This window comes from Manihot esculenta, chromosome 13, assembly GCF_001659605.2.
Source record: "Manihot esculenta cultivar AM560-2 chromosome 13, M.esculenta_v8, whole genome shotgun sequence".
NCBI lineage: Eukaryota > Viridiplantae > Streptophyta > Magnoliopsida > Malpighiales > Euphorbiaceae > Manihot > Manihot esculenta.
The window spans coordinates 6298887-6370975 of NC_035173.2; the positions used below are offsets into that span (position 1 = coordinate 6298887).

General features: G+C 34.7%; 3 protein-coding genes across 12 annotated transcripts in view; 1 reads left to right on the forward strand and 2 right to left on the reverse strand.

The window, feature by feature from the left end:
- Positions 1 to 32484: 32484 nt before the first annotated feature.
- LOC110630225 (probable sodium/metabolite cotransporter BASS3, chloroplastic) lies at positions 32485 to 36344 on the reverse strand. Of its 4 annotated transcripts, XM_021777603.2 has the most exons (6): positions 35781 to 36341; positions 35173 to 35215; positions 34826 to 34921; positions 34404 to 34710; positions 34072 to 34319; positions 32485 to 33051 (listed from the first exon to the last, which is right to left on the reverse strand). In XM_021777603.2, exons 1-6 carry the CDS (start codon positions 35995 to 35997, stop codon positions 32814 to 32816), a joined length of 1149 nt encoding a protein of 382 aa, XP_021633295.1. In that variant the 5' UTR covers positions 35998 to 36341; the 3' UTR covers positions 32485 to 32813. The 4 variants fall into 4 exon arrangements, with proteins under 4 accessions (XP_021633295.1, XP_043805852.1, XP_021633294.1 ...); XM_043949917.1 differs by lacking the exon at positions 35173 to 35215 and having other exon boundaries at positions 34404 to 34735; positions 35781 to 36340; XM_021777602.2 differs by lacking the exon at positions 35173 to 35215 and having other exon boundaries at positions 35781 to 36338.
- Positions 36345 to 53535: 17191 nt separating this feature from the next.
- Positions 53536 to 57373, reverse strand: LOC110629059. 7 transcript variants are annotated; one of them, XR_006348290.1, is made up of 5 exons: positions 56608 to 57373; positions 55902 to 56248; positions 55438 to 55513; positions 55200 to 55280; positions 53536 to 54047 (listed from the first exon to the last, which is right to left on the reverse strand). XR_006348290.1 is itself a non-coding variant. In XM_021775907.2 (2 exons), exons 1-2 carry the CDS (start codon positions 57103 to 57105, stop codon positions 56186 to 56188), a joined length of 561 nt encoding a protein of 186 aa, XP_021631599.1. In that variant the 5' UTR covers positions 57106 to 57372; the 3' UTR covers positions 55806 to 56185. The 7 variants fall into 7 exon arrangements, 1 of the variants encoding a protein (XP_021631599.1); XR_006348288.1 differs by lacking the exon at positions 53536 to 54047 and having other exon boundaries at positions 55201 to 55280; positions 56608 to 57372; XR_006348289.1 differs by lacking the exons at positions 53536 to 54047; positions 55200 to 55280; positions 55438 to 55513 and adding an exon at positions 55521 to 55789 and having other exon boundaries at positions 55902 to 56033; positions 56132 to 56248; positions 56608 to 57372.
- Positions 57374 to 70268: 12895 nt separating this feature from the next.
- LOC110630481 (serine carboxypeptidase-like 20) overlaps positions 70269 to 72089 on the forward strand; it is a 5682-nt gene continuing 3861 nt past the window's right edge. Inside the window, exons 1-6 of the mRNA XM_021777999.2 lie at positions 70269 to 70629; positions 70831 to 70976; positions 71388 to 71464; positions 71593 to 71715; positions 71808 to 71910; positions 72002 to 72039. Coding sequence (XP_021633691.1) covers positions 70460 to 70629; positions 70831 to 70976; positions 71388 to 71464; positions 71593 to 71715; positions 71808 to 71910; positions 72002 to 72039 — 657 coding nt within the window. The 5' untranslated portion in view covers positions 70269 to 70459. The remainder of the gene's footprint in view (positions 70630 to 70830; positions 70977 to 71387; positions 71465 to 71592; positions 71716 to 71807; positions 71911 to 72001; positions 72040 to 72089) is intronic.

A 72089-nucleotide genomic window follows, 5' to 3' on the forward strand; every position in this document is an offset into this window, starting at 1 on the left:
TTAAACTTAGAAAAAACTTAGACCTAAAGGGGAGTATCTCCCCCTTTTTCTCGTTTTCTCTGTCTGCTAATGACGTATAACAGACTGGCTATCACTGGGCCACCTGTCCCTGCCACATTGATACAGACGTACGAGGAAATCAGGTCTCTGTTCCATGCGTAACGGCCCCTGATTCTCTCCGGACACACATGCGGATGGTCCCACAAGGCGAATGGGTTGAACTCCTTCTTGGTTCCGAGCTGGGCCGGGAGATAAGGTTAAGACTAGGCCCATAGGGGATCTGTCCATTGGACCGAAAGAGCTGGGCCGGCCTGATTGAAGAATCTGACTGGAGCTCGGTCTTTGAGCTGAGCGGGCTGGACCTGGCTCTTGGAGGAGACTTAGAAGCCTTCAGATTATGGGCTGTCCTAATGGGCCTGGCCTTAGACCGGGGCGAAGAAATCCAGCGGTCATCAATTGCCCCTTTACCTTCTCGTCAGTTATTGCCCAACTGATGAGGGGGTAAATACCAAGAATTATTATGACCGCGCCTATTTATGTACAGCTTGCCTCATAACACCCTTTCACCTTATTGTCATTTTAATTTTTGAATCCTCTCTATCTTTTTCCACTTCTGGCTTTCCTCTGTTCTTTGTGCACACTGCCATCTTCACTTCCCTGCTTTCATCTTCAAGGTACGCTTTCCTTCCTTTCCCATGAATAGCTTTTAAGGATCCTGGTACCGCTAGCCTAGAGTCTAGCATCACCCCGTCCAGCATAAAAATCTCATTCTCAGGGTATATCTTGCTATCACCCCCCTTTTCACCTTCAGGACCCTCATCGGAATGAGAGGATCTTTCTTCCCGATCCACATACCTCTGGAATAATCGGTCCTCAGAAAGACGTGAGCTTAGTTTTCTCTGTTAAACAGAAAGAGTATGGTTTATCCTTTCCCTTATCTCCTTTCTTCCACGGGGTTTTCTAGTATTTCGAGATTGCTTCTCGAATGCTGACACCTAATTTCATTCTCTTCATGTCTTCTTTCGAATCTGTCTGTCTGAGCGGGGGTTTTATATACACAGGGCGTCTGTTCGATACCTTCTTCGAGCTGGTCAAGGCGAGCAAAAAATTTTATTACTTTGTCTCTCATGGAGGTCTGTTTTAATCTTGCTTTTGTGATTTTTACTGAGAATCGTTCTGACTTGCCCCGATTTTGGATTTTTTGCAGCTTTTGAGATGAAGATGGATCAGATTAAGCCCGAGAGCCTGAACGTTGCCTCGGATGCCCTCCTAGTAGGGCGATCGGCGGGGGGGGGGGGGGGGGGTTACCCAGCAAGTGGCCGAAGTCATATCGTCCAGGTCGTCCGGCCGGCCTCCTCCCCTTGCTCCTGCCCGAGCTCCAAAGCCGAGCTCTCGAGGTGCCGAATCTTCAAGGCCGCCAAGCAGCGGCAGGTCGGTCTCAGCCGCTCTAGCTGTTCAAGCTCTCAGGTCCCCTCGGACTTCAAGGCCGAGCGAGGACTCCGGGTTGATGGGGGCGAAGCCTGCCCCGCCTTCTGGCAATGCTTCTGGAGAGAGGCTCGAGGCCTCCATAGCTGAGATGGGGGTCCTTGCAAGCAAGACTGAGATCACCTCTGTGGGGAATGTCCATAGGGCCCTTTCCGAGGTCAGTCCAGCTACCGAGGAGAGGGAACTCAGTTTTGTAGATGATGGGGGTGTAGCGGAGAAGGTCGGGGACAAGCGTCCCGTCCCCACCGAAGTGCCTGTCCTGGTTCGCATTCCAAAGAAGTCTTGGGCTTCAAAAGACCGGCTCCTGCCTTTCTTCCTCTTGGAAAGAAGGAGAAGGTTCTCGTGGTGCTCCTGATGTCTGCTCCTGACTCAAACTCATGGAATAACATGATTTCTGAGATTTATTGTGGAATACAAGATGCAGTTCACACCTGTAACATAAAGCAGCTCATGGCGGGTTCGTGTCAGGATTTTGATATAGGGCGCTTGTGCTATGAGAAACAGAGATTTGCTGCACTCAATCGAGCTTCTGTTGATGCTTTCAAACATGCGTTTCGTGATATTCAAAGTTTAGCTTACAAATATGAAAGTAAGGACAATGCATTAATGACTATGTTTAAATCAGGAAGCAAGGGTAATCTGCTAAAATTAGTCCAACATAGTATGTGTGTAGGTTTGCAACATTCACTTGTTCCATTGCCCTTCAGAATGCCTCGCCGATTTTCTTGTGCTGCTTTGAATAAGCAAAAGGGTGACAATGCAACTGAATTTGCCAAGTGTTATATCCCATCTGCTGTCGTTGAAGGTTCCTTTTTAACCAGCTTGAATCCCGTGGAATGTTTTGTTCATTCAGTAACCAGTCGAGATAGTTTTTTCAGTGACAATGCTGATCTTCCTGGGACTTTAACTTGAAGACTTATGTTTTTCATACGTGATATACACACAGCATATGATGGAACAGTGAGAGATGCTTATGGGTATCAACTTGTTTAGTTCTCCTATAGTAACGAGACAAAGTTTAGCTGGAGTGTAAGGAGCGTCTAAGGGAGTATAGGGAGTCCGCCGAGCTAAAAAAGGGGGGAATCCAACAGACTCGTGAAGCTCATCTTTCGAACTGTAAGGATTCTCCTGAATTGAAAGCTAAGATAATAGTGTAGGTGATAGTGATGTAAATGTAGATGATAATGCACCTAGGCATGTAAGTCCTTTGAGGACAGTTTTTCCTTCAGTAGAGTGGGTGATTAGACTGTAAATCTTCTTTTTCTTTGAATGAAATTTCATTTTCATTTACTTTGCTTGTTTTTTTCTTTTTGCCTTCAAGTCCATCAGAACTAAAATTCTATCAATTGACTGAACTTTTGACTTATAAATTTATCTATTTCACTAAGGCATTCTTATCTGTAAGCTCTTTCCGAGCTGGACTAGTCGTACCCATGAGCTCTGTTTTTAACAGTGGGCTGAACTCTCAACCTACGAGTTTTTATGATTCTTGTAAGGACATTCTCATTTTTCTCTTATTACTTCGTTACTATGAGCTCGGGTATACAACCTTTGTTTAATAATAATAAGTCAGATCATGTACCTTTAAAGGTGATGAGCACGGCTGGCCTTTTTGCTTTTAGTTCTGACTTGATAAGAACTGAAGCTGGGGTCTCATCTGTTCACGCCATTGGATTTCTCCTCGGGTTGCCCCTTTACCTCCTCAGCATTTATGTAATACCCGACTAGAGTCCGGCACCGGAATTCCTGTTGTCTGATGGAATCCGGGGTGTTGGGATTCTATATAAGGGTAGGAATTATGTTTTCTACATGTTATGATGTGTTTTCTGGGTTTACAGTGTGAGAGTTTTGAGTTGAAATGAACCAAGGCAGAGGAGCCAAGTTCGGCCGCCGAAGGTAAGTTCGGCCGCCGAAGGTGTTCGGCTTCCGAAGGTGAGTTCGGCCCCCGAATGTTGCATGGTTTTGCATGCGTTTGGGCAGCCGAAACTGAGTTGGCCAGCTAGCTTTTGGGCATCCTTAGTCAGCATTTTGGACAGGTGTTATGTCCCCTTTGTTGCCAGAAGTTTGGCCACGTCTTCCTTGGTTTATTTGCTGAGTTTGAGCAGCTCATGCAGGAGTTTGCTCATTTACCAAGTGTTGAAGATTTTGAAGCAAAAAGTGAGTTTGAAAGAGTTTGAGAGTGTGAGAGGAGGTGATCCGTTTTCCCTTGTTCAGAGTGTGTAGCTTCTTACTACAGGAGGTAAGTGATGTTCTTGAATATGTTTTCTGAAGGTTTTAGGGGGATTTGTGGAAGGAGATGCATGTTTAGGTTCTTAATGATAGTTTTGATGAGTTATGCATGTATACATGTTTATGTGTTATGTTTGATTTGTTGTTTGGGGTTATTAGATAGTTTTGGACCCCTGTGAACATATACTTGAGTATATGTGTGTTGACTACGTGAAGGATGCATGTTAGAAAGTGTTGAAGGGAAGAAGGAGATGGTTTGCCATTGAAGCTGAGTTCTGGATGAACTCAGGTTCGGCAGCCGAAGGTTCATTCGGCTGCCGAACCTCTTGCATGGTGGCTTAGGCTGCCATAGCTTGCCCCCGCAAGTTGTGCATGTTCGGCTCTGTTTGGGGGATTCGGCCGCCGAAGGTGCCGCCGAAGGTTAGAGACTTTCGTCTCTGGAGTGCCTTGTGGCCTCCGAAACTTGCCCCCGAAAGGGTTCGGCCGCCGAACATAGAGATTCGGCCGCCGAAGGTACTTGAGTTTCGTCTCTGGAGAGGACATTCGGCTGCCGAACCTGCCGCCGAAAGTGTTCTGTCCAGCTTTCCTTTGCTTGCTTTGCATGACTATTAGAGTGAGTGTAAGGGGATTCTTGGGGAGTATAATAGAGTTGGTCATAAGCTTGTTTGGTCCCTCATTTGAGTCTTTATGTGCTTATACAGACCAGAGGAACCAGAGAGAGCAGCAGTGAGTACTGCTCCAGAAGTTCAGAACCTGCAAAGTCAGTCAGTCCAGATAGCCAGAGGTGAGTGGAACTAAACTTATGACTTTTAATTGAATCACAAACTGCTTTTAGCATATCTCATGCATCATGTTTATGCCATAGGTTGATTGCATTAGTATTCACGAATATGTTGCATTGCATTGTTATTTGATGATGTGAGTAAATGCTGAATGATCCAATAGTCACAGACAGGAAGACCAGGAGCCTTTGACTACGCCCTGGCACGTATAGCAAAGACCAGGAGCCTTTGACTACGCCCTGGCAGATATATAGCAAAGTCCAGGAGCCTTTGACTACGCCCTGGCAATGGTAAGTTCACAGGTGTTATATACACATATACATATATGACAGGAAGACCAGGTGCTCGATTCTACGCCCTGGCACAGAGTTACTGGGACTATGTGGTGACAGGTTTACTCTTGATGTGGCTTGTCTGTGATATGGTGCATTCCATGAGATCATATTTTACTGAGATGTTTTACTGTTCTACTCACTGGGCTATAGAGCTCATCCCACTCCCTTAACCCCAGTTTTGCAGGTTCAGTGTACAGTGTACAGGGACAGTCCAGCAGAGTACAGGAAAAGTAAAGAGATTTGTAATAGCTTAGAGTGGACATGTAATATTAAAGAGATGTAATAGTTGTTGCTTGACCTAGTGATGTATGTTGTGTACATGATCTGTATATGTATATATGTTTTCCTGTATGTGAAAACCAGGCTTAACAGGTATGAGTTAACCCATCTAGAGCAAGCTCTAGTCAGGGATACAGAGTACAGAGTACATGAGTACAGAGTACAGAGATAGTGCATGCACAGGTTAAGCCTTGGTTCAGAAAAGAGTTTTATTTTCACATAAACTGTATGATCATGTATGAGGTTTACAGGTACACAGAGAGTATAGCAGGCTTGCTACGGGTTCTGGCGGCCTTAAGCCGACCTGAATCCTAGCGCCGGTGACGGTCCATTTTGGGGTCGTTACAGATTGGTATCAGAGCCCTAGGTTCACATGATCGGACCTATAGAGACAGAGTTGGGCTCAGACAGGTTAGAAGTGGTCAAGCACAATAGGAAATCATGTCCACTAGGATAGGGTCTTGAGTCCTATCTGCTATGATATGCCATGAGTATTGTATGTGTATGATATGTGATGTTTATGTGCTAAAATGGTATGTTATATGTTGTGTTTCCAGAGTAAAGATGCGAGGAACTCGTCGATCAGCTCGATTGACTGGAGTCCCACCAGAGAATGAAAGACCAGCTGCTCGTCCTCCTGCATTGCCAAGGGCAAGGTCGCAGAGATCTAGCAGGGAAGGCATGTCAATAGACCCTAGAAGGTCTGTAGACGAGAGCAGAAGAGGAACAGTTAGGGGAGGAAGATCAGAGGAAAGGAGGGAAGCTATGGAAAGTGATCAGTCTAGAGATGATAGCATGGGTATAGGCAGTTTTGAGGAAGGTATGGGAGAGTCGCAGGGAGGTGCTCAGGCCTCAGGTTTTGGCTATCCATCCTTGTTTCAGGAGCCAGAGTATCCGATGGAGGGGATGTCGGAATACTCTCGATTTGACCCATATCCTACATACATGCCATATATGCCATATCCTCACTACTATCCACCATATCCTATGTATCCATCTTCCCCTACCCGTCCAAGTGCAGCACACCTAGAGCCAAATGACCCAGTACCACCACCAGAACCAGTAGTCCCTGTTGTTGACAGACATGAACCTAGCTCATCTGGAGGTAAAGTCCAAATGACGGAGTATTTGAAATTGGATGCTCCTAAATACAATACGGGAGATGATCCATTTGATTACCTCAGAGCAGTTAGGATGATCACCAGTGAATTGGGAGCAGATGATAGGAGAGCCATTGAGATGGCAGGTTTCACATTAAAGTGCAGGAAAGCCAGAGAATGGTTTAAGAATTATGTGGAGCCTAGAATGGACAGTATGTCATGGGGAGAGTTCGCCAATGAGTTTGCAGGGTGGGCTTTTCCTGACAGTTCGAGGGAGATGAAAGTAATTGAATTTGAACAGTTGCGACAGACAGATGAGATGAGTGTTGATGAATTTACAGATAAGTTTCTAGATCTGCTTCAGTACGTGGGTCAGGCCTATGATACTGATCAGAAGAAGGCAAGGAGATATACCATGAGACTTCATCCCAGGTATTCTTCTTTGATCCTTCCAGCAGAAAAGGAGAGTTTTCACTCTATTATAGATGCAGCCAGGAAGATGGAAGCTAGTGCCAATATTCAGAAACAGTCACAGGCACAGGCTTCGGGTTCTAAAGCCCCCACACCAAGCAGTAAAAGATGGGATAGAGCAAGAGGAACAAAGAGTAAGTTCTGGAATAAAGTTAAGTCAGGTCTGGGAATAGGTAGTGGCTCAAGCTCTGGCACAGCTCCAGTCTGCAGACGATGCGGAAAACCACATGGAGGAGTTTGTCGGTTGGGATCTACAGCTTGTTTTCGATGTGGACAGGAAGGGCATATTGCTCGGGATTGTCCGCAGATGACTTTTGCACCATCCCAGCAGATGAGTTCAGGCAGTGTGGTACAGCCAGTTGTACGGCCAGCAGCTCCAGTCATGCCTCAGACTAGTGGCAGAGGTAGAGGGAGAGGGGTAGCCTCTACTTCAGCAGCAGGTTCCCGAGGTGGAAATCCGGTAGCCCCAGCACGGATTTTCACAGTGACACAGGAGGAGGCTAACACGTCGAACACAGTGGTGTCAGGTAATCTCATCATTGGGTGTTCAGATGTGTATGCTTTGATGGACCCCGGTGCTTCTCATTCCTTTATTGCTTCGAGAGCCATAGAGAGGTTGGGTTTGATCAGTTCTGAGTTAGAGTATCCTCTCTGGGTCAGTGGACCTAGATGTGACCCATCAGTGGCAGTGTCAGTCTGTCGTTTCAGTCCAGTGTTTATAGAGGGTAGATGCCTTCCAGCTGACCTTGTGGTTCTAGATTTGACAGATTTTGATGTCATTCTAGGGATGGATTGGCTATCTGCATACAGTGCTACGTTGGACTGTCGAGAGAAGCTAGTGAGTCTCAGAGACCAGGATGGGTCAGAGTGTGTCTTCAGAGGAGACAGGAGAGGTACACCCAGAGGTATGATTTCAGCCCTTCAGGCTCGTCGTTTGCTTAGGAGGGGTTGTCAGGGGTTTCTAGCTCATGTGAGAGAGCTAGACAGTCAGGTTAGGGAACCAGCCACAGTACCAGTAGTCCGAGAGTTTCTCGATGTGTTCCCAGACGAGTTGCCAGGACTACCACCTGATAGGGAGATAGGGTTTGAAATTGAATTATTGCCAGGTACTAGACCTATCTCTATACCTCCCTACAGGATGGCGCCAGCTGAGTTAACAGAGTTGAAAGCACAGTTGCAGGACTTGGTAGATAAGGGTTTCATCCGCCCTAGTACCTCACCTTGGGGTGCTCCAGTGCTCTTTGTCAGAAAGAAGGATGGATCCCTCAGACTTTGTATCGACTACAGACAGTTGAACAAGGTCACTATCAAGAATAGGTATCCCTTACCTCGGATTGATGATCTATTTGACCAGCTAGCTGAAGCAGGTTGTTTCTCGAAAATAGATCTGAGATCTGGGTATCATCAGTTGAGAGTCAGAGAGGCAGATGTGCCTAAGACAGCTTTCCGGACCAGATATGGGCATTATGAGTTCTTAGTAATGCCGTTCGGGTTGACTAACGCCCCTGCAGCATTTATGGATCTCATGAACAGAGTATTCAGTGAGTTTCTGGATCACTTTGTCATTGTGTTTATCGATGATATCTTAGTGTATTCCAGAGATGCAGAGGAGCATGCCCAACATCTGAGGATTGTTTTGCAGACACTGAGAGAGCATGGTTTGTATGCCAAGTTCTCGAAGTGTGAGTTTTGGTTACGGAGCATTGCCTTCTTGGGACATGTGGTATCAGCAGAGGGTATTGAGGTAGACCCCAAGAAGATAGAGGCTGTAGCTAACTGGCCCAGACCCACGACAGTAACTGAGATTAAAAGCTTTTTGGGACTGGCAGGTTACTACAGGAGGTTCGTTCAAAACTTCTCAAAGATAGCAGCTCCTATGACTAAATTGACTCAGAAGAACCAGAAGTTTATCTGGTCAGACCAGTGTGACGAGAGCTTTGAGGAGCTCAAGAGGAGATTGACAACAGCACCAGTGTTAGCTCTGCCTGTCAGTAATGAAGAGTTCACAGTGTTCTGTGATGCATCTCGAGTGGGATTGGGTTGTGTATTGATGCAGAATGATAGAGTAATAGCTTATGCTTCTAGACAGTTGAAGAAGCACGAGTTGAATTACCCTACCCATGACCTAGAGATGGCAGCAGTTATCTTTGCACTTAAGATGTGGCGGCATTACCTCTACGGGGTTAAATGCGAGATCTTTACTGATCACAAGAGTTTACAGTACATCTTAAGTCAAAGAGAGCTGAATTTGCGGCAAAGAAGATGGGTCGAATTGCTCAGTGATTATGATTGTAAAATCCAGTATCATCCGGGTAAGGCGAATGTTGTCACAGACGCCCTAAGCCGGAAGTCACTAGGCAGTTTATCCCATATAGCAGCAGAGCGGAGACCGGTTGTGATGAAGCTTTATAAGCTCTTTGACGAGGGATTACAGTTAGAGTTGTCTGGTACAGGTGCGTTGATAGCACAGATGAGAGTGACACCTGTGTTTCTGAAGCAGATAGCTCAGAGACAGCACGAGGACCCTGAATTGATGAAAATTGCCAGGACTGTTCAGTCAGGCAACAATGCAGAGTTCAGATTTGATAGTAAAGGGATCCTTCGCTATGGGAGTCGACTTTGTGTACCAGATAGGGGCAGTGTGAAAGAAGACATTATGAGGGAAGCTCATAATGCGAGGTATAGTGTTCACCCAGGAGCTACCAAGATGTATCAGGATCTGAAAAGGGTCTATTGGTGGCCAGCCATGAAGAAAGAAGTGGCGCAGTTCGTGACAGCCTGTGAGGTTTGTCAAAGGGTGAAATTAGAGCATCAGAAACCAGCAGGAATGCTTAACCCATTACCGATTCCAGAGTGGAAATGGGAGAACATAGCCATGGATTTTGTAGTGGGTTTACCAGCAGTGTCCAACAGGATAGACTCGATATGGGTGATTGTGGACAGACTCACGAAATCTGCTCATTTTCTTCCAGTACGGAGTAACTATTCTGTGGATAAGTTGGCACAGGTCTATCTGGATGAGATAGTGAGATTACATGGAGTTCCAGTGTCTATAGTTTCAGACAGAGGACCTCAGTTTACTTCTCGCTTTTGGCGGAGTCTGCAAAGTGCGATGGGCACGAGGTTGGATTTTAGTACTGCTTTCCACCCACAGACTGATGGACAGTCAGAAAGGACCATCCAGACCATAGAGGATATGCTTCGCCTATGTGTGTTAGACTTTGGCGGTTCTTGGAAGCAGCATCTACCTTTGGTGGAGTTTGCCTACAATAACAGTCATCATGCTAGCATTGGGATGACTCCTTATGAAGCATTATATGGGAGGAAGTGCAGATCCCCTGTTTATTGGGAAGAGGTAGGAGAGAAGGCTCTTGCAGGGCCAGAGTTAGTAGACATTACCAGTAGAATGGTGCCCATGATCAGAGAGAGAATCAGAACAGCTCAGAGTAGACAGAAGAGTTATGCAGACGTTCGTAGAAAGCAGTTAGAGTTTCAAGAGGGTAATTGGGTATTGCTGAAAGTGTCTCCAATGAAAGGAGTGGTTCGTTTTGGAAAGAAAGGTAAATTGGCTCCACGGTACATTGGACCCTTTGAGGTGTTGCAGAGGCTTGGAAATGTGTCGTATAAGCTGGATTTACTTGCTTCTATGGAGAGGATTCACCCGGTATTTCATGTTTCTATGCTACGACAGTTTGTGTCAGATCCGAATCAGGTTCTGAGTGAGCCTGAGGTGGAGATTCATACAGATCTCACCTATATAGAGCAGCCAGTGCGGATTCTGGACACGCAGATCAGACAGCTAAGAAACAAGGAGATTCCGATGGTGAAAGTTTTATGGAACCACCATAACCTAGAAGAATGCACATGGGAGACGCGAGAGTCTATGCTCCAGCAGTATCCATATTTATTTTAAGGTTAGTTTCCTCCTTGTATTTTGTTTTGTTATTTTAGGAACATCCGAGGACGAATGTTCTTAAGGAGGGGAGAATGTAATACCCGGCTAGAGTCCGGCACCGGAATTCCTGTTGTCTGATGGAATCCGGGGTGTTGGGATTCTATATAAGGGTAGGAATTATGTTTTCTACATGTTATGATGTGTTTTCTGGGTTTACAGTGTGAGAGTTTTGAGTTGAAATGAACCAAGGCAGAGGAGCCAAGTTCGGCCGCCGAAGGTAAGTTCGGCCGCCGAAGGTGTTCGGCTTCCGAAGGTGAGTTCGGCCCCCGAATGTTGCATGGTTTTGCATGCGTTTGGGCAGCCGAAACTGAGTTGGCCAGCTAGCTTTTGGGCATCCTTAGTCAGCATTTTGGACAGGTGTTATGTCCCCTTTGTTGCCAGAAGTTTGGCCACGTCTTCCTTGGTTTATTTGCTGAGTTTGAGCAGCTCATGCAGGAGTTTGCTCATTTACCAAGTGTTGAAGATTTTGAAGCAAAAAGTGAGTTTGAAAGAGTTTGAGAGTGTGAGAGGAGGTGATCCGTTTTCCCTTGTTCAGAGTGTGTAGCTTCTTACTACAGGAGGTAAGTGATGTTCTTGAATATGTTTTCTGAAGGTTTTAGGGGGATTTGTGGAAGGAGATGCATGTTTAGGTTCTTAATGATAGTTTTGATGAGTTATGCATGTATACATGTTTATGTGTTATGTTTGATTTGTTGTTTGGGGTTATTAGATAGTTTTGGACCCCTGTGAACATATACTTGAGTATATGTGTGTTGACTACGTGAAGGATGCATGTTAGAAAGTGTTGAAGGGAAGAAGGAGATGGTTTGCCATTGAAGCTGAGTTCTGGATGAACTCAGGTTCGGCAGCCGAAGGTTCATTCGGCCGCCGAACCTCTTGCATGGTGGCTTAGGCTGCCATAGCTTGCCCCCGCGAGTTGTGCATGTTCGGCTCTGTTTGGGGGATTCGGCCGCCGAAGGTGCCGCCGAAGGTTAGAGACTTTCGTCTCTGGAGTGCCTTGTGGCCTCCGAAACTTGCCCCCGAAAGGGTTCGGCCGCCGAACATAGAGATTCGGCCGCCGAAGGTACTTGAGTTTCGTCTCTGGAGAGGACATTCGGCCGCCGAACCTGCCGCCGAAAGTGTTCTGTCCAGCTTTCCTTTGCTTGCTTTGCATGACTATTAGAGTGAGTGTAAGGGGATTCTTGGGGAGTATAATAGAGTTGGTCATAAGCTTGTTTGGTCCCTCATTTGAGTCTTTATGTGCTTATACAGACCAGAGGAACCAGAGAGAGCAGCAGTGAGTACTGCTCCAGAAGTTCAGAACCTGCAAAGTCAGTCAGTCCAGATAGCCAGAGGTGAGTGGAACTAAACTTATGACTTTTAATTGAATCACAAACTGCTTTTAGCATATCTCATGCATCATGTTTATGCCATAGGTTGATTGCATTAGTATTCACGAATATGTTGCATTGCATTGTTATTTGATGATGTGAGTAAATGCTGAATGATCCAATAGTCACAGACAGGAAGACCAGGAGCCTTTGACTACGCCCTGGCACGTATAGCAAAGACCAGGAGCCTTTGACTACGCCCTGGCAGATATATAGCAAAGTCCAGGAGCCTTTGACTACGCCCTGGCAATGGTAAGTTCACAGGTGTTATATACACATATACATATATGACAGGAAGACCAGGTGCTCGATTCTACGCCCTGGCACAGAGTTACTGGGACTATGTGGTGACAGGTTTACTCTTGATGTGGCTTGTCTGTGATATGGTGCATTCCATGAGATCATATTTTACTGAGATGTTTTACTGTTCTACTCACTGGGCTATAGAGCTCATCCCACTCCCTTAACCCCAGTTTTGCAGGTTCAGTGTACAGTGTACAGGGACAGTCCAGCAGAGTACAGGAAAAGTAAAGAGATTTGTAATAGCTTAGAGTGGACATGTAATATTAAAGAGATGTAATAGTTGTTGCTTGACCTAGTGATGTATGTTGTGTACATGATCTGTATATGTATATATGTTTTCCTGTATGTGAAAACCAGGCTTAACAGGTATGAGTTAACCCATCTAGAGCAAGCTCTAGTCAGGGATACAGAGTACAGAGTACATGAGTACAGAGTACAGAGATAGTGCATGCACAGGTTAAGCCTTGGTTCAGAAAAGAGTTTTATTTTCACATAAACTGTATGATCATGTATGAGGTTTACAGGTACACAGAGAGTATAGCAGGCTTGCTACGGGTTCTGGCGGCCTTAAGCCGACCTGAATCCTAGCGCCGGTGACGGTCCATTTTGGGGTCGTTACAATTTATTACATGAGTGGTGAGGGAGTAAATCCCTAGACTTTATTTGTAACTGCGCGGCTTCATTTTAGACGATTTTACCTCTCTTTCTGGTTATGAGCTCGAATATCTAGTCCCTCTTGAAGTGACCCTTTGTCAGTCGGTGCGGTCTGCGCTGTATGCTCCACTGGGATGGGAAGTTCAGCTTTTTTGTCGTTTTCCTCTCCCAGGGCCATTTTTGCTAAGTGTTTGTTTACTGTGAGTTAATCCGAGCTGTGGGCAGGGTCTCTTGCTTTTGTCGTGAGTCCGTCCATTCAGCGGATTAAGGAGCTCGAATTTTTGTTCTTTGCTTAGACTTTTGCGCTATCTGTGTGACGGGCTCAGGAGTTCAAAATTTCGTCTTCCTCACTGTGAAGTCAATACTTAATTTCTTGCTTTCTTGACGAGCCTTATGCGGGCTGTGTTTCAGGGATCCGGGCCGTTTTTGCTCTGAGAAAATCTTGGAGATCCCGCCGGCCGTTTTTGCTCTGGGGAGATCTTGGAACTCCCGTCGGCCGTTTTTGCTCCGGGGAGATCTTGGAGATCCCGCCGACCGTTTTTGCTCTAGGAGATCTTACGGGATCCTGGCCGTTTTTGCTCCGGGAAGATCTTGGAGATCCCGCCGGCCGTTTTTGCTCCAAGAGATCTTATGGGATCCTGGCCATTTTTGCTCCAGGAGATCTTAAGGGATCCTGGCCATTTTTACTCCTGGGAGATCTTGGAGATCCCGCCGGCCGTTTTTACTCCAGGAGATCTTACGGGATCCTGGCCGTTTTTGCTCCAGGAGAACTTACGGGATCCTGGCCGTTTTTGCTCCAGGAGATCTTACGGGATCCTGGCCGTTTTTGCTCCAAGAGATCTTACGGGGTCCTGGCCGTTTTTGCTCCGGGGAGATCTTGGAGATCCCGCCGACCGTTTTTGCTCCATGAGATCTTACGGGATCCTGGCCGTTTTTGCTCCAGGAGATCTTACGGGATCCTGACCGTTTTTGCTCCAGGAGATCTTACGGGATCCTGGCCTTGTACCTCTTTGAGGTCTTGCGCAAGATTCGGGCTCATTGGCCTTACTGTCGCTTCGTCATCTCAGCCGGTTTTGTGGTGTCGGGGGCCTTTTGGGAGCTCGGCCACCTACCTAACTGAGGTCTTGGGCATTTATGCCTGTTTCATTTTTCTTTTTTGTTTCTTTCATGAAAGCGATGTGAGTAGAGACAAATAATGAATAGGGACGATAATCAACGTCTATTTTATTATCATGCTTGAAGATACAATAGGTCTCTTACATTTGACAATACCTCAGGGGAAGTACCTTTTCAAGTGTTGGATATTCCAGGCATGGGGCTCAGGGTTTCCCTGCATATCTTCAATTCGGTATACTCCTGACTTGACCACTTTTGCTATTCTGAAGGGGCCCTCCCAGGTCGGTGCCAAATTGCCTACTGCCGCTCTTTTTCCCGTAGCCTCCAGGTTTCTTAGGGCCAGGTCTCCCATCTTTAGGTTTCTTTCCCTGACCCTTTGGTTGTAATAACGGGCTGCCCATTGTTGATAAGCGACAGTTCGGACTTGAGCTTCCTCCCTAACCTCTTCGAGAGCATCTAGGTCGCTCCTTAACTTGTCATCGTTAGTGCTCTCATTAGCAAATTTGGACTCGATGAGTGGGGATTTGCAGCTCGACTCCTCTTCTTCCCCCTACGGCTCATCCGACCTCCTGTTCCCCCAACAATCATGTTGATGGTCCCACTGGACCCATCATTCACTGGTCCAGCTCCCGTTCTCCTTGGCACTTGGGCTGCCGGGTTGGGCTGAGGCCTCTGTCCCTCTGGTTTCTTTACGAAGTTCTTGAGGTGCCCTCTTTTTATCAGCCTCTCTATCTCTGTGATCAACTGGAAGCAGTTATTGGTGTCGTGGCCGTGTGTACGATGGTACTGACAATATTTGTCAGGATCTCGCTGGTTTGCTTCCATTTTCATAGGCCTGGGCCATTGGAGGAACTCCTTGTCCTGGACGGCCATGAGTACTTCGGCTCTAGAGGCATTGAGTGGGGTCGGCTTCTCTGAAACCCAAGGCGGGGGTGGCCTCTGTTCTGAGACCCGAGGAGGGAGATGTCTTTGGTCCCTTCGCTCCCAGGGTTGTCTGTAAGGCTCAGGCCTCTTGCCATGCTTTTTCTCGTGCCTCTCCGGCCTCCCTTCCTCCAGTGCTTTCCCCTTATCTGTCGCTCCCCTGGTGAACCTGCTTGTCACCAAGGCATCATCCTGCCTTATGTATTTTTCCGCCCGCTTCATCAGCTCGGCCAGTGAGGTCGGAGGCTTCTTGCTCAATGAGCCAAAGAACTCGGCCGAGGTCGTCCCCTTCTGCATGGCTTCCACCGCTCTTCCCTCATCGAGCTCGGGAATCTGCAAGGCCTCCGTATTGAAACGGGCGACGTACTCCCTGAGCGATTCGTCTCTCTTCTGCCTGATCGTCTCCAGGTAGCTCGTCTTTCTATCTGCAGGCACCCCTGCGATAAACCGGCTGATGAAGCGAGTGGCCAGATCTCCAAAGTTGTTGATACTTCCGGCCTCGAGGTTATTAAACCACGCCCGTGCTGGCCCCGAGAGTGTCGTTGGGAATACCTTGCACATCAAGGCATTTGACAAAGTCTGCAGCTCCATGAAAGTCTTGTAGTTCAAGACATGCTCCCGGGAGTTTCCCGCTCCGTCGTATGCGGCCACAGGCGGCATCATAAATTTTTTGGGGACGGTCTCTTGTTGTACCCACTTCGAGAAGGGTGAAGAGGTGGGCAGGAGAACTTGATTCTGATCCTTCGTTCCCAACTCGGCCAAGAGCTGCTCTCTCATTTTTTGTAGCTTTTGGTCTACACTTTCCTCCTCCTGCCTGGGTTTCTTCTCCATGTGGTACTCCTCCTCTTCCATTTCGCTTCTCGTCCACCTGGTTGTTCCGGCGGAATAACTGTCGGCCCCATCGTTCTCAATCATCTCTCTCACCCTCCTTCCATGAACCCTGGCCTCCGGTTCTTCCTCTTCCCCAGCTCTTCTCTCCCTTTCACCGGTTTCGCGGCTAACTGTTTGGGGATGGTTGAGGGTAGGTTGAGGTTCATTGGTCTGGGGCTCTTCTACCACTGGCAATGCATTTGCTGGGGTGCTAAGGCCCCGTTGCTGCATTATCTGCCCCAGCCAGTGGGCGGTGTTTTGTAGTTGGAGGGCGATGGTTTGGAGGTCCTGGTTGGACAAGGTAGCGGCGGAAGCATTCCCTGCCAGGTTTGGCGAGGGGTTGAAAGGGATAGGTGGTTGATTGTTTGGAGTTGTAGGACTTGAATAGGAGAACTGCTGCCCCTCTTGGGCAGAGCTCAGGTCATTTGGAGTGACGTTGTTTTCGTTGTGGTTAGCCATTGTGGATCTCAGTGGGTATTGTAAGAGTGGAACTCTGGCGATGAAAAGATCTCCTTCGTTCCCATAGACGGCGCCAATTGATAATATGAGATCCAGAAAATAGGGTTTTATAATGGGTTTTTGAACTTAGAAAAAACTTAGACCTAGAGGGGAGTATCTCCCCCTTTTTCCCGTTTCCTCCATCTGCTAATGACGTACAACAGACTGGCTATCACTGGGCCACCTGTCCCTGCTACATTGATACGGACGTACGAGGAAATCAGGTCTTTGTTCCATGCGTAACGGCCCCTGATTCTCTCCGGGCACGCATGCGGATGGTCCCACAAGGCGAATGGGCTGAACTCCTTCCTGGTTCCGAACTGGGCCGAGAGATAAGGTTAAGACTAGGTCTAGAGGGGATCTGTCCGTTGGGTCGAAAGAGCTGGACCGGCATGATTGAAGAATCTGACTGGAGCATGATCTTTGAGCTGAGCGGGCTGAACCTGACTCTTGGAGGAGACTTAGAAGCTTTCAGATTATGAGCTGTCCTAATGGGTTTGGCCTTAGACCGAGGCGAAAAAATCCAGCGGTCATCAAATATAATTAAAAAATTAATAATAAAATTATTTTTTTAATATGCTATGGAAGTATAACTGTTTTGGAAATTACATATATAATAAAATTATGAGAAAACAATATTGCAGTTGCAGAAGGTTTTTTCTTATTGTAATAACAAAAATCGACGAAACATTATTTAAAAATTTTTTTTCACTTACATCAGCTCTAAGCAGGGGATAATATGCGTAATTTGGTGTTTTTTTAAGTAAAATTTTATAATTTAATTTGTAATAAAAAAAAAAGTTATGTGATTTCTCAGACTTTCTTTTTACCACGGTTAATAAATACTGATGTAATACTGAAAAACTAATTAAAATAACTTTTAATTAGAGAATGAATTACACTTTAATGTTTAAAATTTTATAAAATATATAATTTAATTTATAAATTTAATTATAAAATTTTGTTTTATAATAAAATAATCCATTTAATTATAATTCATCCCTATATTTTTATAACTTAATCCTTAAATATTATAATTATTTACAAATAAGTACTTATATATTTTTTTCAAATTAATCTCATGTGTTTATTAAATTTAATATCTTATATTTAGAAATATATTAATAAAATTAAAATTAAATCAAGAATCTAGAAACAATATGCAATTCAATTCAAGTCAAAAGAGTTATATTTTTTTTATAAATTACGATAAAAAAAATGAGATATCAAATTTTTTATTTTATTTTTATTTTATTATTCTTTACATGTAAGATATTAAAATTTAATAAATAGAAAAATTAATTTATAAATAGAAGGACTTATAGTAATTATAATTTTTAAGAACCAATTTATAAAAATATAGGAATTAATTTCAATAAAAATATAAAAGTTTAAATTAATGGATTATTTTATTAATCAAATACAATTTAATGAATTAAATTTAAAAATAGAAAAACTAAAATATAATTTTCATTAAATATCAAAAAATAAATTATAATTTATTAGTAATATTTAAGGGAAAAATCTGACCTTCCTAATAACATAAAAAATATAAGATATTTTTTATTATAAATTAAAATATAGAACTCCATTTGGAAAGTGATAAAATCCATGATAATTTTTTATAATGATCCCTCAAGTATAAGTTTTATATTCTGTACACTTTATTTATCAACTGTGAAAAATTATATTATACTAATTTTCTATTACATATGAAAAAAACTATCAAATTTTCAGTAAAAATATTTTTTAAGAATGAAAATCACAATGATTTGGATTACTCTTGAGATTACCGTTTATACTGTACAATGACAAACTAGAGTTTTATTAGAGAATATACAGTAGAAAAAGAGTTTAAATTAACATTCTTTTATTAATACATGATCGGTAAGGTTAATTTTTTTTCATTATATTTAAAATAATTAAGAAATTCAATTATTCAAGAAACATAATTTAATTATTCATAGACTATTTCAGAATAGTATATTGTTTTATAAATTATTTTACAATAACATAGTTAGTTCTTTTTATTTCTTGAATTGTATATAAATATGAGATTTCTTAGGATATTTTAAATAGAGTGAATATTATTTTTCTTCTAGCAATATTGACATGCTATCAAAGCAATAATTGTTCTCGTTGCTCGAGGAAGTCTTCTCCTCTTTCCATGTGATATCTCTCCTCTGTCCCGAGAGAGAAACCTTTCCTCTTACTCGAGAGTCATCTCTCCTATGAGAAACTTCTCCTCTATCTTGAGAGTTTTCTTTTCCACGCGAAGTTTTTGTTCTTCTCTTCAGTTCCCTTTTTTCTTTTCTTATCTTTAACTCTTGACATCCCTAATCCATGTTGTTGAATTGTCTGCTAATCCAAGAAACCCTCACAACATCCTTGCTAATTGCTAAACGTAGAGCCTTGTAGTTAAATCTTCACAAGATCTATTTCAGAAATCCTCTTATAGACGAGGCATGGTTGTTCCTTTTAATCGTGATCATAAGAAATTTGTTTCTCAGTCTAATATTAAGGTTTGTACCTTTTATAGTTGAATGAGACATACCGAAAAAACTTGTTATCATAAATATGGTTTTTTTCCCTGGTTTTAAAATTAGAAATAACTGTGTTGTTGGTATTACTAACATTTGTACAGAAAAAGTTGAGACTCAACCTTATATTGTTTATGTTCAATCTCATCTTAAACAATTGTACCTATTTTCACATCTAAGGATTACTTGCTTTAATTCAACTTGAAAAGGTTCAGCAGACAGTGCAAATCAAGTTAGTACATTTGTTACAACAGATTCAGACACTCTTCGTTTTACAACTTCTTATTCTAACTCAGTATGTAATTCTCTAATTTTTTTTCTTATGCATTGCGAACTGATGATTGAATCTTGGATATCGAAGTAACTATTTTATTTGTGTTTTTCTCTTACTTATTTTATGACATATAAGAAAATCAAGTCTATCCATATTAAGCTATCAAATGGTACTACTGTTTAGTTGTTTATTTTTTAGATTTGTTCCTTTTATCCGAAGTTTTATACATACTTGAGTTTACCTTCAATCTTATTTAAGTGACTAAACTGACTTATTCTTTTCCATGTATTTTTATCTTTCATTACAATAAATGTGTTATACAATAGTAGAGTACATTGAAAAAGATTGGTTTAGCTGAGTTAAGAATCACCTTTACATCTTGATGGACCCTGTTTTGTCCTCTGTCAATAGTACTTTATTATTTGTAACTACTTGTGATATACATTCTACTGAAAAAAGTTCTAATACAGTTTTTAATATATAGTATTTTAAATTAGGACATCCTTCCATGATTGATATGTATTTTGTTCAAAGTACACACTCTTATATGATCTCTTTAAATAGTAAAGTTTGTATTACTTGTCATTAAGCTAAATAGAAAAAATTGTCTTTTTCTATAAGTAAATCTAAATCCTCTACCCTGTTTAATATGATTCATGCCGATATTTGGTGTAATACCCGGCTAGACTCCGGTATCGGAATTCCTACCGTCCGGTGGAATCTCGGATGTCGGAAGCCTCTAGTAGGGTAGAATCATGTTTTCGTAAAATGTTTTAAGGTATTTCATGGTTTTAAGTATGGAAATTTAATGAGTTTTTGCATGAAAAGTCTTTGGAGGAAAACCCAGGTTCAGCCGCCGAAAGTCAAGTTCGGCCGCCGAACATGCATGCGTTTTGGAGGCACGTTAGGCCCCCGAAAGCATGAGTGAGGGAAGTCCAGGTTCGGCCGCCGAAAGTCAAGTTCGGCCGCCGAACATGGCATGCATGCGGAAGCACTTTCGGCCCCCGAACGTGGCCTGGCCAGCCACCTATAAAAGGGTCACTTGGCCGAAATGGGCGAGCTTTCTCCCATTTTCGGCCACAGCTAGCTTCCGACCTCCCTCTCCCCAGATCTTGTGTTCTTTCTCCAAATCTCCTCCATTTTTCTTGAGTTTTCACCTCTCATTGCAAGTTTTGAGCATTTAAGACAAGTTTTGGAGCTTTGGGAACTCAGGAGCCCATTTGCTTGGATCTCCGAGTTTAGGTCGTCTCTCTCTCTATCTTCAAGAGGTAAGAGCCGATCTTAAGCTCATTGTATGTTTTAAGTAAGATTTAAGTTGTTTTATGGGGTAGAAAGGCATGTGTAGGTTTTTAGTGAGTTATGGATGATTTTTGAGTTTATGCAAATGTGGCTTGCAAATGCTTGTGTATGTGTGTTGTAGTTGGGGTATTTGATAGTTTGAGACCCCTAGGAGCTTGTATGCATGTTTTGGTTGAGTCATATGCATGTTGGAAGAGTTAGGAGGCAAATGTGCATAAAGGAGCCAAGTTTCTGCCCTTTGGCAGAAACCAGGTTCGGCAGCCGAAGGCACTTTCGGCCGCCGAACATGGCTTGGGAGGCAGGCCTTTCGGCTGCCGAAGTTGCCCCCGAAAAGAGACTTTCGTCTCTGTCTGGGACTTTCGGCCGCCGAAGGTGCCGCCGAACCTGCCTGACTTTCGGCTCTGAAGGGACTTTCGGCCGCCGAACCTGCCGCCGAAAGTGCCCTGTCCAGCCATTTCTTGCATGTTTTTATGTAGTTGTTTTATGATGTTTTAGGGGTTTTTTGGGGAGTATATTAGAGTTGTGTTTATGCATGATTTGGTCCCTCATTGGAGTCCACCTGTGTAGGTTCGGACTCGAGGAACCGAGGACCCCAGCAGTAAGCCAGCTGCTACAGAGTTTGTCAGAGCTAGCCAGAGGTGAGTGGAATAAACCTTAAAGTTTTAAAATAAATGAAGTATGAATTTTGAGCATGATCCATGCATCATGAATGCCATGAGATATATATAGTAGGTTGTTTGCATTAGTATTCACGAATATGTTGCATTGCATTTATGATGTTGATGTGGATTGGTCATTGGATGATCCTTTAGTCCTTATATGATATGATGATGTTATGGCATGATATGGTATGGAAGTCCAGGTTGTACCCATTCTACGTCCCTGGCACGATGTAAGAGGAAGTCCAGGTTGTACCAATTCTACGTCCCTGGCACAGTTGGACTGTATGATATGTTATGTTAAGGGAAAGACCGGTTGTACCCATTCTACGTCCCGGCACAATTGGACTATGTAGAGGACTATAGGTGACAATACCATCCGAGATGTGATTTGTTGTGATCTGTTGCATTTCATGAAAGCATGAGATTTTTAATTATATGATTTCACTATTCTGCTCACTGGGCTTTGTAGCTCACCCCTCTCCCCTAACCCCAGCTGTGCAGGTACAGGGTAGACCAGGAGGTTAGCCAGAGTTTTGAAGTATGTCTATGTAATAGCTAGATTGTGGACATGACAAGTGTACTATGATGTAATGTAAGAAATTACAGTATGTTATGTAATGAGGTATATTGAGGTTATAGATGTGCTTGACCCTATGAGTATTGTAATCCCTTGTTGATGCATGATCTTAGATATTTGATGATACAGATGTAAGCCAACTCATCTCATGTTATAGTGCTCTTTGGGGCATTGTTGAGATCCCACAGAGGGGTCATGATTATGGTTATGTAATGTATGTTCAGGTTGAGTTGGATGTATGAAAGAAAAGTTTAAATTTTTATGCATGTTGTTGATCATGTATGGGATTATACAGGTTTCCAGGATGTATGTTTGGCTTGCTACGGGTCCCGGCGGCCTTAAGTCGACCCGGATCCTAGCGCCGGTAGCGGTCCGATTTTCGGGTCGTTACAGAATGGTATCAGAGCCCTAGGTTCATATGGTCGGACCTAGAGTGTCGGGCTCATAGATGTTATAGAAGGTCAAGCACAATAGGAAGATCATGTCCACTAGGATAGGATGTGGAGTCCTGTCTTGTATGATGATGTGAAATGCCATGATTATATACATGTGCATTGATGCTATGATATGAATGATGTATATGTGATGAGGGTTCATATGTGCCCACATGAACCATATGATGCTAATGTTTGTATGATGTGTACTGTTTTCAGAAAACAGGATGAGAGGAACTCGTCGATCTGCACGATTGACTGGAGTGCCACCTGAGGATGAGGGCACGAGCGCCCGTCCTCCTACATTGCCTAGGGCAATGTCTTGTAGAGCCAACAGAGAAAGAGTGTCAAGGGACCCTAGAAGGTCTTTTGATGCTAGCAGAAGGGGGACAGATAGAGGAGGAAGTTCTTCAGATGTGAGGGAGGTTATGGAAGAGGATCAGAGGAGGGATGGGAACTTGGATGTGAGCATGGAGGAAGAAGGGACAGGGGAATCTCAGGGAGGCGTTCAGGCCTCGGGGTATGGTTTTCCACCCCATTATCCACCCTTCCCACAGGGTTCAGGGTATCCGATGGGAGGTACATCGGATTACTCCAGCTTTAACCCCTACCCTACCTACATGCCTTATCCACCTTTCTATCCACCCTACACACAGTACCCAGCTTATCCACCCTCACCCTTCTATCCAAACCCGGCAAACCCCACCTCGGGGAATGCTGCACCTCCACCTCCACCACCTACAGAACCAGCAGCCCCAGTTACTCAACCTCCTAGACCTAGCTCAGCAGATGGGAGCAAGGTAAAGATGACAGATTACCTCAAGCTGGATGCTCCCAAATACAAGTCAGGGGATGACCCCTTTGAGTATCTGAGAGTGGTGAAGACAATAACTGATGAGCTAGGGGCAAGTGATAGCAGGGCCATTCAGATGGCAGGGTTCACTTTAAAGTGCAAGAAGGCACGGGAATGGTTCAAGTGTTATGTGGACCCGAGACTAGACGGTATGACATAGGAAGAATTTGCGAATGAGTTCGCTGGATGGGCTTTTCCAGACAGTTCCAGAGAACTGAAGATGATTGAGTTTGAGCAACTGAGGCAGTCAGAGCATATGGGTGTAGAGGAGTTCACGGATAAATTCTTGGAGCTATTGCCTTTTTCAGGGCAAGCTCTAGATACAGATACGAAGAAAGCCAAGAGGTATGTTATGAAGCTGCATTCCAGGTACTCCTCGTTGATTCAGTCAGCTGAGAGAGAAAGTTTCCACACTGTGGTGGATATGGCTCGAAGAATGGAGGCAAGTGCTATAGTTGAGGGGTCAGTGAAGCAGTCAGTGACCCAGTCTTCAGGGGTTAAGACCCCAAGCAGAGGAGGACCAGGTTTCTCTTCTCAGAGCTCAGGTAAGAAGAGGTGGGATAACACCACCAGGAAGCCGAAGAAGAATAAGTTTTGGAACAAGTTGAAATCCGGTCTGGGATTTGGCGGTGGCTCGAGCTCAGGCTCAGATGGTACAGAATGCCAGAGATGTGGAAGACCGCACAGGGGAGTGTGTCGAGCTGGGACTAACACATGTTTCAGATGTGGACAGGAGGGACACATAGCTCGGGAGTGTCCTAGAGCGCCTTTTATGGGCCAGCCCCAGCAGACAGCTTCTGGTAGTGTGGCACAGCCAGCAGTTCCAGCCACAACTCAGGGCAGTGGCAGAGGTAGAGGAGAGGGGCAGCCTCTTCTTCTGGTTCCCGAGGTGAAGGTCCATCAGCTCCAGCCAGGATCTTCACCATGACACAGCAGGAGGCTAACACATCCAACACCGTGGTGTCAGGTAATCTCGTCATTGGGTGTTCTGATGTGTATGCATTAATGGACCCGGGTGCATCTCATTCATTTATTGCTCCGAGAGCCGTTGAGAGGTTGGGTCTGATAGTCTCTGGGTTAGGGTGTCCCCTATGGGTCAGTGGACCCAAGTGTGACCCGTCAGTGGCAGAGTCAGTCTGCCAGTACAGTCCAGTTTCTGTTGAGGGAAGATGCCTCTCCGCCGACCTTGTGGTTCTAGATTTGACAGACTTTGACGTCATTCTAGGGATGGATTGGCTATCTACCCATGGTGCTACCTTGGACTGCAGGGACAAGGTAGTCAGGTTCAGAGATCAGAACGGGTCAGAAGTCGTCTTCAGAGGAGACAAGAGGGGCACACCTAGAGGTCTTATATCAGCTCTTCAGGCTCGTAGGTTGCTTAGGAAGGGGTGTCAGGGGTACTTAGCTCACGTGAGAGAGCTAGACAGTCAGGTCAGGGAGCCGGCCTCAGTGCCAGTTGTCAGAGAGTTTCAGGATGTTTTTCCGGATGAACTTCCAGGTTTACCACCTGCTAGGGAGATAGAGTTCGAGATAGAGTTAGTGCCTGGAACTAGACCGATCTCTATCCCTCCCTACAGGATGGCTCCAGCTGAGTTGAAAGAATTGAAAGAACAGTTGCAAGAGTTGGTAGAAAAGGGCTTCATCCGACCGAGCACTTCACCTTGGGGTGCACCAGTTTTATTCGTAAGAAAGAAGGATGGATCCCTTAGACTTTGTATCGACTACAGACAGTTGAACAAAGTCACTACCAAGAATAAGTACCCATTGCCAAGGATCGATGATCTATTCGACCAGCTAGCCGGAGCAGGTTGTTTCTCTAAAATAGATCTGAGATCGGGGTACCATCAGTTAAGGATAAGGGAGGAGGATGTGCCGAAGACAGCCTTCAGGACCAGATATGGGCATTTTTAGTTCCTTGTAATGCCGTTCGGGTTAACCAACGCCCCTGCAGCATTCATGGATCTCATGAACAGAATATTTAGCCAATACCTGGATCACTTCGTTATTGTCTTCATAGATGATATCTTAGTGTATTCTAGGAACGCAGAGGAGCATGCCCATCATCTGAGGTTGGTTCTGCAGACTTTGAGGGAACATGGCTTGTATGCCAAGTTCTCTAAATGTGAGTTCTGGCTGAGGAGCATTTCGTTCTTGGGGCATGTAGTGTCAGAGAATGGTATAGAGGTAGACCCCAAGAAGACAGAAACTGTGGCTAACTGGCCTAGACCCACTTCAGTGACAGAGATTAGAAGTTTCTTGGGTTTGGCAGGTTACTACAGGAGGTTCTTTCAGGACTTCTCAAAGATAGTAGCTCCTCTGACCAGACTAACCAGGAAGAATCAGAAATTTCTGTGGACCGACCAGTGCGAAGAGAGTTTTGAAGAGCTTAAGAAGAGGTTGACTTCAGCACCAGTTTTAGCTCTGCCATCTAGTGATGAGGACTTTACAGGTGCCTTGGTGGCCCAGATGAGAGTAGCACCCGTGTTTCTGGAGCAGGTGGCTCAGAAACAGCATGAGGACCCGGAGTTAGTAAAGATTGCCAGGACTGTTCAGTCAGGCAACGACAGTGAATTCAGATTTGACAGCAAGGGGATCCTCCGCTATGGGAGCAGACTATGTGTACCAGATGACATTGGGCTAAAAGGAGACCTTATGAGAGAGGCTCATAATGCAAGATACAGCATCCACCCCGGAGCCACCAAGATGTATCAAGATTTGAAGAAGGTTTATTGGTGGCCAGCTATGAAGAAAGAAGTGGCACAGTTTGTGTCAGCCTGCGAAGTGTGTCAGAGGGTGAAGCTGGAACATCAGAAGCCGGCTGGAATGCTTAACCCGCTACCTATTCCAGAATGGAAATGGGAAAATATAGCTATGGACTTCGTAGTGGGGTTACCGGCGGCGTCCAACAGAGTGGACTCCATATGGGTGATTGTGGACAGACTCACCAAATTTGCTCACTTCATTCCTGTCAGGAGTGGCTACTCTGTGGACAAGTTGGCGCAGATATATGTGGATGAGATCGTCAGGCTGCATGGGGTTCCTGTCTCGATAGTGTCAGATAGAGGGCCCCAGTTCACCTCCAGGTTTTGGCGGAGTCTGCAGAATGCCATGGGTACTAGGTTGGATTTCAGTACTGCCTTCCACCCCCAGACTGATGGACAGTCAGAAAGGACCATCCAGACTATCGAAGATATGCTTAGAATGTGTGTGCTGGACTTTGGCGGTTCTTGGAGGCAGCATCTACCCTTGGTGGAGTTTGCCTACAATAACAGCCATCATGCTAGCATCGGGATGGCTCCATATGAAGCTTTGTACGGAAGGAAGTGCAGATCACCTGTTTGCTGGGAGGAAGTTGGAGAAAAGGCCTTGGCAGGGCCTGAGCTAGTAGAGATCACCAGCAGGGTGGTACCCATAATCAGAGAGAGAATCAAGACTGCTGCCAGCAAACAGAAGAGCTATGCAGACGTCCGCAGAAGACAGTTAGAGTTTCAGGAGGGGGATCTGGTATTGCTTAAGGTGTCTCCAATGAAAGGAGTGGTTCGCTTTGGGAAGAAAGGTAAACTAGCCCCACGATACATCGGACCCTTTGAAATCTTGCAAAAGATTGGGAATGTGTCGTACAAGCTGGATTTACCTGCTTCAATGGGAAGAATCCATCCGGTTTTCCATGTTTCAATGTTGAGGAAGTTTGTGTCAGATCCGAGCAAGGTTCTTAGTGAGCCTGATGTGGAGGTCCAAGAGGATCTCACTTATGTTGAACAGCCAGTGCGGATCATAGACACCCAGATCAGAAAGTTAAGAAACAAGGAAATCCCGATGGTGAAAGTCCTGTGGAACCACCACAACTTGGAAGAATGCACTTGGGAGACACGGGAGTCTATGCTCCAGCAGTACCCTTATCTCTTTTAAGGTTAGATCTCTTGGTGTTTTTGTGCTATGTATGTATGCTATGTTTTATGCCTTGCTATGTGTTAGTTGAGGAACATTCGGGGACGAATGTTCTTAAGGGGGGGAGAATGTAATACCCGGCTAGACTCCGGTATCGAAATTCCTACCGTCCGGTGGAATCTCGGATGTCGGAAGCCTCTAGTAGGGTAGAATCATGTTTTCGTAAAATGTTTTAAGGTATTTCATGGTTTTAAGTATGGAAATTTAATGAGTTTTTGCATGAAAAGTCTTTGGAGGAAAACCCAGGTTCGGCCGCCGAAAGTCAAGTTCGGCCGCCGAACATGCATGCGTTTTGGAGGCACGTTAGGCCCCCGAAAGCATGAGTGAGGGAAGTCCAGGTTCGGCCGCCGAAAGTCAAGTTCGGCCGCCGAACATGGCATGCATGCGGAAGCACTTTCGGCCCCCGAACGTGGCCTGGCCAGCCACCTATAAAAGGGTCACTTGGCCGAAATGGGCGAGCTTTCTCCCATTTTCGGCCACAGCTAGCTTCCGACCTCCCTCTCCCCAGATCTTGTGTTCTTTCTCCAAATCTCCTCCATTTTTCTTGAGTTTTCACCTCTCATTGCAAGTTTTGAGCATTTAAGACAAGTTTTGGAGCTTTGGGAACTCAGGAGCCCATTTGCTTGGATCTCCGAGTTTAGGTCGTCTCTCTCTCTATCTTCAAGAGGTAAGAGCCGATCTTAAGCTCATTGTATGTTTTAAGTAAGATTTAAGTTGTTTTATGGGGTAGAAAGGCATGTGTAGGTTTTTAGTGAGTTATGGATGATTTTTGAGTTTATGCAAATGTGGCTTGCAAATGCTTGTGTATGTGTGTTGTAGTTGGGGTATTTGATAGTTTGAGACCCCTAGGAGCTTGTATGCATGTTTTGGTTGAGTCATATGCATGTTGGAAGAGTTAGGAGGCAAATGTGCATAAAGGAGCCAAGTTTCTGCCCTTTGGCAGAAACCAGGTTCGGCAGCCGAAGGCACTTTCGGCCGCCGAACATGGCTTGGGAGGCAGGCCTTTCGGCTGCCGAAGTTGCGCCCGAAAAGAGACTTTCGTCTCTGTCTGGGACTTTCGGCCGCCGAAGGTGCCGCCGAACATGCATGAGTTTCGCCTCTGTCTGGGAGTTTCGGCCGCCGAAGGTGCCGCCGAACCTGCCTGACTTTCGGCTCTAGAGGGACTTTCGGCCGCCGAACCTGCCGCCGAAAGTGCCCTGTCCAGCCATTTCTTGCATGTTTTTATGTAGTTGTTTTATGATGTTTTAGGGGTTTTTTGGGGAGTATATTAGAGTTGTGTTTATGCATGATTTGGTCCCTCATTGGAGTCCACCTGTGTAGGTTCGGACTCGAGGAACCGAGGACCCCAGCAGTAAGCTAGCTGCTACAGAGTTTGTCAGAGCTAGCCAGAGGTGAGTGGAATAAACCTTAAAGTTTTAAAATAAATGAAGTATGAATTTTGAGCATGATCCATGCATCATGAATGCCATGAGATATATATAGTAGGTTGTTTGCATTAGTATTCACGAATATGTTGCATTGCATTTATGATGTTGATGTGGATTGGTCATTGGATGATCCTTTAGTCCTCATATGATATGATGATGTTATGGCATGATATGGTATGGAAGTCCAGATTGTACCCATTCTACGTCCCTGGCACAGTTGGACTGTATGATATGTTATGTTAAGGGAAAGACCGGTTGTACCCATTCTACGTCCCGGCACAGTTGGACTATGTAGAGGACTATAGGTGACAATACCATCCGAGATGTGATTTGTTGTGATCTGTTGCATTTCATGAAAGCATGAGATTTTTAATTATATGATTTCACTATTCTGCTCACTGGGCTTTGTAGCTCACCCCTCTCCCCTAACCCCAGCTGTGCAGGTACAGGGTAGACCAGGAGGTTAGCCAGAGTTTTGAAGTATGTCTATGTAATAGCTAGATTGTGGACATGACAAGTGTACTATGATGTAATGTAAGAAATTACAATATGTTATGTAATGAGGTATATTGAGGTTATAGATGTGCTTGACCCTATGAGTATTGTAATCCCTTGTTGATGCATGATCTTAGATATTTGATGATACAGATGTAAGCCAACTCATCTCATGTTATAGTGCTCTTTGGGGCATTGTTGAGATCCCACAGAGGGGTCATGATTATGGTTATGTAATGTATGTTCAGGTTGAGTTGGATGTATGAAAGAAAAGTTTAAATTTTTATGCATGTTGTTGATCATGTATGGGATTATACAGGTTTCCAGGATGTATGTTTGGCTTGCTATGGGTCCCGGTGGCCTTAAGTCGACCCGGATCCTAGCGCCGGTAGCGGTCCGATTTTCGGGTCGTTACATTTGGGGACTTTTTAAGATCCTTCTGTTCATAGACATAGATGTTTTTTTAGATGTTTTTTAACTATTGTAGATGATTTTTCTAGGCATACTTGTATTTTCTTAATGAAGCATAAATCTGAAACTTTCTTTTTAATCCAATTTTTTGTCAATTTCATTGGGACACAATTTGAAACAAAACTTAAAATTCTCAAAAGTGATAATGGTCCTGAATTTGCTGACTCAATTTTTTACTTCAAAAGGTAGTATCCATCAATCTAGTTGTGTCGAAACTCCACAATAAAATTTTATAATTGAAAGAAAGCATCAACATATCTTAAATGTGGCTAGAGTTTTACTTTTTCAAGTATAATTACCAAAGATGTTTTGATCTTATGTTGTTGCACATTCTGTTTTTTTCACTAATAGATTGCCTACAACTTTGCTTGCAAATAAACCTCCTTATGAATTGCTTCAATATGGTTCTATTCTTAATTTGTCTTCTCTGAAAGTTTTTTATTTTTTGTGTTTTACTACAACTCTTACTGCAACTAGGACAAAATTTGGTTTTAGAGCAAGAAAATACATTTTTTTTTTGGATATAAGACTAGTGTTAAGGGCTTTATGTTGTTTGATTTGTCCTCTAGAGAAAATTTTTTTTCTCTAGAAATGTGGTTTTTTATGAATCTTTTTTTCCTTATGTCAAATATACTTCTGGTGCTTCCTCACAGACTGATTTGATTTTACGTCAAGATTGCACTATTCCTAATTTTGATTATTTCCCTTCCAAGTCTCCCTCTTCTTTTGAGCATGCTTTTGTTCCTCACCAACCACTTCTAGTTATTTTCAGGAAATCTACTAGAAATAAAACTGCTCCTACCTGAAGGATTATCATTGTCATTTACTTAAATCTGTTTCTACAAATCTTATCTCTAATATTTTTCATCATCTTTCTTAAGTTCTTTCCTATGATCATCTTTCCTTCTCCTATAAACATTCTGTTCTATTTGCTTCTATTAATATTGAGTTAAGAACTTATCATCAAGCAGTTCAAATGCTTGTTGGAGAGAAGCTATGCAAGCTAATCTTGCTCTTAATCAAAATAAAACTTGGATCCTCACTGATTTACTGCCAGGCAAAGAACCCATTAGTTACATATAGGTTTATAAAATCAAACTCAAAGCTGATGGAACTATTGAAAGATACAAGACTCAGTTTATAGCCAAAGGTTTACACTTTTTCTCCTGTGGCTAAAATGACTATTGTTAGACTTTAACTCGCTTTAGCTGCTATACATAATTGGTATCTTCAATAATTGGATATTAATAATACTTTCCTACATGGGGATCTTAATGAAGAAGTTTATATGATATTGCCTTCTAGTTTTCATACCACTACACTTAATAAAGTCTGTAAGCTTCTTAAGTCTTTATACAGCTTGAGACAAGCTAGTAAATAGTGGTTCTCTAAACTTTCTACTGCTTTACTTGTTTTTTATTATATTTAGAGTAAATTAGATTATTCTCTCTTTTAAACATAGTTCTTCTTCTTTTACTGCTCTATTAGTCTATGTGGATGACATTATCCTTGCAGGCAATGATATGATAGAAATACAACTTGTTAAAGATTTTCTTGACACTTCCTTCAAAACCAAAGGCTTGGAAAATCTTAAATTTTTTCTAGGATAGGAGAGTGTCAGATCTTCCAAGGGTATTGTGCTTAATAAAAAAAAATATGCTTTAGATATTCTTTCTGATGCAAGTTATCTTACCTCCAAACTTGTTCAGACTCTAATGAGCAGCATCCTTATACTTCAAAAGGATAAAACCACTCTTTTGTCTTATCCTTCTATATACAGAAGTCTTGTTGGCAGAATATTATATCTTACTACTACTAGACCTAGTCTGACTTTTGTTGTTTAACAGTTAAGTCAGTATCTATCACATCCTACTAATTTTTATTTACAAACAGCCCACAGGGTTCTACGGTATATTAAGAGCTATCTAGATTTTGGTATTTTCTTTACGGCAATATCTAATTTTCAATTAAATGACTCTGATTAGACTAGATGTGTTGACACTCGATGATCTATGACTGATTTTTGTATTTTTCTTGGATCTTCTTTGGTATCATGGAAATCTAAGAAACAACACATTGTTTCTCGTTCATCTTTTGAGACCGAGTATAAAGCTCTTGTTGCTCTCCCTTGTTAATTACAATGGTTAATTTATTTACTTTATGATTTTCAGGTTACTTATAAATTTCCTGAATTAATTTGTTGTGATAATCAAAGTGCTCTCTCTGCTAATCCTTTTTTTCATGAGTGTATAAAACATATTGAATTAAATTGTCATCTTATTCGAGGAAAAGTGGTATTCTTAAATTGTTTCCTATCTCCATAGTTGCTCAATTTATCGATATTTTCCCTAAACCATTAGTTCTTTTCATTTTTTACAATTTAAAGATCAAATTGGAAATGCTTATTATCCATTCTCCCACTTACGAGGGTATTAAGGGATTAGTTATTCAAAAAACATAATTTAATTGTTTAGGGATTAGTTATTCAAAAAAACATAATTTAATTGCTCATAGATTATTATAATTCTTTATAAATTATTCTCCAATAATACAGTTAGTTTGTTTTTTTCTATTTTTGAATTGTATATAAATGTGAAACTTCTAAGTAATATTAACAAAATGTAATATATAAAATATATAAATAAAAAATATCTTACTTTATAATTTAGAAAATTATTTAATATAATATTTATCTATAAAAATCATGGTTAAATTATTTTAATCCTCCCAATCTTAAATGTCTTTATCACACTCACATATATTTAATGAGTGAATACGTTATAAATACATATGCAGAATATTTATAATACAGCAAATATATTTTATCACAATTACTTGAACTATTTAAAAAACTATTAAATGTTTGATTTAATTAATTTCACGGTGTTCAACAAATCACAATTTTGAATAACTACTTCATTATGGCATTAGCAAGCAGCCAAGTATTTTAATCCTCCCCTTTAGGCCCGTTGTAGTTCAACTTGGGTGAGGGACCATACTTGATGTTTCATGTCATGGGGTTTTTGAATTTGATTTATAGGGAGATTGATATCCTTTATATAATCCCATGGGAATCTCCCCTTATAAACAAAAGATACAACAATGCAGATACAATGCACAGAAGAACACATGGACATGGGAAAAGAGCAGAAAACTACTTCATTATGGCATTAGCAAGCAGCCAAGTACAGATACTCCTATTTTCTGCAGCTTGTAATTTTTGTGCCTCTAATATATACAGTAGCAACTTTAAGGTGTAACTGGTGAAAAACAGCTCTTCTAACTATACAAACACCAGCCACAGCCATGGTTACTTCTACCTATTTTTTGCCACTGCTTCTATACATACTGTACATTTATCTAACCTGCTATGATAGTTCATTTTCGTTCGTACCCAGACAATTTCTGGGTACTAAATTAGCTTCATCTAGTCCTCAAACTATTCTCCAGTGCAGTGATGTTATGCTAAGCCTTGACAGTAGTACCAAAACGTGGGAAGAGGCGAGAAGGTAGGTCCCTTATCCTGGACCCATTGCCCCAGAAAGATGCAAGAGAGAGACCCATAATCGCCATGGCAACTACTGAGCATGCCGGTGGGACAGCGTGAGTGGTCCCAAGGAACTGAGATGCGAGAAGCCCTGCCATTGTGGAGCTTTGCATTCCTGTGCACAATGAAATTGTCCTGCTAACTTCTTCATCTAGCCTGTGAAAATAACCATTTTCGTTCATCACGTTTATGGGATAAAAGCTTGCTGGAATATTAATTGATAATAGAATCATGAGTCCTGTGATCATCCATTTTGAAGTTCTTCAAAACATAAGATTCTGTGGCATGGAAATAAGATTCTACAGATGCATTCACCAGAGGAACAACAATAACGCCATAAATAACTGCTAGTTAAGATTTAAGAAAGGAGAAAATATATGTATATAGGCTAATGAAAACATCAATTAGAGGAGTTGCAAGAAAAGACCCAGAATGGAAAAGAGCAAGGGCAACTGCTTTTAAATTCAGAGATAAGAATTAATAGACATTTGCGTAATGCATAAAGCAGCAACTGATAAGAATAATTCTCTGATTAACTTCTCATATATTTAATGAGAAGTGGACTCACCACTCATGGGATGGGTAATAATTGGAAGGAGTAAGATGATCAAGTGCAAAATAACAATGCAGATCACAAGCAGTAGAAATGGAAAGAAATAAGCATCAGAATAATAGCCTACCATATAAGAGAGAGAGAGAGAGCAGGTCAAGAGAATCAACAATTCCAAGTACACAATTCAGCCCTCGGAAGGATATCATGACATCAATGGGCTCCTAAGTAGATGCTGACTATTCATATCCAGCATTGTCCAGCATTACATTGAAATCAAATTACAGGACCACCAAAATTAGTTTAAATCTATCACCAGAGTTACAGGATCCATGGCCTATTAGTTAAAAAATGACTGCAAACAACTATTGCATTACGATCTAAGGAAAGACCAAAAAACATGGCAATTGCAAGGAGGCCAATTCATATATCACCAAAATTACAAGAGACATGGTAACAAAGGAAGTTTACTATTATTAGTTGAAAAATGCCAGCAAATACCTATTACATTATGATCTAAGGACCAATGTCCAAACAGGGCAATTGCAAGGAGGCTAATTATTCTACATTGCCAAAACTCTTCCTCAAAATGCATAGATATAATGGGACACGGAGTATGAAATTACCTCAAAGCTGGAATTCTGGAAACCCAATATCCAAATGTGAATGCCACTGTATGAAATGCCAAAACTGGAAGAACCAATCTAAGACCCTCTGAAGACAGAATCTGACTTCTATTTATAGCTAGAGGGCTGCCAATACAAATTGAGGTACATATTATAGCAACAAATGGCATCACAGGCTGAATAACATTTACCACTGGCTTTGCATATGTATTTAGCACGAGGCCAAGAGTGACTGGAACAAGAACAACCTAAAAATAATAATTATTAATTAATTGAGAAAAAATAGGAAATCCACTTAAGGCATGTATTACTTTGTCAAGCATCATCACTACCTGCAATATTGACTTTGACATGGCAATAGCATCAACTGGAACAACAGAACCGATGAGGAGGCCAGTTAAAAGAGGCGTGACAAGCGCTGATGCGATGGTTGTAGAGCTAGTAAGGAGAATGCTCACAGCTACATCCCCTTTGCTCAAGAAACTGGCATAGCTTGAAAGTTGCGCCCCTGCAACACAAGATGTGAGGACAAAACCTGCATAGAACATCCGAGACATCCCAAACGCCTTTGCAATTAATACCCCAAGGGCTGGTTTCAGTGCATACTGTGCAAGAAACCCAACAGATAGCGGTAAAGGTCTGCAAAGGATGGAAAATAAAGAAACTTGGGAGCATATTCGAAATGTTAGAAAATTAGCTACAACAGTCAGAAGTTAAAAGAAACTGACCAAAATGCCAAGGTAAGATATTTTACCTCTTAAATGCAAGAGCAAAATCATCAATAGAAAGTTTAATTCCAATTGACAACATGATCCCACCAAGGGCTGGGGCGTATACCTCCTTAGATACCCTTCACAGGTTTCAAAATAAAATTCCCTGTTAACCTTAGATTTAAAAAATACAAGATGCGCATATATATCCAAGTCAATTTAAAAGAATAACTCAATACTCTAAAAGAAACAAGAACGAAAAAAACTTTGCCACAAACTGTGTTTAAAAGGAAGGCAAAAGATGATCCAAGTGGACTAAACAGGCATACAACCCCTCTCTTGAGACTTAAATCAAACACATTTGAGAAGTCTTAGATAAAGAGTTGCTTACCCATTGGAACCGCATTTTAAAAGCACCCTCCTTGCGTCCTTTTCTTAAAAAGACAACAATAAAAGAGTGCTCGAAATGTTAACCAAAAAAATCAGATAGCACACAGATAAATAAATAATGTATATTATACTTTATGCAAACTCCATGACAAAACTTCATTCGTAAAGGTTGAATAATAATAATAAACAAAGTACTACATGTGAAAAAAGAAGAACATACTGAAATCAGCTATGACAGCCAAGTTCCCAAAACCATAAAGAAAAACTTAATGAAGAACAATAACCAGATCAAACCATAAGATTAAAAGAGCCACTTTAAAAGGTAAAATATATATTTATACAGATAGAGTTAAGTTCCCAAGTTTCCCATCACAATAACATTATTTAATATTGACAATAAGTTAATGGCATTAAATAAAACCATTATTTTAACTGATAAACCAATAATCAAACGCAATCAAAACCCAGAAGCAGGGAAGAAAGTGAAACCATCCCAACCCAAAATCATAAGTTAATCAAACTAATTAACCCCCAATTTAAATCAAAATCAATAACGATTGCATTCAAAAAGGACCCAAAATTAAAAAAGGAAAATTTCGTACAACCCACCAAGTGAAAGTAGATGGCTGAGCAAGAGCAGCAATAGCAGTGGCAGCAACCACAAAAGGAAGCATTGCTGAAAGGACCTGAGAAGCATCGGTCTTTGATACCTCACCATTAGGATTAATTCCAAAATACAAAAGAGAAATGTTTCCTTCTCTTCTCTGCAACCCAACTCTCCCAATAAACGGCGAAGTCGAGCACGCGAATGTAAACAATCCCCCATTGTTACAGGCCCTTGGCTTTGTGGGCTTCGAAACTGAACAATTAGTGAACGTACAAGGTAAGCAAACAAAGTTTGGTGGTTTTGCGTAGATTGAGAGTTTTGATATTGTGGTCATGGGAAGTGTGGGAGTTATAGAGGTGATTGAGGCCATTTAAGTTTCTCGAGAAAACAGAGAGATGAAATGGAATGGTGACCTTAGGTGGGTTGTGGGTTTTCTGGTGGTTAAAGAGGGGGGTATTGTAGACGCCGGAGAGTGGCGGATTCCGGCGACGTATTAAAGTAGAGAAGGAGGGAAAGAGAGGCAGTCGAGTTCCGCGAAGAGATGAGGAGATAAAATGATGCTTTATAAGAAGAGGAAGGAAGATACGAATTTTCTAGCAGTACTCCTCAATTGAGTTAGAGGAATATTCAGGTGTTTTCTTGAATGGTGAGATCAATCAATTGACGGTCAGGATCAAATCCATACTTAAAATCTGTATCCTGATCGTTCATTTTGAAAATGATAATTAGCCCTTTCTTTCTTTGGCTGACTTAATATCTGCTTATGTTAGAATTTAGACTTTTTTTTTTTGAAATGGAGACTTTAATTTTTAATATTATTTTTAGAAGAAAAAATATATAAAAAATTCTATATTAAAACATAATAGTTTAATTAATTTAATTATTAGCTCCCATTGAAACTGGTAATTAAATTAAATTAAATTGACCCATGAATTTTGTTTTGACCATATATATATATAAAATAAATTTGCCTCTTCAATTAATTAATTGATATTGTTTGTCTAGCATTTTTATTGCTTTAAAATTTTCATTTAATTAGATTTTTTTGGTAAATAAATAAGTCTTTATAATGGAAAATTAAATTTTTGAAAAAATATTTATTATTGAAAAAAATAAGAAATGTTAATTAAGAATTTAAGATTTTTATAATATATTATTTATATATTAGTAAAGGAAAAGTAATAATTATAAAAATTAAAAATAAAATGAGAGGAGAAACATAAATACAAAAGAGGCCGTTTCTCTAATTATTGCCAAAACCTACAATTTTAGTATCATCATTCACTAGTTGTCAAATTTTCATAATAGCATTTGGAATAAAGCACATAATTTAGGGGGTGAAACTATAAAAATACAAAAAGTGAGGGGGTGAAATTGCAATCATCGGAACTGTGACGTATGGTTTCTGTTTTCTCGAAATTCACACACTGGAGCTCTGCATGTCCCTGCATGTTAACCGCCTCTGCCGCGTGTTTTGTATTCTCCTACAAATGTCCAATTTTCCTTTTACCTTATTTTTTATTCGAAAAAATAATTATTTAATTTCAATCATATAATTTAGTGAGCTTCTCAGAGGAGAAGTCTATATACACAGGTGTTGGTTTTGATTATAGTTTTCTGTTTTTATTTTTTATTTGATAAAAAAATAAAAATTATTTATTTATTAGTTTTGTATTTTTATTTTTATATTACTTATTAAAAAATATTTTTTAAAAATAAAAATTATAAATATTGATTTTCTTTATTAAAGATTCTATTAAATTATTATTTTTTATAATTTTTATTAAAAATTTCAAAAATTTATTTTCATCAATCAAATTAATTTTTTAAATATATATTTATTTAATTAATTAATGAAATATATTTTTATTTTAATATTATAAAAAATTTATTATTTAATCCATATAACATAAAAATTAATTAATTGAATTTTCAACTTTCAAAAATATATTAAAATATTATTTAAATTTTTAAAAAAATAATATATTAGTTAGTTATTTTATTAATTTTAATTATTAAATATTTTATTATTTAATTTTTATATTATAAAAAAATTTATTAATTAATTTTTAAATTTATAAAAATATCAACTAATTATTTTCGCATTTCAAACTTTTCTATAAAAAAATTTATTATTTAATCCATAAAATTTATTATTTAATCCATGTAATACGAAAAATTTATTAATTAATTTATCAATTTTAAAAAATATATTAAAGTGTCGTTGAAGTACTAAAATTTATACTTATTAATTCTTTAATTAAATAATCATTAAGTATTTTATTATTAAGAAATGATGAGTTAATATGTAAAAAGAAAAAAAGTAGTTAATGATTATTTCAACACTCAAATTAGTAATTTATCAAGAAAAAAAAATAGTTAACGGTTATTCCAACGCTCAAATTAGTAATTTATTAAAAGTAAGTGTAAGTAAATAATTTGAGGTTAAGAATGAACGTATAAAAATGCATCAACTTTTTATATATTCTTTTATTTTTATGCTGTAAAAAGATAAAATTAATTGATAAATCTCTAAGAAATTCGATTAGTATCAGTTAATGAATAAAAAATAGTGTGATTATAGTTGTAATGGAAATTTGTTGGATTCTATCTTGTAATATTAATTTGAGTAATGAGAGGTTCCACCAATTCAAAAAACGAATTGGGTCTTTTACCACTTTGTATATAAATTTTTATAATTTTTTTTTTTTTAAAATAGGAGTTGGGGAGTCAAACCTTATACATTTCAAGGCTACAGATGCACTTTCCACCGGACTAAACCTTGGAGTGCTCAATTTTTATGATTCTCATATCTTCTTTCTTTAATGTAAGACTTTCATAATTGAGTATCATAATTTATGAGAATATTGTCATATAATTCAATTAAATGATTCATGATATATTTTTAGTGAGTATTATGTTATATCAATTACAATATGTTTTAATTACTATAATTTTTTAAAATTTTAAGAATATTTTATGTATTGTTTTAAAATTAATTGATTACCGACTTTCTATAGGACATGAGCTAAATAATAATTTTTTATTTTTATAATATTTAATAATTAAAATTACTAGTAAAATTTTAAAATTTAAAAAAATAATTTATTATTATTTTATAGCCACAGTTTATAAAATTATTTATATTCTTATTTTATCTTAAATATCATATTTTAAAAAATATATATTTTATTATTTAATTTTATATAAAAATTTATAAACCTATTTTTATAAAAAAAAACAGTTTTAAAAAATAAATAACAAAAATCAAAAAATTATTTTTAATTGGTTGAAAATAAAAAATAATAATTATTCAGTTTAATTTTTTTACGTTAATTTAATTTATAATAAAAAGAGTCACGTGATTTCTATATAATTCGGTTAAACAATACTAACGTAGTACTTAAAAATTAATTAAAAATAATATTTAATTAAGATAAATTATATTTTAATTTTTTAAATTTTATAAAATATATAATTTAATTCAGATATTTATAAATTTAATTATAAAATTTTATTTTATAATAAAACAGTTCCTTTAATTTAATTTATTTTTAAATTTTTATAAATTGGTTCTTAAATATTATAATTATTTTTAAATAACTACTTATATATTTTTTCCAAATAAATCTCATATATTTATTAAATTTAATATCTTAAAATAAATTAATGAAATAAAAATTAAATAAAAAATCTCAGCACAATATCATGTAAATTAAAGTCCAAAGAGTTCATTTAAGTTCAAAGCGTTTTTTTAAATATAACTTTTCCACTCTCAATAATTTTTTTATATTAACTAGGACAAAAAGAAAATATTAAATTTTTTAATATTATTTTTATTTTATTATTTTTTACATGTAAAATATTAAAATTTAATAAATAAAGAGAATAATTTATAAATTTAAGAACTTATTAATACAATATTTAGGTATCAATAGATAAAAATATAGAGATTAATTTCAATTAAAAACATAAAATTTAAATTAAAAAATTATTTTATTAATCAAATAAAATTTAATGAATTAAATTTAAAAATACAGAAACTAAAAAATAATTTTCATTAAATAATAAAGAGTTGTAATTACCTATAATAAAGAGTTGTAATTACCTATAATATTTTCATTAAATAATTTTCATTAAATAATAAGGATACCTTCTAAAATTACTAATTTAAAATTAATTAAATTTATAAATTTATTTGAAAAGAAATTTCAGTTTTTAAATTAAAAATTAAAATAATAAAAGTTAAGTGTGTTTAGGATATATAGTTAATTAAAATTAAAAGATAATTTATGTAGACTTAAATAATATTTAAAATTAATAAATAAATAATATATGATATATACACTAAATTAAAATTAATTAAATTATTTTAAAAGTCGAAAAAACATTATAAAAGTTTAGATACCAAATTGAAAATTTTGACATTTTAAACTTACAAATTATTTTAAAAATTGATTATAATGTCAATAAATTTAAAAATTAAGAATTTATCATTCAAAAGTGAAACTGTAATCGTGATTTGACGTAGAGCTTTAATTTTTTACATTTAATAAGCATAAAAGTAATTAAGTTAATTTTTATATTTTTAAAAACATATTAAATAATTTTAAAAATTTTAAAAATTCAACTAAAAAGTTATTTCTGTTAAATTTTAGCTTATCTCATTTTTTTAACAGCATAATAGTACAACTAATAATATATTTATTTTTACGAGTATATTATACTAAAATATACAATAAATATATATAGTATTTTTCTCAAATATTTATTAAATAATTTAGAATATCATTGTAAGAAATAAATATTAGATAAATTGTTAAATATATCAACTAACTTTATTTACAATAGAAAGAATGCAAAGTACAAATAATTAAGTATTAATTAATATAAAAGAATTATAATGGAAATTTAAATAAATTTATTTTATCAATATTTTTAATACATATGAATTGATACGTTTTTTTTTTTAATTAAGCACTAGGCTTTTATAATTTAAAACTAAAACTTAGAAAATGACTTATAAAATTAAGTCATATGATTTAATAATATTATTTTTAAAATTATCATATAGCATATATTTTTTTAAAAAGAATAAAACTAACTTATTAATCAAATTATTTTAAAATTAAAATTAAAATTAAAATTATACATCTTTATATTTTTTAAAAATAAATATCTAATAATCAAGTTTGAAAATCTCCTAACATAATTTGTTATAAATCAATAAAACTGAAAATGATTTAAATGATTTACACTAATTATAATTTTCAATCTTATTAATAAAAAATTTTATTAGAAAATATAACTTAATTTAAAAATATTAAAATATATTATTAAAATAAAATAATAAATAATTTTTACATTTCAAAGTCTTATTTAATTCAAATTTATTATTTTTTTAAAAAGTCGAAATAATTTAATTAAATTGAGATAAATAAATAAATTTTTTAATTTTTAAAAATTAAATAAAAATAATTTTCATATTTTTTAAAAATTTTAAATTTCCTACTTTTAATTATCCTAATCAAATAACACCTTAGCCGTGATTTGAAGCAGATATGAAATGCATCCATAAATATCAAAGGCTCCTATCGTGGGCCCCATTTTTTTTTCTCTTGGACGTCATTTTCCCTCATGTGATTGGCCAATTTTTTATCCTATAATGTCTGGATTGTTCTACTTCTAATTAATGCTTTTGGTTTTCATATTGACGAGTCCCAAACTGCAAATCAGTCAACAAAATCTCTTTTTCATAATCTATTACCTTTTTACATGATCATAAATAAATGTATTTATTTATTCATTTTAAATTATTAAATATTTTTTAAAAACTAATTTATTAATTAATATACATTAAAAAATAAAACCTATTTATTCTGCTAGTAATTTAATAAAATTAATTATTTAAGTTTAATAGAGCAATAATAATAATAATAAATTAAAAAATTAAAATAAAATTTTTTAAAAAATTACTATTTAATTTTTATAATATAAAAAATTACCGTTATTAGTGTTTATAGTAATATTTAGATATATAAATTAATTTATATATTTAATTAATAAAAATTTAAAATTATATAATTTTAAATTATATATTATTATTATTATATTAACTAAGTGTATATATTTAGATACGTGATAGAATTTACTGATTCCAGTAGAATCAAGTTTTCGTGAATTTTGTTGGAATCTTCGATTCTAAGAATTCAGCATTGGAATATAAATCTAACGTACTCTTCATTCATAATTAAAAATAAATAAATCACTTGAGTTATAATAAATATTTTTTAAAAATTAAGGAAAATTTGTTTTTAATAAATTATTCATTTTTTAATTATTCATCACAAAAAAAATTATAAAATAAAACTTATAAAAATAATTATTATATTTACACGCATAAATTTAGTCTGATTCTGAGTAAATGTAAATCTGAGAGGTTTTATTTCTACTCTTTCAATCTCTAATTTTATTTAAAAAATAATTATTATTATATTTAAATTAAAAAATTTATTAACACTCCTTAATTTTTTTAAAAAATAAATAATTTTAAATGAAATAATTTTAAAAATAAAAAATAAAAATAAGTAGAAAATATAATAATTAAATTAAGAGTGAATGAAAAAAATCAATAATTTTGGTTTTATTGTAATTATATATATATTTTATAATTAAATTTTAACCTTTATTAATGAAATTATCATTTTATTTTAAAATTAATTATAAAAACAAAATTTATATTTTATTTTTATTACAATTTCAGTTTATATTATTTATCAATTAAATTTTATTTTTTTAATATCTGATCAAATGCGCTCCGCTCTTATCTGTATAGTTGAAAGCTAATAAAAATATTAAAGTGCTCTTTTTTATTATTAAATGTATTTAAAAATTATTATTATTTATTTTTTACTTTTATCAATAATCTCATAATAATAATTTATTTTAATTTTATTTTGATTAAATTTTTATCGATTAATTGTTTTATTTTTATCAATAATTTCATAATAATAATTTATTTTAATTTTATTTTAACTAAAATTTTTATCGATTGATTTTCTTGAATGTGTTCAGTAAATATATTATTTATAATCACTTTTAAAACTATTGTTAAGAAAATAATTTTATTAAATATATAAGAAAATAATTTTATTAAATATATTAATTATAAAATATTAAAAAATAATTTAAAATAATATTTAATATGATTTAATTTTAAAATATTAAAAATAATAAAAAAATTTAATATAATTTTTTAAATTATTCTTTTATCTAAGCAATAATGTTAATCAACCATTTTTTCTAAATTATACTAATATTTAAAATAAATTTAAAAAATTAATAATATATAAATTAAATTAGAATTTAATTGCCTATTCTACTTAGTTAAACGAAATTCATCTAAAATAATAAATTATACTCTTCATTTCTCTGTCTCCTAAAAAAACAGTTATTAATAAAATAGATAATTATAAAAAAAATTAAAATTATAATTTTAATTATAATTTTAGCTTAAAATTTTAAATTTTTATAAATTTTTTTTACGTGTCAGTAACATGAGAAGTGACAAGAAAATTTTATTAATTTTTAACTGCATAAATAATGGTAAAAAACAATTGAAATAATTTTAAAAAGTTAAAATTTAATTGAAAAAAAATAGTGTAATTATAATAAAATATAAAATATAGATTTTTTGTGATTAAATGTTTATATATATATAGATTCATTATACCTTTAAATTATTTAGACATGAATTTAAAAATTTCTGAATAAAATATAAAAAAATAATTAAATATCATTAAAAGAACATCCATGTTATAAGTATTTATATGAAAAAAAAAAATCCCATGTGTTATCATAAAAATGCGGTGGTCATAGGCCATATAAATTTGATAAAAAGAAAAAAAAGAAAAAAATTCATTTTTTCATGCACACTTGTATAATTCACAAAATCAGATAACAGGTTGATACAATTGCAGAATATCAAAGAGTTCAATGTATTATTAGTGTTTATAAATCGATTTCAAATGATTTATAAGTTAAAACAGAAGCCTCTTCAAAAAGAGAAATCTTCAAAATCTAATATATCCCATGTTTTTTTCACAAAATTTTATTAAAATAATAAAAAGAAAATAAAATAAGACCATATTGTTTGCAATTTTTTTTTTTGAAAAAAAAAAAGAAAGAAAAAAAGCTGCTATAAGATTTTAGAAAAATGTTCAAATCAATCGTTCAACTTTTGATCAAAGTCTCAATAAATTCAAGTCAATTTAAAAGGGTTTAAATAACTATACTTTTAAAAAAAAAAAAAATTTTTCAAAGGCAATAGATGGGAGTAGGATTTTTATTTTTATTTTTCAAATATCTATTTTTAATTACCAATTAAATTACAAAACTCAATATAAAAAGCATCAAAAACACATAATAATTAATTTACCCTTAATTTTATGTGTACAAGGTGCAATCAAGTCTATGTTTTTTCTTAATAAATGAATATTTTATTTTATTTTTAAATGCATAATAATGCAATGAAAGAGAAGGATTTTAACCAATGGGCTTTTGAGTATGATTTTTATTTATTTTAATATTTAAAATAATTATCAATAAATTAAAATATCAAAAAGGTCATAAATTCACTAATTGATTCTTTGATTTTAAAAAATATATTAAAATATTTTTAACGTTTTAATTAATACTAAATAGAGAATAAGTAATAATTCTTTCTATAAATAATTAGTACTAAACACTATTTCCAAATATGCACACTGTTAATTGAGGGAAAAACCATTTCTAAATGGATCTTCTGGCTAAAAAGAGAGTTGAAAACTGAAAAAAAAAAAAAAAAATGAGATGGCTAGCCAAAATTAGAAAGGGGTCAAACCACTGAGGAGAATGCCTACAAAGAGAAGTCAGCAGAAAAACACATATCAACCCCAAACGATGAGAAATGGAGGAGGAGAGCTCTTGTGCTAACTCACTCGTGCCTCCAATCGGTCCTTGTCCTATGAGTTTCCTCCACTAATCGTTGTTGCCTTCACTTTTGATCAACACAAAAAGAAAAAGATAACTCTATATCTGAGCTTTTGTGCTAACATAGCTTCAAAGGATAAGAATAAAAGAAAATGAGAGATTTAGAAGCGAGAAGAGCAAAAGACAAAACCGTTAAGGAGAACCTCAGTTGACTTTTATGAAAACCCATAAAGATGAAGAACCAGATCCTTTGAGCCAAAACTTCTTATTGTCTAGCTAGAGATAAATATGCAAGCACAAAGAAACACTTGCCTTCAATAAAAATAACAACAAATGTGCAAATCAACGGAAACTCTCCCAAAATAAGGCTCAAATATGACTCAATACAATCAAAATCAAAATTCATTTACACCAACGTTGGTGGAGAGAGTAACCTATGGAGTTGAAAGGAATGTCGCCTTCCCCTTTTTCGAATGGCAAAGGAGTCCGACAAGCAGCAGTTGCAAAAATGGTAACCTTCCAAATGAACTCTGAAAAGAGATAAAATTTATGTTTCTAAAATTTGAAAGTAATTGTATAGTTAGTGATGTTACATAACAACTGTCCAAGATAAACCATGAGTTGTTACTACGAGATAGAACCACGTGGCCAAGACCAGATACGTACGAAAGACAGTGCATCCCAAGAAAGGAAGATCTGGACACCCCAAACACCCGGATCATCATCAAAGACTCATCTTTCCCTCGAGATGGCGAGTTCCGGCGCAAAGTTACAGTTAATGAGCACAGTCTAGAGTATCTCCGTTATGCTTACAATTACGGGATCACCAACCTATTAGTCAGCAACATCCCTTATCAAGCAATTGGTCATATTACCGCTGGATTATTAGAAAATGTCATATTTATTTCCACCTTCTTACAGTATAAAAGGAGAAAAATCACAAAAGCAAATGTACGTTATTCTCTAACACTAAAACTCTAAGTAATTAATTGCATTCTCTCTACACATCGATATACTGACTTGAGCGTCAGAGTAGCTGCCGTGGGCACCTACCACCACTGCATATTCTCTTCCTTACAGGTTCTAACCAATCACAGCACAGCTCCATTCCGGCCATGTCATCAATCTAATCTTAGCAACATCATTTGATTCTGTTGCCGGAAAACCATTGAACTCTATATGTTCATTTAGATTAAAATCGGTCTCTTGTTCCTTTTTCTTCTAAAAAAGAAACCTTTCCTCTTGAATCTCTCAAAATGGCCAGAATCATATATGTCATTACGGGAGGACTTGATAATGGCAAAAGGAAAAATAAACGTGTGGTAGAAGATATCCTGTTTGTCCATCAAGAACAATAGACTAAGCAAGAGGTAAGGTTCGGTCCTGCTAACAAAGAGGTCGGGAGTTCTTTCAAAATAACCCACTGGTCGTTAAGATCCTCCTGAACAAATACGATGTAAGACAGGTACTTGTAGATACAGGTAGTTCTATTAATCTTCTCATATTAAATATTTTTAGTAAGTTAGGCTTAATAAAAATAATCTTGTCAAAGTTTTCTATCCTTTAGTAAGATTAGGGGATAAGACCGTGGTAGTGTTGGGTACCATCAACCTTCCCCTGATATTGAGTAATGAGAAACATAGGCAAGAGTTGTATGCAGAGTTTATGGTAGTAGATATCCCATTTGCATGCAATGTGATACTCGACCGTCAAGTCCTAAACTGCCACAGTATCGTTATTAACATTGGTGCTATGTGTCTTAAGCTTTCAGTTCCAGGGGAATAGCGGTGGTTCGAGGCAATCCGAGGTTAGCCAAAGAAGATTAGGGACACCCAACAAGAGGCCTCGGAAAAGCAACCACACTCATCGACTTGCTGGAAAAGTTAGAATCTCATGTAAAATCAAAACCAGCAGACCTAGTAGAGGAGGTACAAATAAGAAAGGAGTAAAAGGTATGTTCGACATTGGGCTAACTGACAAAACAAAGACTCACCTAGTAGAATTACTAAAGAGCTGAGAGTCAACTTTCGCTTGGTCTCTAAAGAATGTAACGGGTGTAGACCCGACTCTTATCACCCGCAAGCTATCTTTTGACAAGAACGTTAAACCAGTCCAACAAAAGAAAAGAAAGTTCGCACCAGAGAGGCAACAAGTGATCAAAGAGGAGGTTGATAAACTTTTGAGTGCAGGATTGATAAAGGAGGTACAATATCCTATGTGGCTAGCCAATGCAGTCCTAGTGAAGAAAGCTAACGGAAAATGGAGAATGTGTATGGACTTCACGAACCTAAATAAAGCATGTTTGAAAGATCATTACCCATTATCGTCCATCGACAGATTAGTGAACTCGACCTCAGGTCATGTCATGTGGCGGTCTCTTTCCTTGAAGCCATCTCAAAATACTATCAAATCATAATGGATACCGAGGATGCAGGGAAGATCACATGCATGACAGATGAAGGAGTTTACTGTTATAAAGTAATGTCTTTTAGTTTAAAAAATACAGAAGGCACGCACCAAAGGTTGGTATCAGGAATCTTTAAGGACATGGTGGGATCAGCCATCGAAGTATACGTAGATGACATGGCGGTAAAAATTTGATCATTGGAAGCATACCCGGAGGATATCCGAAGAGTCTTTGATGTCCTGGACAAGATGTGTATGAAGTTGAACCCGAAAAAGTGTACTTTTGAAGTAAAGGCTGTGAAGTTTTTAGAATATATCATCTCAAAAAGGAGCATAGAGGCAAATCTTGAGAATATTAACGCTATCCAAAACATGGGAGCATCCAAAACCATCAACGAAATTAAAGGTTAAATGGATGAGTCACTACTCTGGGCTGATTCATATCATGCTCGGTCAAAAAATGTCTCTCGTTTTTCAAAACCTTAAAAGGAAAAGGTAAGTTTGAGTGGGGGAAAGAGTGTCCAGAGACATTTAAAAATCTAAAAACCTTTTTATCATCTCTTTCGTTGCTAAGCCCGCCTGTCGAATATAAAATTTTATTTTTATATTTATCTGTGATGTATGAAACAGTTTGCTCGGTACTCATTCCCAAAAATAATGGGAAACAAAGTCCAGTACATTACGCCTGTCAGGTTTTAAAAGGGGTATAGTTAAATTACTCTCCTTTTGAAAAATTGGCGTTTGCAGTACTCATGTCAACCACAAAGTTGCGATCATACTTCGAGTCACACACCATAGAAGTCAGAACCGATTTCTCTCTATGAAAGGCTTTACATAGGTCGGAGTTATCAGGATGGTTGTCCACCTAGATGGTAATATTATTGACCTATGATATAAAGTATATTCCAAGGAAGGGCAAAAAAGTGTAGGTATTAGCCGACTTTTTCGCGGAGATGACTCCATCGATAGAACCTTCAGAGTCCCCTGAGGCGACCATAGAAGAATGGAAGGTTTGGATAGATAGAGCTTGTGGGTCTGAGGCTATAGGAATCGAGATCTTTTTGTAGTTTCAAACTGGTATAAAGCTTTGATATGCGGCAAAGCTCGCTTTTAAAGCCACCAACAACGTAGCCGAATATGAGGCAATAATAATGGTCTTGAGAATCATCAAGGAGCTAGGTATCCAAAAATCAATTATTTTTAGTGACTCACAATTAGTTGTTAATCAGTGCCAAGGATAATTCAAAGTCCGAGAACCGAACCTCATCAAATATGAGGGAAAGGTCCGGTCCTTAATAGACAAAGTCAAAGACAGACATAATAGCTGCAAACTTCGCCAGGTAGCCAAAGGCAATAATAAAGAGGCAGATCTTCTAGCCAAGATGGCAGTGGCAGGGGAACAACACTTGGCTCAACCATTCCAGTTCGAAGAGTTACACACTCCAGTAATGGAGATGGAAGAGTCTTTCCCCATAGAAAGGGGGAATCGTGGATGATGCCCATATAAAATTCTTGACACAAGATCTTCCAGCCGATGAGTTGTCAACTAAACAGGTAATAAGGAAATCTTCTAAATACACACTAATTGATAGTTGGTTGTATAGGAGGTCCTCCATACAGTCATGGCTGTGATGTGTGACAAATGAGGAAGGCCAGGAAATCCTAAAAGCTATTTGTTAGACCTAAATGTTCTAAGGTTCAGCTTAGCCTACCACCCCTGAGCCAATGGTATAACAAAGATCACAAACAGGATCATATTACAAGGACTGAAGAAAATACTTGACCAAGCCAAAGGAAATTGGCCCGAGGAGTTACTTCACATACTATGGGCATACAAGACTACTCCTAGAACAACTACTGGAGAAACACCCTTTTCCCCTTAGATATGGGGTTGAAGCAGTCATTCTCATAAAAATACAAGCAAGTAGCTTCAGGATACACCACCCTAAAATTTCAATACATCTTGAAGAGATGCAATTCAATTTAAACTAAACCGAATTCTTACGAGAAAAGGTCGTAATCAGAATGGCGGTTTAGAGAAATAAAATGTCCAAAATATTCAACAGCAAGGTCAGGCAACGAACCTTCAATATGGGAGACTTAGTCCTCAAAAGAACAGACATAATAAGTGGTAACGCCAGACCAAGTAAGCTAGGCGAGAACTGGAAATGACCGTTTAAGGTATCAGAGGTTATTCGCCCAGGGTCCTATAAGCTGGCCAAACTAAATGGTCAAGTTATTTTCCATGCATGAAATATTTATAATTTGAGAAAATTTTATCAATAATGAGTTAATGAGGTTATTTTCATATGTTGTGTACTCCAGCGACAAGAAGCAATAGATTGCCTTCCTTAAAAGAAAGAGAGAACAAAGAGACAAGGATAGGCCATAAGGCAGTTTTCGTCAGGTCGAGTCACAAGGCAGTTCCTGCTAGACTATTTGGGCATTGGTCCCACTAAACAAGGCTACAAGGCAGCTTTCGCTAGGTCGGATCACAAGGCGGTTCCTGCGAGACTATTTGGGCGTTGATCCCACTAAATAAGGCCACAAGGTAGTTTTTGCTAGACTAGATGACAAGGTGGTTCTCCCTAAACCATTAGGGCGCTGGGCCCACTAAATAAGGCCACAAGGCAGTTTTTGCTAAATCAGGTCACAAGGCGGTTCCTATTAGACCATTCGGGTGTTGTTCCCACTAAATAAGACTACAAGACAGTTTTGCAGGGTCAGGTCACGAGACAGCTCCCGCCAAACCATTCAGGTGTTGGTCCTACTAAACAAGACAGTTTTCGCCGGGTCATGTCACTAAGCGATTTTCGCCAGATCATTCATACATTGATCCCACTAAATAATTCCACAAGGAAATTTTTGCCAGGTCAGATCACAAGTCGGTTCCTGATAGACGATTCGAGCGTTGGTCTCACTAAATAAGGTCACAAGGCAGATTTCGCCAGGCTAAATCACAAGGCGATTCCTGCCAAACCATTCGGGCGTTGGTCCCTATAAATTAGTTGCTCGCACCAAGAGAACTAAGAGGGGGGTATAGTAATTCTCGAGGGACAAGGAGGAGACCAACCAAATGATAATTTAAAGGATAAATTCAATAAGGTGAACCAGTAGTCAAGAACCAAGATGAATAAAAAGCCACTTATTACGAAAACAACCATGGTGTCATATGGGGCAAAGGTGAGTACCCGCCAATCCACATTTCTGGATATTCATTCTATTCTACTAAAGTTTTATAAGGAACATTTGCTAACCGGGAGTTAAGATCACAAATGAATGTCTTTGCTGTCAAATAAGATAGGCAAAATAAGTATTTTTCATTACAAAAAGGTTACAAGGAGATAAATGAGACTCGAATAAAGTCTCTATTACATTAGAACCTTCAAAAATTTATTAGCAGAAACTCCACCTCATCCTATGGGAAGACAACATTTGAAAGACTATGCGAAGAAGTGTCTCTCCAACTACCTTCCTGGCCTTGCCTTTAAAGTCAACCTTACATAATCCAATCCTTCTCCTTAGGGTCGCAGTGTTGAAGAGGCGTTATAGTCAAGCTGATTGCAGCCCTCAGTACCAAGCAGTATGATTGCACCTTCATGAAGGTCCAAGGATCGCGACACTAAAGGGGCATCGTAGTCGGACCGGATGCAACCTTCAAAAGTATGTTCATGCTCTCACAAAAATTCACCTTTAGCTGCTCTTTATAGACCATGATGATATTCTCCATATAGATCTGGTTATCCTCGAAAAAAAAAAGTGCTCCATTTCATGTCTCCTGAAAATAATAGTCACAAACACAAAAGAGAAAAGAAAGTTCTTATACAGTGGTGTAGCCGGCAAATACTTTAATATAGACCAAAAAATAAGGCCACCATTGTGACTAAGGGAGGCAAAATGATGCATACAGTCAAATTATGCCACGTGAGTAAAAAAACAAAGCACTACCTTCAAATATGAAGAATCGAACACTAGCAGGGGATCTCTGATATTACATAACAATCGCCCAAGATAAATCATAAGTTGTTACTATGAGATAGAGTCACGTGGCAAGGACCAGATACTTAGGAAAGATGGTCTATCCCGAGAAAGGAAGATCTGGATGCCCCAAACACCCGGAGTATCATCAAAGACTCGCCTTTCCCTCAACAGGGCGAGTCCCGGCGCAAAGTTACCACTAATGAGCATAGTCTAGAGTATCTCCATTACAGCCTACAATCACAGGATCACCAACCTGTTAGTCAACAATATCCCTTATCAAGCAATCAGCCACATTGCCATCGAATTACCGAAAAATGCCATATTTACCTCCACCTTCTTATAGTATAAAAGGAGAAGAATCACAGAGACAAAGGTACGGTATTCTCTAACATTAAAGGTTTAAGCAATTCATTGCATTTTCTTTGTTCGTCGATATACTGGCTTGAACGTCGAAGTGACTGTTGTGTACATCCACCACCATCTCACATTCTCTTCTTTGCATGTTCTATCCAATCACAACACGGTTCTATTCTAATCACGTCATCAATCTAATCTTAGCCATATCAGTTAAACAAGAGTTATCAATCGATGTTAGGTGTACTCTATATATGTAATAATGTCATACATTAGTGTTAGGGAAAAAATTTTGGTTTAATGCCTTTCCAACCAAAATTTTATGATTTAATTTGTAATAATTTTTTTTTACAGCAAAATGAGTTTTTTTTAGTAGTATTAAATATTACATGTGAATTATAATTCATGATGTTTAGTGAAATTTATATATTAGTCCTTCTATTTTTATTTTTAACCTTAATTAGTAAAATAATAAATAATTGTTTAATTTAAATTTAAATTTTTTAATTAAAATTAATCTCTATATTTTTTATTGATTTTAAATATTATAATTACTAAAAAATTTTATAAATTGATCTATTTATTTATTAAATTTTATATGTGAAAAATAATAAAATATAAAATTTATTATTTTCTTTTTATTATAATTAAATAAAAAATAAATTATTAAAAAAGGACTGTTAGACAGCAAAGGGTTTGGACTTGAATATATTGTACCAAGATATTTAATTTAAATTTTATTTATTACTTTATTACCAAATATAAAATAAAGATTGGTATGTAAAAATTAATTACTTATTTATAAGCAATTAAAATATTTAAAATTCAATTGATAAAAATATTTAAAATTTTATTTTTTTTAGATGCATAATAATGCAATGAAGGAAAAGAGTTTTAACCAACGGACTTTAAAATTGAGAGATCTATGAAAGTATATATGACAAAAAAAAAGAGAGGACTTTTAATGGTGATAAAGACATGCATAATAGCAGAAAATTTGTCAAGGACGTGGTCAAAACATGAATTTCCAAACGTAAAACACGTTAAATCAATTTTTTTAATGATTTCTTTACCACTAAACTATAATTAATTCACTCTATTCTTCCATTACATCAACTTTATATTTATTTTATTTATTCTTTCAATTTTTAAATACAACCACAAAATCAAGCACTATTAATTTTCCAAAAAAAAAAAATTATACTTTTCAATTTCTTTTACATTTAATGATAACTTTAATTCTTTTTATCTTTTCATCCTTTGGTACTGAAAAGAAAAAAATAAATCTAAATTTTTAAAAAATGGCCAAAAAATTACAAGAGTATATGTATGTTTACAATTATGATGGAACATCCTGTGCAAATAAAAATAAAAAACTAAGAGTATACGAGCACCGATCTAGTATGAATCTCAAACAATAAATTAGACAGATTAAACATTGCATATCTTAATTGTTAAATAAATTAAATTACAGGCTTTGTTTTTTCCCTTTCATGTAATATCTCATAAGAGATCCGTCAAGAAAATATATTTTAATGTATTAATTTTGATATAAATTAAATTATAAACTTTAAAATAAAAATTATTAAAATTATATATATTTTAATGTATTAATTTTGATATAAATTGAATTATAAACTCTAAAATAAAAATTATTAAAACTGTATAACACATAGAAAGATTACTCTGTTTTAAAATTATTATCATTTTTTATACTATATTAATATATAAATAAATTATTATAACTCTATTTTATTTTTACAAAATCTCTTAAAATATCATCTAATATTTAATAAAATTTAATTTCTTTCAAATAAATATAATAATAAAATTATTTTTTTAATACAAAATAAAAAAATTATCAAACAAATAAAATAATTAATAATTATATTTTAAATATCACATAAGCATTTCTTAACCAAATCTGAAAATTATCATCCTTTACTAATGCCTTAATTTGACACAAATTGAACCCAATTAATAAAAATAAATAAAACCACAATAAATTTTTTTAAGCCCTTTATAATATAAAAATAAGTACCTTTATTTGTAAACTCACAAATCTTTCATTGTAATTAAACTATGAATGTACCACACTATTTTTTAGGATAAAATTAAAAGGTATAGAAGATTGAGTTGAATCCGAAACTTTTGTAATACACTTACAACCACAGTGTTAAAACTTACGAATACCCACATAATTCCTATATTTAACAAGTTGTATCATTCAAGTTTTATTCCAATGTTGACATACGCTTTTTTTATTCCATTACAATTATTAAAAAACAAAACAAAACAAAACAAAACAAAATTTTGATCGATAAAATCTTTTTTTTTTTTGCATTTTTAATAATCTGTCCGGTTCAAGAACTGAAATCAAATCAAAACAAGCCAATGGCCCCAAAATCTGAACCAATAACCGCCAAACCAACATCAACTGAAACCTGAACTGCAAAGACTGGAACGGAACCATTAAGAACCAAACTTTACTAGTCTGTTCCCAATCTCCCCTTCTCCAAACCGGAACCACCAGAACCAGCCCGGGCATGTGGCCAGGTCTATCACCCAGCCCGGACAGTACCAGAAAATGAAAATTCCAAAAATCAGGACCACAACCATGCATGCTGGTCAAACATGCTAGCTACTAGTGCATGTGGGATGTTTTGGGATTATATAAGCCCTGATCATTCCAATGAATGAAAAATCTAATCATAGAAATACTAAATTAAGCATCCTGGTTGTTGAATAAATGTCTCTTGGACCATCATACCACACACAGAACTAACTCAGAAAGCAGGTGGTCCAACTCATTTTGTCCTGTCTGAACCCTCTTAGTGATGGGACTTTATTCTATTGAAATAATCAATTATTTTTCACGACATAAATAAAGTTGCAGAATAGAAACAAATTGGATAGCTGTTCGAAAATACCGCTAAATAGTGTTTGAAGACCATTCCAGACCAATATGGCAGGAAATAAAAGCAGAAAGACAAGATCCAGACCTTATCCATGTGGCCCAACTACCTTTTTTTTTTTTTTTCGTTCACCTCAGATTTGTTATATTTAAATGTTTATGATTGAAAAACTCCAACTACAAGGTTAAACGGAGAAATACATGCAAGCTGGCTTATACTGACCACCTCAACTGGAAATTTCTTAATTCTTGATATCATGATGCAAATCCAAAGGGCTGCATATTCACTTGAAACGTTATTTTGCATGGCACATACCAAAACAGAGCTATACTACCACTTCCCATGCACTTACGCTCAATGCCTGCTCTAATGTAGCCAAATAACTGTTGGGACCAAGCCACTTGAGAGTAGGAGTTGAGACCCTAATCTGGCTGCTTGAAACTAGAGGTTCAATTATTTTTTTCAATACAGAGACTACACAATTTTCATGTCAAGGAGAGTTGGACATAAGCATAGCAGTTCAGCGGCTAAAGCATGTGGTGCCTGGGATATTAACATCCTGCAATAAAACCCTAAAGCTAACAACTCACTAGCAATAAGTAATAATTAATCAGGTGAATTAGGGAGGTAGCTCTATTTTCTGTAATCAGGGAAAGGTGGACTAAGTTTAATAGAAAAGCCTTATCATGCTAAATAGAAAGAAAACAAAACAAAGAAAGGAAAAGAAAAAAATCAAGGACCGGGAAAATAAAATTAAGATCATGATTCGTGGAGGGCAAAGTTTGAAAGTTGCACCTGAAACTCAACTTCAAAAAATTTCTCACCAGGCTCCAAGGCACAATTTAGTTCGATTGCCTATCATGAATTCAGCAATTCCTGAATCAAATCCAAAATCCTAATGTAAATGATCAACCATCCCGTCTAATCACACCCCCCCCCCCCCCCCAATCCTGTGACCCCACCCCTTCTACCAGGAGGAAAAACATAAAGAAAAAAAAAAAGGAGTCTAGGAGAAAAGACAGTTAAATCTCACTGCAGAAATCTACTTCAACAAATATGACTAACTCAATTCCTCTGCTCAAATTCTCTGACATTCTTGAGGATTACACCTGAGCATAACAAGATAAATATAAGTCTCTTAAATAAATGACAGTTAAGCGTGGGATTCTCATATATACACTCACCCACTACTGAACATCAGGGTACAGAATTTAAACCAAAACAAGAACAATATGAAAAAACTAAGCAAACCAGTAACCAAGGGAAAGCAGTAAAAAGAAGGAAAAAAAAAAAGAAAAAGACTACTATTATAGGAGGGAAAACAGAAGCAATAAATCCATTTATTCTTGAATTTTCTTTTGTGAAAGTATATGTCTCTCATCAATCTGAAAAAAAGAAAACTTAAACTATAAAACTGGCATCAATTTCATACTCATATATTATAATCATGATACAAGAAATGTAACATGTGAAAATAACTTTTCTCTGATTTATCACCTGAATCACCTCAGCCAAATGCTAGCCTTTGGTGATTATGCTGTTGCCTTTTTTAATTTTTCCTCTCAAGGCATAGGGCATCCATGCATAGACAAGAGCCGGCTTTGCTAAGTTGGTTCCATATTCTGCACTCTATGGGGAAAAAAGAACAAAAGCAAACACACTGAATAGAAGCATTGGACCTGCAAAAGCAGAATCTCTGATGAATTTTACAAGGTGAAAATAAGAACCCGTTGGAGTTGATTGAGCTGTGAAACGCCTTAAATGACTTTCTCCATTGCACTTTACAGGACACCCCTCCCGAAATTCTCTTGATCGAGTTGATATCTTAACTCCCCAAGTTGACTCTGCATAGAAAGTGGAAGATTAGGACATAATTATGCATAATTCAAGAAAATTGCTCACTTATAAAAATAAAACTACTTAATCCCAAATAACAATTACGGGCATAATCACATCTCATTAGTACAAATTCAACTATGCAAGTGCCTAAGATCATCCCAACACTTCTACAAGTATAGTTATTTCTCAAGAATAATCCTCTACAAATAGTCCAACTTTATCTGAAGCATCTCTCTATTGAGATCAGAAATGAGGCTCAATACCCATCAAAATCTGGAACCAAAATTTTCCATATACGTACCATCGCTCAAGTATTCAACTAATCCAAGGAAAAACAGAAATAAATCAAGAAAAGAAACCAAACCTTGGACACAACGTCAGCAATACGTCTTCCAGACTCAATCGCCTCCTCTAGCCCATCTCGAACAGCCACACATTCCCTCGGCGTCTCGAACAAAGAAAGAGAGAACTGCTTAGAAACAACACCAACATCGAAATAAATAAGACCAGAACTAGGAACATCAACCCGAATACCCTTGACCGGAAACCACAAAAACAACTCTTGAGCAGAAATTCCAGACAAAGCCCCGATCTGGCCATAGCTCAAAGTCCCTGATACATTCCTATCATAATGCAATTCGCTCTCGAACTTGGCATTGCAAGCCTGATCTAAGTGGACCACGAAATGGCCCGTATCATCGATTCTGAAATCTTCAATGCCCTTAGGGAGTAGGCCCATGGGCAGCCCATGGTCCTTAAGAACATCGTAGACCGATGAATCCTGCTCTCGTGGATTGACACCTGGGATTAAGATTCCGATATAGAGAATAATAAATGAAACCAAAGGCAAGAAAGGAACCATGTTTCAGCCTTTTTCTTTCTCTTTCTTTTTCCGTTTTGGTGTGTGTTTCGCGGCCGTATGCGTTAGAACATGAATTTAACGATGCAAGCTCAGGACACTGAGTTTGTTTCCGGTGGCGGTGCGATGAGCTGACGCCTGACGCCTCTGTTTAACTTACAGTGCAGTGGAATTAGGGTTAGGGTTTAAGGATCGATCAACACAGAAACAGAGAAGAGACGGAGAAAGTTTTGAGAAGTAGAAGGAGACTGGTGCCAGCTTGAACACAGAGAGGGGTTATTAGGAGACTGATCAATTATTGGTGGTGACTGTGGGGTCCGCGGTTATATAATCCCCTACGGTCTATTCCTTTTTTAATATTTTCGTCTCCCAATAGCACTGTAACATGTATTTAAATATGGTGGCCCTTTTGTAATTTAGTGGTGATTTGAGGGGCAATTTGTAAGCTGAGTTGGCGAGGATCGACTACGGATGGGCAAGTGGTGTGGAGAGTTGTAGCTACAGTGGAGGTGGGTAAATTTAGCACGAAAGCTGGAGACACGTGGCGCCTGGAAGGATCGTTGTGGCAGCCGAGGATGATGCAAGTGGTTTTGGGAATTTTAACAGAAAAGATAAGTACACGAGGAAAGCGTGAGTGTTGAGTTAACAAGTGGTAAAAAGGGTGTGTTTGGTAACAAGTTGAGAGTAATCTGTGAACAGCAGCTATCCACTCGCTGGCTGGTGCAGTGCTTCTCTGGCACATGGATCTAATGCACTCGATTATCAAAATTTATCTTAAATTACACAATTAAAAATTTAATATATCATAATTTTATATCGATTTATTTTAAACCAAATGATTATATTGAGTTCAAAAGAATTAATTTATTATTTTATAAGTAGAGAAAAAAGAAATATTGGAAGAAGAGACATGGCATGTGAAATGTGAAGGATATGATTATGATTTTGTCTTCATATAAGAAAAACAAACAATAATTTCATATAGTATTGATTGTAGACAGTTTTATATATAATGAATTATTATTATTATTATTATTATTATTATTATTTATAATTATTGTATTTTTCTGACACTGCTTCCAACATTTCTATCATTTTGCTTCTTCACTATCTACCTTATAATTTTATTACTCAACTGCAGTAATAATGTATGTATAGTTCAAGTCAATATAACAATTTCTCCTGAAAAATTATGAAAAATAATAATGCTTAACGCATAAACTTCCTTACAAGATTAATTGATAATTGAAAAATAAGAATTTTTCTATACCTGTAAAATCGGTAAGAATGTCAACGAATTAAATTATTTGTAATCTATTCGAAATTTAATTCGATAAAAATTTGATTGGACTCAACTCGTTTTTTAAACGAATTAAGTTCGAACTCACTTTTTAAACTCGTTTAATAAATGAATAGATATTTAGACTCGTAAATTCGGTTCATTTTTAAATTTATGAATAAACTTGTAAATATACTTGTTCGCCAATATTAATTTTATATCAAATTATTTTTTAAAAAAATAAAATAAATAAAATAAAAAATAAGAAAAATAACTTAAAAGTTGTTTTAATTGAGGAGGAAATATTTCCTTATACCCTTATTTAACATAAACTAATTTATCGAAAAGTTATAAAATCATACTAATTAAATAAGTTAATATTTTATATTTTTTAAAAATTAAAATTTTCTTATTAAATCACTCCAACCAAACATAATCTTAGTATAATAAATAATTCTTTAATTTCTGTTTGATTAGGCGTATTCAGTTTTGCATAAAAAATTTCTATAGAAGATACATTTTAAAGAGAAAATTAAATTTTGAAACGTAAAAGCATGTCCCGATAATTCGTTGACCAATGAGAAAACAGAAGAGCTAATGAAAATTGACAGGAGGCCAGGTGATGAAATTCAAAGGAGGTTGGGTTTGAATTGCTGGCCTACAAGGTCCAGCTATAGCTACGCTGGTTCCACCGAGCCCAGGCCAGCTTCGTTCTACAGATTCCAGTCTAAGTATATTAGTATTGCAAAATAAACCCACAAAATGTCAATTTATATAAATAAAATTTAAATTAAACCATTATTATTAATAAACGATTTTACTGACATTAAATAGTATAAGTTTTTTTTTTCTTTTCACGTGCGCAATTTCATATAAAAAATTACACTAAAATCCTTTGAAATTCAGTTTAAAAAGATCAATTCAAAAAAAAAAAAAAAATTTCGATACTCTTTTTATCATAATTTTATTTTCAAAAGATGAACAATTGTCAAGCATTCACACGTCAATAGACTAATTAATTATATGCATGTAGCACGTGTTTCACCAAGATGAAATGTCCAACAAAGTCAATTATTCAGGAAAAAAAAAAAAAGTCAATTGTTTTCCATATCTGACTAATAATATTTTAGTTGGAGCAGTTGATGATATTCCTTTATAAAATAATTGAATTAACGGTTTCATTTGGAAGTTTTCATTTTTATGCTCTTATTTGATATACATTTATTTAGAAAATAATTGAATTTTATTAATAAAATTTAATTAAATTCTTTTATATTAAATAAGTTAATAATAAATTTAAATTAATTTAATTTATTTATTATTTTTAAATTAAATATAAATATTTATTCTTATAAATAAAAAATATTTTTATCACGTTGATTAAAAAATTATTACTACTATTTTTATAATATTTAAAATCTGAATTTTACATAAATTTTTATCATTAAAAAATTAAAAATTAAGATTTATTTAATTAGTGATATAATATAATAAATTTCTTAATATTAATTATAAATGAAATAATATAATATTTAATTATTTTCTCTGGAAACCATTTTTCTAAATCATTTCTCTGATTACAAGCAACAGATAACCTTTTTATTAGTTAAGCCACTTATCTCTATTTAAAATTAAAAATTTCAAATAAATAATATATGTTATTAAAGGATAATGGTAAAGAAATTCAAAATTTTCAAATTTTAATAATTTTAAATTATAAGTTTTCTTTTTTAATTTAATCAACTATCAGTAGAGTACGATTAATTTCATCACCATAATTTAGAGTATAATTATAAAAATTTATTATATTTAGAATTTTTTTAATAATTATTATTTTTATTTTGAGTTATATTAAAATATTAATTCAACATGTTTTATAAATATAAAATTATATCAATTATTATAAGAACTATTTATTAATATTTAAAATAAAATTTAAGAATAGCACATTATTTTACAATGTTAATCTCCGTAAAGATATTTAAACAATGATATGTGATATCCTTGTTGTCTTATATATTCAACTAGAAAAATATCCGTATTTTTTTATATATTTATTAAAAAATTTAATATATATTAACTTTGATTTAATATGCATTATGCATTTTTATATTCATTTTAATATTTATGATTTATTTTGTAGTAATAGAATTTTAATTTTTATATAAATTATTTTTTATTTTTTATATAATTTTATATAAAAATATAATAAAATTAGAAATTAAGTATATAAATAATAGTTTTAAATTTTTTAATCCTAAATAGTAAATTTATATTAATTTTTAACTAAAATTAGTTTTATTGTAATAATTTTTAATTATCATGAGTAATTTTAGTAATTTAACTATTACATTTTTTTAACTTATATATATATATATATATATATATATATATATATATATATATATATATATATATATAATTTTATTAATTTTTTTAATAGATAAAATAATTTAATTTAATTAGTATTACTTATTAGATTTAGAAGAAAAGATTATTTAAATTATAAATTATAAATTATAAATTATAATAAAATTTTTGGTATAAATAGGATTAATATTAAAATAATTTTAATTTCTATTTAATATTAATTATAATAATATTAACAATTAAATTTATTTATAAATATAAAATTTTTACATAAATTTTCATTATTATTGATAGAATAATTACCACTAAATTTTATTAATAATAATTAAATATGTATTAATAATAAATTTATTAGTAAATTATAGCATGAAATAATATTTTTTTAAGAAAAATATTTAATAATTTTAACTTTTTTATAAAATTGTTTTTAAATTATATAACAAAATTTTTTAAAATTAAATTTAAATATAAATAAGACAGAGACTTTAAATTTGTATAAATTTTAAATTATATAACTAATTAAAATTAAATTATAAATAAAAATATAATTTAAATTAAATATAAATTAATTTTTAAATAAATTAAACTTTTAAAATAATAAAATTTTATATTATTTCTTAACCAATCAAAATAGAGGGACAATTAGTAATTATTAATTTTGGATGGGAGTAGTTTAAAAATTCACATTATTTTTCTCACTTTCACTTTTATATATAATATAAATCATTAATTAAAATAATAATATCATTAAAAAATTAATTTAAAAAATAAATTAATTTATAAAATATATATGCTTTTTATTTCATTCTAATATTCATGATTTATTTTGTAAGTAATATAATTTTAATTTTTATATAATTTATTTTTTATATAAAAATATAATAAAATTAGAATTGAAGTATATAAAAAATAGTTTTAAATTTTTTCAATCTTATATAGTAAATTTATATTAATTTTTAACTAAAATTAGTTTTATTGTATAATTTTAAATTGTCATGAGTAATTTTAATAATTTATTTATTTCATCTTTATATATATATAATTTTATTAATTTTATTCTGATAGATAAAATAATTTAATTTAATTAGTATTACTTATTAGATTTAGATGAAAAGATTATTTAAAATTTAAATTATAAATTATAATAGAATTTTTGGTATAATTATAATTATTATTAAAATAATTTTAATTTCTATTTAATATTAATTATAATAATATTAACAATTAAATTTATTTATAAAAGATTTTGCATAAATTTTCGTTAGTTAACGTTGTTATTGACCACTAAATTTTATGAATGATAGTATGCATTACTAATAAACTTATTACTAAACTATAGCATGAAATAATATTTTTTTAGAAAAATATTTAATAATTTTAACTTTTTTTATAAATTTTATTTTAAATTATATAACAAAATTTTTTTTAAAGTTAAATTTAAATATAAATAGGATAAAGACTTTAAATTTATATAAATTTTAAAATTATATAACTAATTAAAATTAAATTATACATAAAAATATAATTTAAATAAAAATTATTTTTGAAATAAATTAAACTTTTAAAATAATAAAAATTTTATATTATTTCTTAACCAATCAAAATAGAGAGACAATTAATATCATTTCAAAAAAAAAGAGAGACAATTAATAATTATTAAATAAAAGTAGCTTAAAAATTCATCATATTTTATTAGATTTAAATAAAAATTCAATTAATTTAAAATATTAACTAATAGTAAAATTATTTGTTATTTTTTACTCAATCATAATAAAAATAATTGTAAAATTTTATCAAATAAAATTTTAATTGTAAAAATTTCTTTTTATAATTAATAATATAATTTTAATTTATATATTATTAATTTTTTATAATATAATAGATTTTAAATTCAAATGAAAAATAATCTATTTAATTTAAAGTTTTTAAATATTGATAAATTTATATATTTTATTATTTTCTTAACTAATTTTTAAAGCTAATTTAACAAATGAAAAAAATTTCTAAAATTATAAAAATAAAAAAATTATAGATATTTAAGTGAAATAATTTTTAAATTATTAATTTACTAAAAATTTAGTAATTTTATGTACTTCTTATTTTATTTTTTTTATTTCATTAATATTTTTAATATTTATTAATTAAATTTAACTTCTTATTTAATTTATACTTTAAAAATATGAATTTATTATTTTAATAATCTTCTTAATATCTTTGATTCAAAAAAAAAAATCTTCTTAATATCTATCTAATATTTAAACATGTTATTTTAATAATTTTTATTTTAAAATAATTTAATAGTATTTAAATTAATTTAGATTTTTTACTTTAGATTTTTTAATAAACTTTAAAATTAATTTAAAATAATAAATTCTTATTATATTTTCATATATCTTTTAAGATTTCCTTAACTAATTAAAATTAATTTAAAAATATAATTATAATCTATTTTAAAAATTAAATTTTAAATAATAAAATTATCAACTATTTAAATAGTTAAATTAATTAATTTTAAATGATTTAAAGGGTTAAAAACATTATAAGAAATCACATTATTCCTCCTCCCTTCCCATTTTTATATATAGTATAGATAATATAATATATATGTATTAAAATTATTAATAATTATTTTATATTTTATTTTTATTGCCTTTTAGTTGCACTAAATTTTTTATCTATTAATTTTTTAATGAAATTGTCATTAGATTATAAAACAAAATAAGGTATTATTAATAAAAAATAGCTATTGAATAAAATATAAATTAAAAATACAAAATAATTTCAAGTTAGTTAAATTATATGATGTTGATATCATTTTTAAAATATTATTTTTTTGTACTATCTATATATATATTAAAAAATTAATTATTATTATTACTACTACTATTATTATTATTATTATTATTATTATTCTAAAAGATTAAAAATAATTTGGAAAAAGTATAATTAAAAGTTTAGAGAAAAAGAAAATAATTCATACAATTGCATCATATAAAATTTTAGATATATATATATATATATATGTTAATAAGAATTATTAATCTTGAATTGGATATAATAATAATAATAATAATAATAATAATAATAATAATAATTAGGATAAAAAATAATTTAAATATAAAATTTTAGATAGCAATAGAAATAATAATGACACTTACAATAAAATATAGCGATATATATATTGATTCTTTAATTTTTTTTCTTTTAATCATTTAAGTTTTGTTTAACAGTGTAATTAATTTTTGAATTATGAAGGGCTAAATTTGGTTAATCATATTAAAAAAGTGGACAAATCAGATTTTTATTTGATTTTGAAAATATTAATCGAATCGAATTACAATCATACAGATTATGAAATTTAAATTAAAAAAATCTAATCAAAAGGTAAAACATTTACTTGAAACCCTTTACCTGAAGGCCTTTAAGCCTCCCAAATGAATCAGATCCAGCCCGCTCGGTCTTAAGACCAGACCCCCCTAAAGCCTTTCAATCGGGCCGGCCCAGCCCTTTCGGCCCTAAGATCAGATCTCCCCTGGGTTTCAGTCCTAATCTCACCAACCAACTCAGTCCGGAGGAGAAAAGGTAGCCAGCCCATTCACCTAGTGGGTCCATCCGCGTGCGTGCCAGGGGGAATTAAATGGCCGTTATGCATGGAGCAGAGATCTGATATTCTCGTACATCCGTATTCGTATGACAGAGACAGGTGGTCCAATGGCAGTTAGGCCGTTACACATCACTGGTAGACAAAGGAAAAGAATAAAAGAAGAGAAATATTTTTCTCTAAGACTAAGCTTATAAACCCCTTGTAAAACCATATTTTCTGAATCTCAGATCATGGATTATGAAATTTGAATTAAAAAAATCTAATCAAAAGGTAAAACATTTGGCCATTTAATATTAAAATAAAAATTAACAACACTTTTTTTATATATTCTACACATAATGTTAAAGTAATAAAAACATATGGATCCAATTGTAAGAGAGAAATTGAGAGGAAGCAAAAAGCGTGAGGGGAGAAGAAAGTGTAAAAGAAATGAGAAAGGGTAATCCGCGAGCCGAAGACAAGGAGTTTGTTTATGTCGTTGATAGGCTGAGTTTTGTTGTGTCCTTTTTTTGGTTGCTGTTCAGCAATGAGCATTTTTCTTGAAGATCTTATGTTTTGTTATTACATGTTGGTTATGGCGTTTTTTTGACATAATTCCTGTTTGATTGTTCTTCGTTAATTCTGTTTTGTTTTTTGTTTTTTGTTTTTGTTTATATGCTTGATCCAGTACTAAATTTTTATGATTGAAATCTTTAGCATTTTCATCTATGAAAAGTAATCGATGTTTTCAATGGCATCGGTGCACACTTGTAGATACGATCGAGATTGGGTGGTCCAGTTAGTTATGATTTGGTTTATTTGCTTTTTAATTTTAGTTTAATTGCTTTGTGGTTTAATTTTCTTATTTTGTTGTTTGGGCCTTACTCTTTTGTAACCCCATGTATAATTTTATGGGTCTTGCAAAATATTCAGTATTAATAAAAAAAAAAAAGTAGTTAGATATAACTACTGTTATATCATAAATTATTGTGAAAATATCATTAAAAATTTTACAGATAACTCTTAATAACAATATGTTTAGTGAAATTTATATAAATCCGTAATATAAAATGATGGTACTTTTGAGTTATATAAATTTTATGGTTACAGTTTGGTGGGCATAAAAATTTCGCAATAAACGGTCCTTCAATCTTGAGGTCCAAAGATCATTTCCTCGCCCACTAATCTTGGGCAAGGCTAAGGAAATATATCAAGCCTGGAATGGTTATTTTCCTTCTTCTATTCAACGTCAATGTCGAGTGATTAGAGTGGCCTAGACCCCAGTAGCTATGGGGTGGATTACAATCAACACAGATGGTAGTGTGCGTCAAAATTCAGGAGCGCAACCTGTGCAGGTTCTTTTCGAGACCGTTATAGTAAATGGCTACTTGGTTTTCGTTGTGTGTTGGGAGTTTGTGGTGTGGTTGAGGCAGAATTATGGGCCATATATCATGCTTTGAATGTGGCTTGGAGTAGAGGATGGCATAAAATTGTTATCCAAACTGATTCTCAAGTTGCTGTTCAGCTTCTTCAAGGTCAAGGTAGTGGTGTTTATAGACTGCAGTCTTTAGTTATTAATTGCAGAACTCTTATCCGGCAGGAATGGGAGGTTAAGGTCGTGAAAATATATAGGGAAGCTAATATGGTAGCGGATTATCTTGCGAATAGTGTGCATGGTGGAGTTTTTGGTATGAGTCTTATTGATTTGCCTTCATCTAGTATTAAGCTCCTCTTGGATGCTGACTGTATGAATGTTTTTCATAATCGTATAATAAATTAAAGGGCTCTATCCCTCCTTTTCAAAAAAAAAAAAAAGCTGAAAAACACAATTTGTTGAAAACTAATTAGTATCTAAAATTTAATTTTAAAATTACTGATTATAATAGAAAAGGGATATATGCGATCTTATTTTTTTGTAATGGCGTCCATATTTGAGTACAATAATTTATATGAAAAGTTTTCATATGTGAAGAGGGTGAAAGGAGAGGTTTGTTGTTATATGTTTTATTTTGGGCCTCTATCGCTGATTTCTCTCGTTTGTGGGTGACTTGGTTTTATTTGCTTTGCTTTTATTTATTTGAAGGTCCTAGTCTCCCTTGGCAAGAGTTTGTTTGCTGAATCTGATTTGCTTTGATGGTTTCCATATGGTTTCGAAGAGGGTCTGCTTCCGGTGACGTTAGAATCTCGAGATCGTGCTGGCAATTTTCGCTCTCCTATGCTATTAGGCTGAGCTGTGCAATGTTCTCTCCTTTGTAATGCTGCTTGGATAATTATGTTTCAAAAACCTGCTCACATATTGCGTTATTCTGCTTTGGGCCTTATTTTCTTCTTCTTTCTGAATTTGGTGTTTGATTGCTTTCTTTATTTAGTATTTGGGTGTTTGCTTGCCTTTGTTTAGTCGACTGTGCCAGGATATTGATGGGAATCATCAAAGCTATGGAGGTGGTGTTTGGTTGCTTTCTTTATTTAGTGTTTTAGTGTTGTGCTTGCCTTTATTTAGTCGACTGTGTCAGAATATCGATGGGATCATTAGGGCTATGGATATGGTGTTTAGCGATGTCAGGTCGTCGATGCTCACTCAATCGTCCCTTGAGTTGCCTGTCTGTTTGTGTTTGTTTTTTAATTCGATTTGTATCTTCGATTGGTTTGAATGGTTCATTTTCTTTGATTTGCTTCTTTAATTTTAGTTTTTTCTTTTAATTTGAACTAATTTTTAAACTTTTTGATTAGTTTTTATGTAACTCTTTTGTATATAACCCTGTAAATCTTAATTAAATGCAATATATAGTGCATTTGTTAAAACAATATATAGTACATTTGTTAAAAAAAACATGTAACACGTGTTTCAAAAAAAATGTCCGATAAAGTCAATTATTTATGGAAAAAAATTGGCCAAATACATATTTAGACACCTAAACTATTTGGGTTTTGCCTATGACATCTGTGTATTGAATTTGTGACTTATTATTGGACACTCAAACAATTTAAAATCATTATATTTAAACACAAAATTGCACAGACAATATAGCGCGCTCATTCACTCGATCAGAAGAGAGTGATTGTTTTTAAAATGATGATGTGGCATATGTAACAGCTATTTTATGCATTACCCAAAAAAGAGTGTAGTTCTTTCCCATTTAAAGTTTATCTTCAACCTCCATAATATTGCGCTTCCTTTTGTTCTTCTTTTTGTTCTTCATTTGTGGTAATTCAAAGCTCCTTTAACCTCTTTTCTTTTGTATCTTCTTTCTTTTTTTGTTAAATAAAATTATTGATTTTGTTGTTAGTCTCTCTTAATTTTACATTGATGAAATTTATTTGAAATTCTAAATTCATAGAAAATTGAGAAATTTGCTATTTTAATATAAATAAATGGAGTCAAGTCCAGTTCCTTCTGGTATGTCAATATGGAGAACCAGCAAAACTGAAATTTTTTTTAACAAGAATGAATTCAGGAAGGAGATTTTTTGATTGCAAACACTATGGGGTGAGTCAATCGATGTAATTTTTTGATTTTTTTTATGTATTATACTTGTTTTTGACTTTTATTAATCATGCAATTTGTGTACATCGATAAATGTTTAGAAATATAAATATATTTTTCAGTGAAGAGTGTAGTGGCATGTGGATATTTTTCATATTATGATCCTCCTGTACTTGAGCATCTGAAGTATGTGATTTTGAGTTTACTGTCAAGAGTTAAGTAGCATGGAAATAAAAGAGATAAAAGGGCGGAGAGATTAAGAAGATTGGCTAAAATTTTTGAATTTGCAACCGGGATGATTATTGTATTGATAACTTAGATATTGTGTACCCAATTAGATAATGTGTGAACTAAATAACTTAGTTATGTGTGAAGTAGATAATGTGTAAGAAGACAACAATTTTAATTGTTTTGGCATGTCTACAATTTCAGAATGCATAGTGAACAAGACCCCTTTTGACTTCACCAAAATAAACTTTAATGGGGCAATTAAGTCAGCAAAACAATTGTGAGGCTATCGTAACTATTGCTCAAAATACAGTTGGGATTCCGATTAGATGGAGTTGCAAGCGTTGTTTCGAAGTTATTGACCCCTTGGTCCTGGAGGCTTTAACTTGCATAGAAGCTGCTTCCCTTGCAACCACGCGAGGTTTACAAAATGTTATTTAGAAAGAGACTCTCTTAATTTAATTCAGACTTTGTAGGAAAAAGTTCTAATTAGTAATATTAAGAGCTATATCCACAACTCTAACCGCCTAACTTCTTCGCTCCAATTAATTCAAAGTGTTCATGTCAATAAGAATATAAATATGACAGCTTATTTTTTAGCTAAACAGTGTTTGTTAAATGAATTTTTTTGCTATAATCCTTTAATATAATATAAATTTATAATCTGATCTGTATCTATTTATTGCTCATAAGACATTTATATCTTAAAAAAAAAGTTTTTTTCTATGAAAACATGCATAAATAACTTGAATATTTAATTGCATCAATATTAAAAAAAATAGATGATTCACTTAATTAGGGGACTATAATGGCTACTTTATTAGAGATTCAGACTTTTTTTAATGTGAGTTCAGAGTTGAATTTACATTAGAATTTTAAAACACTAAAATAATAAATTTTTTATTAAAAGAAATATTAAGCGGATCGCCATGAAACACGAAGATGGGATAGCGACAAAGTTTTGCGATTTCTACGGTGGGGACATGAATGGAATTCTCCACAAAGCCAAACACAGTGATTGCAATTCATCTCTGCTCCTATCCCATTATCACGAATTTACATTATTTAATTTTTTTTAAAAAAATTTGATCGTCTCATAATTTTTATTTATTTTTAATTATTTTAAAAAATTTATTTATTTTTATATTATAATATATAAATTTCTTATTATAATTTTATTTTATTTTAAAAATAAAAAATTATTTTTTTAATATGTATAAAATAATCAATTAAATAAAATTTATAAAACGAAAAAAGTGAAATATTTACTAAAATTTGAATAATAATAAAACATGTTGATGTTATGCTATTTTAGAGCATGATATTTTCAAATTTTTAATTTAAACACTTCACGTGAGTGTCACGAGAAAGCCTGCTAATTTAGGTTAATTCAATGTGATTAAGTTTTTTGAATATAATAATAAAAAAATAAAATTTATTTGATTTAAAAAAGATGTGGCGGCTTTAAGTGTTGGATAAATTGATTTTAATTTTCTTATGTTTTGTTATTTTTAATTTTATTTAATCCATAAATTAAAATGATTTTAATATTATTGATTCAAATAAAGATTTTTTAATTTTTAAAATATTAATTAAATGGAGTAAAAATAAATGAAAGGCATAAGGAGTTGGATAATTTTTTAATTTATTTTTTAAAATAAAAGTAAAAAATATTTTTATATGTGTAACGGTTAAAATTCATCAAAATTAAAGTGCTTTTAAGACAGTAACGTTTTGATTAAACTGAATTACATTGAATTATATAATAAATATCTATAATTAAATATTAAATTTTATTTATTTAAAATATTTAAGACTAGGGATGGCTCAATTTCTCAAATTAATTAAGCAGTCTATTCTTTATTTATTTTTATTTTTTTTTAAATTGTCAATTTCCCGGTTCACATTCTTAGCGTAGAAATGTATCTCTGAGATATTTTCAAGTTGTGGCAAGGCAACTCTCTTTTCCCTTTATTTTTTGGAGGAAATTATTATTTAATTTTTATATTATAAAAAAATTTTAATTATATAAATTAAATAATAAAATATTTAATAGATAAAATTAATAAATTTTTTAAAATTTAAAAAATATTTTAATATATTTTTTAATATTAAAAAGGCTAATTAATAAATTTTTTCTTTGTAAAAGAATTAAATAGTAAAATTTTTATTTTTATTTTTATTTTCATTATCAGATGGTGACCTCTTCCTGGCGTTCTCCTCCAACTTTTTGGGTCTTTTGTCCTGTTGGAGCACTTGCCACTTGCCGGCAAGCAACCCATTTTCTCTCATCAGGATGGTGTGCTTATGGGTCTTGGCTTCCAAGCAAATTTAAGTCCCATCAAATTGCACAGCCACAGACCACACTGACCTTTTGTAATCCTATAAATAAGAATCACAGTGCTTCTGTGATATGTACATTCCCTCTGCCATGGCTAAGCCTCAGACAAGTCCCATCTTCTACAGTTCTGTATTTTACTTGTTGTCTAGCTTTGTATTTCTAGCTTATTCAGCTCCTCAATCTGCTCTTATTAAACAAATTCCTGGGTTCTCTGGCACTCTTCCTTCTAAACACTATTCTGGGTATGCCTGAATCTTTATTTCTCTACTTAAATTAGTTTTTTTTTATAAATATTTTTGTATGATGATTGAAGATTTCTCCTGTTTTATTGTCTCCCAAGTTCTTGGAATTGAAGTTATGTGATTGTGACCTATTTCAGTGATTTTATTGGAACTCATGATTTTGTGGGTTTTCTTCATTTCCATGATTTTTTCTATGTGAAGGTATGTAACTATTGATGAAAGCCATGGCAAGAAATTATTTTACTACTTTGTGGAATCTGAAGGGAACCCGTTGAAGGATCCGGTCGTTCTTTGGCTCAATGGTGGACCCGGATGCTCTAGCTTTGATGGATTTGTATATGAACATGGTATCAATCTTGAGAAGTTTTCTTTTTTGAATACATTAGCAGTCCTAATCCAACACTGTACATCATGAGAATTAAACTAATTCAAATAAAACCATCAGTTTCTCACACCATGTCTCCAATCTTACCCTTCTAACAAGGCCAATTTAATCTTTCAAAAAGAAAAGAAGGAATAGGAGACCTAAAATCACAGATTCTTGTATTGCATATCCATCGAACTATTGGCAATTATTGTGATGATTTAATCAGAATGAGTTTTGGATTTACATTCTGCAACAAATTTATGGTCAACAATAATGATTCTGTCTCTTGCTTGTGGCTTTTCTGTGTTAGTTCTTAGCTTTTCTAGTGAAATGGGATTGTTTTGCTCAAGTTGTATCAATTATAAAAGATTCCTTTCGATGCATTATGCAGGTCCTTTCAATTTTGAAGCTGCAAATGAGTCTGGAGGTCTGCCCAAATTGCATCTTAATCCATACAGCTGGTCCAAGGTTGACTAGATTTTGTTCTTAACAATAATAGATCCTGTTCTTTTTGATGGTGTAGGAATTTCAAAATGCAACATTTACTGCTTGTTTTTGGTTTAATCATAACATCTCTAGTTTTCTTTGCTTTCTAGGTTTCCAACATTATATATTTGGATTCCCCTTCTGGTGTTGGGCTCTCTTACTCTAAGAATCAAACTGATTATATAACTGGCGATGTAAAGACTGCCTTGGATTCACATACATTTCTCCTCAAGGTATAAAAAAAGAAAATAGAAACTTGATCTATTTATAACTGTTTCTTTTTCCACTGTACTGAAATCTCGTTAATTTGCTATTATGAAAACAGTGGTTTGAGCTTTATCCAGAGTATCTTTCCAACCCAATGTTTATTGCTGGAGAGTCATATGCTGGGGTTTATGTGCCAACTCTTGCTCATGAAGTAGTGAAAGGTAATTATTATATTTAAGTTGCATATTTGGGGAAACCAAAATCCCATTTCTTGATTTTTGTTCTGAATGTGCATTTCTGGATATTTGACAGGAATTGATACTGGTGTAAAGCCTATCCTTAATTTCAAGGTATGTCTCACTGGAAAATCATTTCTTAAAGTTAAGGGAAAAACTTGCTG

Coding starts and splice junctions, on each gene's coding strand:
- LOC110630225 (XM_021777602.2), bottom strand. CDS start 36,148: ATGGCCTCAATCACCTCTATAACTCCCACACTTCCCATGACCACAATA. Junction 34,922..35,780: donor CAGCCATCTACTTTCACTTG/GTGGGTTGTACG, acceptor AAACCTGTGAAG/GGTATCTAAGGAGGTATACG. Junction 34,711..34,825: donor TTTGCTCTTGCATTTAAGAG/GTAAAATATCTT, acceptor CATCCTTTGCAG/ACCTTTACCGCTATCTGTTG.
- LOC110629059 (XM_021775907.2), bottom strand. CDS start 57,105: ATGGTTCCTTTCTTGCCTTTGGTTTCATTTATTATTCTCTATATCGGA. Junction 56,249..56,607: donor TTGCTGACGTTGTGTCCAAG/GTTTGGTTTCTT, acceptor CTTTCTATGCAG/AGTCAACTTGGGGAGTTAAG.